The sequence below is a fragment of the Brassica oleracea genome, chromosome C2, assembly GCF_000695525.1.
Source record: "Brassica oleracea var. oleracea cultivar TO1000 chromosome C2, BOL, whole genome shotgun sequence".
Classification (NCBI taxonomy): domain Eukaryota; kingdom Viridiplantae; phylum Streptophyta; class Magnoliopsida; order Brassicales; family Brassicaceae; genus Brassica; species Brassica oleracea.
The window spans coordinates 51,551,906-51,615,973 of record NC_027749.1 but is presented as its reverse complement, the minus strand read 5'-3'; the positions used below and the strand labels follow the sequence as shown (position 1 = coordinate 51,615,973).

Genomic DNA, 64,068 nt, shown 5'->3' with positions numbered 1-64,068 from the left:
TTTTTAGCATTGAGAAATGACATATATATAGAAAATTTTCAAGTTTGGTAGGTAAAGGTTTAACAAGTATTTTACAACGCAATGTATTACTACGGATTTACAACTTTTTTACAAGGATTTTATATCCACTTTACAAGGAATTTAGTTAGGTATAAAGCACACTTAATACACGTTTCGACCAAGTATAACGGTAACCCGATTCGTTGTAAAATACTTGTTAAATTACAACGCCATTACGAGAAAATATAAGGAAATAGGATTCCTCGTAAAGTCCTTGTAACATTACAACGTCTTTACGAGGAGAGATAAGGAAACAGGATTCGTCGTAAAGTCCTTGTTACATTACAAAGCGTTTACGTGGAATTTAATTTTCCAAGTAAAAGCGTTGTAACTTTACAACGACTTTACGACGAAACAGTTTCGTTGTAATATTACATCCGCTTTACGACGAAACTGCTTTTCGTCGTAACGTCGATGTAATCTACTTGTAAATTTACGAGGAATTATGTTCGTCGTAAAACTTCGTTGTAAAGCCAGTGTTTTCTTGTAGTGTTAGTATGACATAAAAGATTATAAATTAGTTATACATTTTTTTAAAAAATACAATGATTTTAAACTTCTATGAAAAATTTAACATATAAAAATGGCGATGAATTAGTCATCAAATTGTAAATAATTTCATAATTTTATTAATAATAAATTATTTAGTCTTTTTTTTTTGTAAAGATAATTGTTAAATGTCCATAACATTAATATGTTAAAAGGTCATATTATGAAAGACCATGTTGTAACCGTTTTTTTCTGGGAAGTGTAACAAAAAAAGTTATATTTAACTCTTCATTTTGTTTAAATTCTGTGTTGGTAAAAGATTAAAAAAATCTCTCTATCTTTTTCAATGTTCAATTTGAAGCTTATTTTGCGAAAATCATACACAAATGGTTGGAATCTCTATATCTCTGTATTTTTACAAATTTTAAATTTATTGTTTTCTCTTCTGAAAGCAAATCAATTACCGAAGTAATAGATCAATTGGTTGTAATCAAATCTATTCTTATAATTAATGTAATTATGGTTACAATTTTTATATTTAATAGGTACATTAAAGATACAACATTGAAGATATTTTGTTTTGATTAATAGAAGATATTGGATTTTGAGTTTGTATTTATTGATTTGTTTTTTATAAAGCTTAGAAAATCAATAGGATGATTGTTTGGTTGATACATTCTATAAAGAAAACGAAAAGTATAGGTGGTTTGAATATTGTACATCGATCGATGCATGATCGATGCATGATGTAAGTTGACTATATAAAACTTGAGCATGATCATTTCAAACTAAAGTATAGGAAAGTTATATGCATTTGTTATATTGTAGTTAATATATTTTAAATATTACATACGTCAAGTGATTCACGTTTTCGTAAAAATAAAATTCAAGTTCATTAGTGGGTTGTACTCGTCCGTAATAAGTTACGTTAAATATGATGTATTTTTAAGTTCATTTAATGACATTAAGTTTAAATTTTATTAAGTAAAACTCATTAATTTAACTAAAAAAGACAAGCATTAAAATATGTAGGTTCATTTAATGACATTAATTTTAAATTTGATTAATGAAAACTCATTAATTAAACTGAAAAAGACAAACATTAAAATATGTAGGTTCATTTAATGACATTAAGTTTAAATTTGATTAATGAAAACTCATTAATTTAACTGAAAAAAAGACAAGTATTAAAATAGGTAGTTTTATTTAATTCTCAATGGCATGAAAGCGTAAATAAGTTAAAAAACTTAAGAGTATTTTTTAATGGGTACTTCTCTTTTAATAATATAGATGAAAAAACATGTAATTTATATAGGAAATGGAAGGTTTTCTAATAAATGACACGAGAATGATTTTTTATGATGATATCTAAGCAATGACTTTTTTGTTAATCACACATACGGATAAGGCATATTATTAATAATATTCTTCAAATAATAAAAAAGGGATGTTCTCCATATATAATTTTAGGATGAGTTATTACCTATCTAAGATGAAGAACCAAACTAATAAAATTAATACAGTTAATTTGATTTGGCTGAATGAGATTAAAATAATTCTACTTTAATTTGAAAGAAAATACGTAACACAATATACCAACAAAATGAGTAATTAAATTAATCAATCAATCGGTTTATCTAAAACAAAAAATTTAACTAAGAATAATATATTATTATTTATAGTAATATATTTTATACATAAAATTATATAACGACTCAGAATATCAATAAACAAGTATTTATATATGTGGGATTTGCACTTAGTTAAAATAAAATATTAAGAATTATAACTAATTAATTGATTTTAAAATAATATTTTAATAAGGAATTAATTTAAATTTTGACTCAGGTAACATAAAAAACATTAAACCGAAGCTTAACCATTTATTAAATCGGAATCAATCAAAAAACACAAACCAAAGAATCATCCACCAGAACAGCAAAACCGAGCGCTAAGCTACTTACCAAACCGAAATCAATTTTTTTTGAAAAAAAAACTCAAACCCAAGAATCCTGTAGGATAGTCAATCAAACCGGGATTTAATCTATACTATTAAAGCATAATACTTATTAGGATTCTGTCCCTATTTTTTCAAGTTAATTATAAAGGGATGCCACTCATTAATAATCTTATTTTCTTTTAAATTAAAAAATTAAACTCGACAAACAATTTAATTAACACGAATGTACCATTGATGTTGGGCCGTCGTTCCAAGCCTAATTTATGTCTACTCCAAACGATTACAAAATTATATCCCATGTAACGTGTTACAAATCGTTTATGAAGCTAACTATACAAACCCTATTTCACTAGCTTTACTTGAAAGTTTACAATCCCTAAACTCTATGATATAACAAAAATTTATAAGAATTTAACATAGTTTTCCAAGTAATCTTACAAGCGTATGACTTTACAGTTATTAAAAATAAATTTGTAATAGTTTTATGCTAATTATATTCCCAATATATAGCTTATTAGTTATTCTTCCAACTATATTACCAGTTAGTTAGTTAATAAAATTTGAATTAGAATTCAAACCCAAATTATAAAATATACTTTTAAACAAAGATGTATAATGAAAATATCTAATTCTTATAACTTGGTGATCAAACAATATCGATTACTACAAAACTAACTAAACGATTACGTAGATTTTAGCATACATGGAAAACAAAATATCTTTTAAATATCATTACTTACACTATTAATTAATGGTCCTTAAGAATATAACTTGGCCAATAGTCTACACTGAATTTTAAGAGAATCTCGGTTAATGACAATATTTCCACACGGTCATACAAAATATGGAAACCGAATATGCCTAACTATTAAGAATCCTATATTTTTAATTTGAAAATTGTTGTGAGGTACGATTCTCTAATATGCTGCAAGGTTTCGGAAAATTATTGTTAATATTTCGCAAGGTTTTCGTAAAATTATTGTTTTAATTTTAACAAAATATTAATCTTCAGTTGCTTTCAAAACTTCTCAATTATAAATTAGCATTAGATTATATATTATTACCCTTATATCTCAATAATTATCATCATAAACATAGAAAACAACAACTACATGTACATATATGTTATAAAATTTAATATGTTACAAAATATTATATTACAATAAGAAATAATCCCGTGCGGGTCAAAATCTAGTTAGAATTCAAACCCAAAGTTCTTCTTCTCCCTCACCTTCAGCTCTATGTTCAAATCCATGGAATAACGATCTAGATCTTCGACTGCGCGTGCCTTCGCCTCACGTAGTCCGATTTGGATGAAGATGTAGCAGCCCTGGGAAAAGAAAATTTCGGGGTCCTATTCAGGAGAGTGCTTCCAACATTTCACTCAGTTTACGCTTGAGGTCAAGGGATGGATTTTATACAAGTCTATTTACATGTCTCCCTCCTTTTGATGCAACTGTTGGTTTGGAGAGATCTTGGTGAACAAAGGAGGAGTGACAGAATTGCTTGCCTACGCATGGCCACTCTGTTATTGGAATGTTCGCAATTGTGGAAAAGGAAGCTGTGGTTTCAAGCTGAAGTTACAACAGTGTTTGGACAGGACAGCATCAGTATATGGTGGTACCCAATGATGTTTCAGTATTTGCTTAAAGTGGAGGAGATCCTGAGTTTACTAGTTCTGTATGTAGTCACGTTTAATTTGTGTTCGTTTGAGATTTGTAGAAAATCTATTTTATGATGATCACGACATGATTCCCTGTTGTAAATCCAATTTCAATCTAAAGCAACACGAGATAATAATCAAAAAATAAAAAAAAAGACAATAAGAGTTTGGCATATAGAAATAGTTTATTACACGACACGTAGTTCAACTTTTAACTCTTCTAAATATCAAAGTTTCAAAACACTAAACCGAAGATTAACCATTTATTACATCGGGGATCAATTAAGACCTCAAACCGATCAGTCTTCCTCCTCGCTTGAGCTGGAGTTTGGCGGGGGTGTGCCAGGAACCATTCCGACCCAAACCACCAGGAGATTCTCAATCAGATCAACCAATTCCCGGACCCTGTTCAGGATGGCCTGTAGCTCAGCCAACTCAATAACAATCTCAGTATACTGAATCATGTCTTCCACATCTGCCTCGGCAAATCCAATTTGCTGAATGACATCATTTCTGAGCTGTTCCATTTTAAACCTGAAAAAAAAAACAGACATCAAAACCAGTTGGATAACAGTGTAGAGACATCTTCTGCACACACGTAATAATAAACTTGATCACAAAGTAAAGTTCCATATCACATTCTCAAAGTAAAGAAACCAGTTTTGGGCATTAGGAAGAGACACCAAAACCAAGACAGTATTCAAACACAAGAGGACTGAGCTACCGAACACACAAAACCCATTCAGAACCTGAGATTCACTAACCCAGTTACAGAAACTTACTAAAGTTCACATCTTTGGAAAGATGAGATCATAAAGACACGAACTTTAGTGAGACTGAGCTAGAGAACACAAAACCCATTTAAAACCCTAACTCGAATCCAACTAAATTTCCCTAACTAAAAGAAAAGATCAGAAAAGTTGACGACTTTACTCTTCTACAGAGCTTAAAACACGAAGAAAGAGAGACCCAGAACTCTAGACTCGTAAAGCAAACGAAACCCATTCGAAAATTTCAGGAAAAAAAAAAAACAAATTTTTGCAAATGTCTGCAGATACAAGTGAGCTGTAAGGGAAAAAGTTGCCAAAACCTTTGGAGAGCGAAGAGAACGGCGACGAGTAGGAGCAGGTGGGTAGGGAGAGACGCACGTAAGCTTGTTGTTGGAGTGGAGAGGAGGGAGGACAAGTGAAAGACGAAAATATGGAGAGTAGCAAACTAATACGACGTCGATTGAGTTCCCGTGTTAATGCTAATCCTTTAGCGCGTGCAATACGAATGGTCTTCCTTTGACCAATCCGAACCAGAATAAACCAATTCGAAATTAAGCAGCTTTTATTTATTCTGAACTTTCTTACCGAATTTAACAGAGTTGAAATAGAACAGTCTGAAATTTAGTCCTCAGCATTTTACTCAGATTCAAAAATCTTAAGTAAAACTTTATACATACATATATAACTTTCTATTAACAGATTCGGATTCGATAAAGGCCAATCCAAGTTATCAGATTTAGTAAAAACCGATTAAACCCAACTTGGAAATTTGAATGCTCAGGACTGTGTTTATTTTTTAAATGTTACTATTTATTTTTTAGTTTTTTTTTTTTTTTTTTTTGTCAGCATTTATAGTTTAGTTGTAGATAATTCTCTCCGTTTCATATTAGTTGTCATTCTAGAATTTAAAATTTATTTTATTTTATGTGTCGTTTTATATTTCAATGCATTTCTTTACTAGTTTTCCAATTTTATCCATACTGTTCACGCTCATTAAATAATATACAAATAAAATTTTAATGTTTTTTCTAATCAGAAATTTAATGTTTTTTAATATGTCTGAAAAAAAGTCTAAAACGACAAATAATCTCACACGGAAGTATCCTTAAACTTTATTTTTCTTAACATTTACAAATATTAAATTTGAAATGAGAAGTGTTTGTTACAGCAATTTCTTATTTATTTTTAAATTTTAGATATATAGGTCAAAATAATTAAAAACTGAACTTAAGAGCATCATTATCGGAAAATAATGACGAATTTTTAACTATTATCTCATATATATTAAAAGAGAAGCATTACATCATTTGAGGTATCAATGTGTCATCACCACAATGAGTCGTAGAATCTTTAGAAAAATATGTTGGTCCATCCAAATATATAATAATTTTTTTATTAAGCTAACTATAAATTTGTTATTAATGTTTTTCATTCTTTCCTTAAATAAAAATTACAGAATTGCCTAATGTGGCTAAAGTATAAATGAAAATTAATGATTTTGAATCATAAAAATTTGATAAAAATTAGTGTATTCTTTATCATATTTGTTTACTTTCAATTAATAAAATAAATTAAACAACTACATTAACCATATAATAAAAATTTAAAATTTTCTGTATATGTTATATTTTGATTTTTTTAAAACGATTATAAATTACTAAAATTGTTAAAAGTCTCACATTCAAATTTTTGTGATTCATGGTTGAAAGGTTTTTGTTATGATAAAATATAAATGTTTACAAAATCATATAAGTAAAAAGTCTCATTCAACAAATATTAAGTGTAAAAGATGTGTATATATATATATATATATATATATATTAAAATTAAACTATATACCATCTACAATATATAAATATTTTAATTTCGAAATTTGCTTTGAACAAATATTTTGGTAAAAGTTATTGAACAAATATTGAAAACTTAATATTTAAATTTTAAACTTAGCTTTGATTTTTTTTAAAATTACTAAAACTATTAGTCACACAATGAAATTTTCTTTATCAGTTATTTTAAGTTTTTGTTATAAAAAATACAAATGATAAAATAACCATATGAATATAAAGCATCATTTAATATATATCTATACTAAAATACATATTGTGTATATGTTAACGTCATTTAAATTTAATTATATACAATAGAAAATAGAAAAAGTAATTGTTTGGATTAATGAAATGTATTTATATGTTCACATCAATTTAATTATATTTGTAATAGTTACTGACTTTTTAATTATTTAATATATTTTATTATTTTATAAATATGTAAAAGAACATATAATACATAAAAATAGTATATATAATGCTCGTTCCGCGCAAGGCGGAGATCTTAACCTAGTTATATTATTAAAAAGGAAAAAATTAAAAGAGATGAAGCAAGAGAATCTTAAAATCAAACTTTCCAAAATCTGTTTAGAACTGTAATTTCTTACTTGTTGCTTTTCATTAGCTTCATTTTCTAGTTTTAGTTAAGTTATAATCTATGCTATTATTTGCGAAGTAAGTTTTTGCAACAAATCTCTCACGTTAAAAGTTGGAGCGGTTAATATCGATACTACCCTTAATGAATAATTAGATTTATTAATATATACTTATATATAACTATAATAATCAATAATTAACCTAAAACTAGAGATTCTAGCCGCGTTACACGCGGTTTATTATTCTAAAAATTTATCATTTTATGTGCATGTGATTTATTGAATTTTATACTATATTATATTTTAAAAAATTGTATAGCCAATTTAAAAAATTTGTGTCATTTTTGTAGGCAGTTTAGATCATCGTAATTGAAAAAGATATGAATAGGAAGAACACAATTCTCAAATAATGCACTAAAAATAATATTAAAGATTAAGTTGTTAATGTGAAATATCAAATTTTTAACTATGGAATATCTACAACGATTTTTAATATGTTTGATTGTGCAATATTGAATTTAGTAAATCAGATTTAAGAATTTGTAAAGTGAAATGAATAGAAGTATATAAAATACATTATAAATTATATTAATATAATATTTTTTTGTCATCATATAATATCTAATTCATTTTTGTTATATTTTTTATTTTTATTTATTATTTTGAAATGTTAACTTATGATTGGTTGATTTTCTGATATCATATTTTCGTTTAAAAATTTAACATATTTTTAGGACAAAATAGTAATTGGTTGATTAACTGTCGTTTCTTATTAAAGGTATATTAATTACTTTTGGATATTTTATATTTATTAAAACAAAATGTTGTTTTATATTTTTTTTTATCAATTGCTATGTGATATTTTTAAGTGTGGTTGCATGCAGTATTCATAATTTAGTGTTTTTCTATTTAAAGTAGTTCATTTTTATAGGTTATATTTTATGTTTGATCCTTGTTGTTTTTCGAATTTTGGTGTTTTGTTACATAATGTTATATTTTATAAAGTTTATGAGTGAATGATGTTGAAATAATCTATAGAGTGGTGCGCTATTTAGTATTTTTGTGTTTTGGTTGTGGTTATTTATAGGAAGTGTATATTTTTGATAGATATTATGTGTAATTAATTAATTTTCTTCAACTTGGGTTTTAACTTTTAAGGAATTGATACAGCTATTAAATTTGGTTTTTTCATATGTTGCTTAGTTTTTTTCCTAGTTATTTTTGACCACTATTTTCATTTTTACATTGATCAAGTTTTTATTTAAATGCTACATTTAATTCTTTTGTGATTTCAAATATATTTAAAGTCTGTCAATTTGTGGGTAACTAATTGTTGTTTTTGTTTAGTTTTGATTTGTCTGCAAAGACTCCTAATGGATATTGATTTTTATAATTTATTGTTCACTTTTGTACATACATGGTTTTTATTTATTTTTTAAATATGAATAAATATAAAACTTTAATTTTAATTCAATATCACAATAATATTTTATAAAAAGTAATGGACATTAAATAGTTTTTTTGTTAGATAATAACAAATTAAATATTTAAGAATTATTTATAAAAAATTATAAATCCAACCCCACCCCTAAATACTAAACTTTAAACTCTAAATTAAATTAATTTTATTTTAAGAAATTTAATTTGCTTTTTAATTGGTTATTTTAAATCATATATAGATACCATGAAATGCTTATAGTCTCAAATCAATTTTATATTCTAGATTTTTGTGAATAATTTCAATTGTATCTAGCCAAAAAAATTAAAATTATCGTTCCATGTTGTCTCTTGCATGCCCATGGATTCAACAGAAATTCAAAAAGTTAACCTATTCCAGAATCTCCGAATCTTAAAATTTTATATAGCTTTAATTATTTGAAAGGCTTGAATTCTTTAAACTTTATTATTGTTGTTTAATTTCTATGTTAGTGTTTCAAATATTCTTTTACAGATATTAAGCTATATTCCTTGTTTGGAGTTTAGTTTGAGTCACAAGAGGGTTTCTAAAGAGAAGAACGTTTCCCCGTCTGTGTTTGACTCCAGGGGTGGATGTAGAGAAATATGTTGTTGGGGGCATAGCTAAAATTACTTATAGAACTAGGGATAAATTTGCTATAAACACAGGGGCATAACTAAAATTACTCTATGTTTTACACAGGATTTTGAAAAAGCACTGGGGGCAGTTGCCCCCCTCTTACGTAACCTGGCTCCGCCACTGTTTGACTCTGGTGGACTCAATAAACAATGGAACCAGATCGTCGATCGGAGGGTTCTTGAATCTGCTCTTGTTGTTCCTGTTTTGTTGGTGGATCAAGTTTGGGGAGACGAAATTGTAAAACAAAACACACTAACTTCTTAGTCGAGGTATCTTCTAGTTTTAGTGATCTCTTGTGTTTATGGTTCTGATAAACCTCTCTTGCAGGCTATAAATGTTGATAAAAAAACTGTTGCAAAATAGAACTTTGGACACACTTAACTTTCAGGCAAATTCCTCTGCCTTTTCTTTTTGGCTTTTTGATTTATATAGATATATAAAGAAGAGAGGACTCCGAGAATTAACCTATCTTTTAATTTACACAGTTATATTTTAAGTATTTGTTTTAAGAAAGTTTCTATTCACAGAAATTTTTATTTTTAAAAAGTTTTATTTAATTAGTGAAAATATTCATTTTTGGAAATTTTATTTTCGTAGACTCTGACATGTAACCGTTAATTTTTGTATTGCATTTTGTCGCATCTATCTTTAATCTTTTCCAATCATCAGCAAATGTGAAGGTTATTCGGTATAATCGCATGCTATTCTAGTATTGTTATTATGGAAAATCTAGTATCAAAATATATTCGGCTTTTGTAAATCGAATCTGTCTAGAGTAGTGTGTGTTTTATTATTTGCTTAAACCAGAGATATGAAACTAGAGTTTCAACTACTGTTGTGAGATTGATTACCCAAATATAGGAAAATATTTCTTTATCGGTTGATTTGTGGGGTATATGGAAACACATATGTCAATTGTTTGTGAAAAAATTATGAGGCCTACAAGGAAACACTCTTGTAACACGAGCTGCGAAAGTATACTTGAAGCACTTATATACCGCATAGCATTGGTTTGGTGATATATAGTGTTTTTAATGATTTTTAGCATCTCGATTTATCTTATATTGATCAATTTGATTGCATAGTATGGGTATATATTGCATTTGAATGCATAATTGCATAAAGTATGGTTTAAGCTGCACAATTGGAAGTTTGGTGCGAAAATGTGAGATTATCCTTTGAGAATTACAAAGTTTGTGGACGATACGAAATCCATCAAGTGACGAGGGACCTTTTGTGCAATTTAGAGAGGTCTGGAATGTAGAATTGAAAGATTTGGGTTGATTTGAGAGGACAGTTTTTAGTAATTCGATAGGTTTGGGTTAACATAGTAAATAGCCGAAAGGTGAAGGGCCAGATTTGAAAAACTCTAAACCCCCCCCCTTCCCCTTCCCTCGTTGTCGAGCCTCCTCCGTGATGAGAATTGAGAAGACGAGCTACTGTTGCGGTGTAACGGACACGGTAGCCTAGAGGTGAGAGCAAAACGCGGAGGAGTAAACGACGTCGCCATCTCGGGATCATCTGACAAACCAATCATGAATCCTTTTTCTTCCGGTAATTGGATCCTCTTCTTTCCATTTCTGTCTCTGCTTTTGATCATATATGAATGAGAGAAGGATCAGGGCAGTTTTGAAATTTACTTAATTGTGTGATTCTGAAGTTAATATGTTTCAGGGACATGATTAGATCCATAAGAGCTTGCAAAACAGCTGCTGAGGAGCGTGGTGTTGTGAGAAAAGAGTGTGCTGATATCAAAGCATCTATTAACGAGAATGACCCACATGATAGGCACCGTAACCTCGCCAAGCTCATGTTCATACACATGCTTGGTTACCCTACACACTTTAGTTAGGTGGAGAGTTTGAAGCTTGTTGCATCTCCTGGCTTTCCAGAGAAGAGGATTGGTTATCTCAGGTTGATGCTGCTTCTTGACGAGAGACGAGAAATGCTTGTCCCAAATTCATTAAAACAGTACTCCCTCCGTATTTATTTAAATGACGATTTGTTTGTTTCACTATACTTGACGCTTTGCAGAAATCAATGCAAATTATAGTGACAAAAGACTATATTTACCCTATATTCAATTTGATATACGACATAAGATTGTTAATTAATGAAGGATAGAAAATGTAATGTACTAAATGACTTAATTTGTGTGAAACTTTTACAACATCATATAAAAGAAAACAGAGGGAGTATCATTTACTAATATTTACTAGTGTTGAGTCAACAAGGCTTATACTCCCATGGACTTTGCATTAGATTCTTGTTCAGTGTTAGTGAAACAAGGCTCACAGTCGAATGGGGAAACAAGGCTCTTTAACTAACTGAATTCGATATTGTACATTAGAGGTTCTGATGTAAACTTTCAACTGTAAATTACCAACTTTGTAATAAACCCAATGAATGTCCATAACAAAAAAAAACATTATCACAAGCTATCACATTTTTAATTTTTCTACGTAATCGTATTTGTGTTTCTTGATTTGTCTGTCCCTTGTAAACAAGAATTGTAAAGTTGTAAACGCACACCAACAAAGCCTCCTCTTGGCAACTATTCTTAGATTAGTGATTGCAGGTATAAAATAGCAATGAATGCGACAATGGAAACCAACGAGATATGATACGATTTGGATTGGTTGCCCAAAGACGATTGAAAATAATTGGACTGAAAATGAGATAACACATCAATGAAGGTTCTATAATTGAAGATTTTGTTTAATAATCAAAGGTACTTGTTTGACACAAAGTAACAAAAGATTATAATAATCTATAATGACACTTGTGCTAAACGTGCCAAAAGTTGGAAACTCATAATAAACATACTCCAAGGTACTAATACTACTGGTTTAAGAAAGACCAAGTAGAGGAATATTAAGATTAAGAGTTGCATTTAGAAGAAGGCATACTACTCCTCCTCCTCCTCCTCCTCTGTGCTGACAGTTACAGCTGGAGAGTTGTTCCCAGGGGGGACTTCCACCGCGGCTTCTACTGGTGCAAGTTGAGCTTGATCCCATATCCCCATAGGATCGTTGATTCCATTTCTTAATACAGTGACATACATCATGATCTCGTTCAATCTCTCAACAGTAATGTTTGGCTGCGGAAAAAAGGGAAAACAAAGAAATGACAAACAGGAATCAAAAAAATAAAAGAAGAAATATCATTTTTGCACAGACAATTCCTACTTACGTCATTGGCATAACCACGAAGTGAGTGAAGACTGGCATCCCTCAACCGATACAAAACCTGAAGTGTTTCTTGCCTTAGAATAATAAACTCGTCAGCCATCACCTGGAGAGAGAGAAGAAACATAATAACATATCATAAGCGATAATTGCTGAGTGCTTTGGGCATTTGCAAGCAGACACTACCGAACGGAAGCAGTACCCAATGATTATGTAACTCATTTAAATCTACAGAACAATAGAATTCAAAAACCAACAACAACTCCGCAACTAACTAAGCGAGCAAAAGTCTATCGGATCTGCTAAATAATTCTATAACAAAGTTATGAAGGATCAGGGAGAGCAAGAAAAAAACAAAAACAAAAAGCTCTAAAAGAACAGACGGCAGATTCTTACTTCTGAGTCGGGAGAACAAGGGATCGGAGAGATAAAGAGTCGGAGGCAGCAAGTCGAACAGATAGTTTCTAAACGCGTTTCCCAAAGATAAATAGCAGACACTTATTTGACCTATCCGAATAGTTTACGTTTATACCCTTGATGTAAAGGTATAGTAATTTTTAAAAGTTGGTTTATGAACAAGCATATCGTTTTTTTTTTCCTTACATAAGCGACGTTAGTGTTCTTACAAATGTGTAGTTGCAAATTAAATATTTAATACGCATTTATGCATATCTTATATACTCTCCTATATGTATCATTTTAAAAGGTGTTTAAGGTTTTTGTTCAAATATTAAGAAAACACAAATTTTTATGTAATTGACTTTTGTTACATAAAATAACATTAAATAAAACTAATTCAATCAATAAAAAAAATGCAGTATTTTTATAATTGATCAAAATTTTTAAATGACATTAAATTTCACTTAGAATTGTGAGAACATCACTTATTTTAAAACAAAATCAAAATCCTTAACACCAATTAAACTGGTACGGAATGAGTAATTAACAATCGTAGAAACTAGAACTTGGACAATAAGAAAATCCTTATATACACACGGAATTCCTCAAAGAATACTCTTATCAAAAATCGTTTAAACATATTTGACAGCTCTGTTTAATCATCTTTATGTGACTACACACGTATATCACGGCTTATCAATCCTTAACTACTCAAAGAACTCAAGAACTATAACCCAGTTTCTACCCTTACTGTTCTCTCGTAATTTCACTTTCTCTCAAAATCATAACGCCTTGATATCTCTTAGAAAACAACATCTTTCTACGGTTCCCACTCTCTTATATCCTTGGAAATACGAAGATTCTCCCAAATCTTCTTTTCATATCTTTTTCTTCTTTTCCATAACTGTTTAGATCACGATCACGTCTTTCTCGAGTTACTAAACTGATCATCTCAACCTCCAATCATCTAGAACCCAAGCCACCTTAAACCGGCTTCAACTTCTCGTGAATCTTGGTTCAACAATCTCCCCATTTTTATCTGCACGAGTTACTCATTCCTAAACATGCAAAAACATTTTATACAAAAACTCACCACACCGAAGTAAGCACATTAGTCACTCTCTAATAAGCTCAAATGTTCATCGCCCTTTCTTCCAACAATAAAACGGATGACATAAAACAAAGTCTTATACTGAATCAAAAACAAGCAACGTCAAACACAACTGAGCACGGATACGGCTAAGCTAAGCACCATGCATGACATAAACTTCTCCCCCAGAATGCGAGACTTGTCAGATAAAAACAAATTCATTGAGACACCTTGACTCCCCCATAAGCTTATCATCATCAAGCATGTGACTAACCTCTCTCTGATGCGCCGGAATCTGATGAATAAAGTTCGGAAGGCAGACATCAGAGTCATCCAATAGGTTGCTAACACCATAGTGGATCTGAGATAATAGCAGTTCACTAAAGTTTACATGCTTCCTCATGACCAAGGAACCGAACAATCTGAGACGCTCTTGTACCCTATCATCTGACTCCTCCCCTGGAATCCAATTAGTGTTGCATATGTGGTAAAGTTGACGGTACACAAGACATAGATCTTCGATGGCGAACCCATTCCATTGATCACAGAGTTCACCAGTGAGAAGTGATATATAGTGATTCAGATATGTGAGTTTCCAATCCTCAAAATCCTCATCATCTTGCATGTCAAACATTTAATTCACCACATTTGACGAGACTTGAAACAACTCACCCCGAATTTGAGCGATAGAACCCCCTTCATCAAGATTCGCAAGAAACTCTCTGATCAAGATATGAGAGAAAGCAGGAATGTGTGCCACGGTGGCTCTCCAACCAAAACTGTCAATGAGGTTCATGGCTGCTTGAAGCTCAAGTATGTGCTCCGGAATGAAAGTTTGACGATGAAATCCCCTAAGACTGAGTCTCTGGTATTTCTTGTTAACAGAGACGAATCGATCTGAGGTCATTAGATCTATCTTAGAAGAGATACATGTTTCTGAAACACTTTATCTTAAACAATACGGTCAGTAAGACAAGATAATAAGACCCATATGTTTTCCACTCAATTCACACACACAAACCACTAATTACTTATTCAGCACAAATTCAAGACCATTTTAATCGCATATGTTCGGTTAAGACTCTAAATGGTAGCTAACAACCAAATACTTCCAATTTCTTGGGTGTAAATCATACACATAAAGACCAACAAGACACACAATTCTCATTCAGCTTATACCAACTAAACTCCTCTACCAGAAAAAAGATAACCACACAATCGAATCATTTTTCCTCTAATAGTTAACTCACACCATCTCATAGTTAACTTATTATTTGTAACCAAAGATACTGCAGTTCTCAGTCGAGATGTAATCTTATCAAAACTAATGTGGTACCTCTTTCCCTCAAAATTCAGTTTGAATCACTCATCAAAACCTTAGCCAACGAATTATTCATGTCATTGAAAGAGTTATCCTATTGTCTTAAAGCTTATTGACAATGTACCTCGTTAGAGACTAACACATTCTTGGGCACTGCTTTTCTCAGCTGAGATGCATTCATACCATTCCTTTTTTTTAAGTATTCAATGATTCATTTGATTTGTTTGCTCTAAGAATTCAACAGGCCTCCTCTTAATAGTCTATAAACTTGACTATTTTAAACATGAGTGAGTCTTTTGCTCATAGGAGGATTTATAAGGAATAATTCATTTATCTTTGATGGCTTTGGTGCAACTCAGTCCAAACAGTGATCAAAATCATACACAAATTGTTGTAACAGCCTGAACTAACATGAGTGTTTATGTTTCTGAGACTGATTTTGTGATTTTCAACCAAAGTTTCTAAGATAGGTTGATACTCTCCACTAGGGCTACATGTACTTCTTGGACTAAAATGGTTTATCATTTACACAAGGAAATTATTTTGGTTACAATTGATTGTCTTAAAGGTAGCGAATCCCAACAGGCTCTCACGAATACAAGAGACTACTGAGATCCATGGGTTTTTGGAACAAATCCAATAGTTGGTTTTCTGAGGTTTTGTGCCTGAAAATGGTTAATTTTTCATCCAACAGGTTAAACACAAAGTGGAGCTTAACAGCAATGTGTCTACCGCAAACATATGCTTTCTGTTTAGCAACAATGTTTTCACGTCTTGCGTCATTATGAATTTCTCCCAGAGTTAGTGATCTTACCGTAGCAGTTTATCAGATGTCTCATCCACAGAATCTGAACGCATCTTTTACCAAGCTCAAACTGTTCTCGTAGTATCACCAGAGAGGGGTCGTGGTTGTCACCCATGTACAGTTCTTGTACCTTCGCCCATCACCCATCACACAACACTGCACAACAAGCATCCTTGTCAGTAAATTCATAAAAGTTACAGACAAGTTGTTTTCGAATGTAACCAATCACTCGTTTTACTCCATGAAGATAATGTGGATTGAAGATCATTTATGTGTCTTCACACAGACTCAAATCAATACATAGTTGAGGTTGACTTTCGGTAATGTAGACGAGACTGATCGTTAACGCTTTGTTGTATTGGACTACCGCATCGATGATGCCCCTCTGACTGATCAGCTTACTTGACTCATTGTCAAAATGTTTGGTCAAGCTCCTGGATTTAAATTCATGATACATGTCTCTCTACTGAGAACCAAGGAAGTATTTCAATTCTCTTGTGATGTTCATCTGATACTCGTGTTTCCATTGGTATGGACAGTTTTCGGTGTTTGTATCGAAGGCAGTTGAGAGTTGAGTAGCATTAGCTTGATGCTCTTCGTCCAAAGGATCACCGCAGCACTGCAAGCATCTCAAGTATGACTGTGATATCCATACTTTTGACTGAGACAATTCCACCATCTCACTTTCCATGATAACTTGCCATTGCGAAGTGTCCTTACTTGTTGTTTGTTTCTCCTCTGTTCCTAATATTTGAGACGTTTTTCACATATAGCAGTTACTTCATGTTCGAACTCCGGAGAGAATTACCTTGCCATCCTCATCTACCGCTGTGCACTCAGTTTTGGTGAACATCACCATCAGACTTTCATCACACAATTGACTGATGCTAATGAGGTTTGATTTTCATCCTTCCACCAAATAGACATTGATGAGAGATGGTTGCTACAGATGTTTAATTGAACCAACTCCTTGGACTCTTCCTTTTTTTGCCATCTCCAGACATAACCTTTTTACTAGTTGTCTAAGCCAGATTTGTGAGTAGGCCATCATTTCTTGTCATGTGTCGCGAACACCCACTGTCGAAGTACCATGCTCTTGCCAGGTCCTGATCATTTGTGATATAGACTCTTTTGAACTATTTTCTTTCAATAAAGCATTTTCCCGCTTTCTAGGTTTGACGAACCTTCCTGAGAAATCTGTAGCATAACGCTTTCTTATGCCTCATTCTTCCACAAGCAAAATAACCTATGCGTTTATCAACTGGTAGTGTCTCTACCTTCTATGATGTCACCTTCCTGATGTCAGTCTCTTGTGTTCTTCGTGTAGTCGCCGTTGCACTCACTTGTCCTGTTGTCATTTGTGTTGCTTTTGGATATTTCGGTCCAAAACATTCACCAAGTACATTTATTGTAACTTGCTCCTTTAAGAGTTTTTTTCCATGTACGAACATAGTAGACGCATATTCCTTCCCATTGTATTCCAATCCCCATATAGCTTTTTGTGGTTGTCCGAAACTCAAAAGTTGATCAAGATCTTTAGTTCCTCTTCTCAACATCCGAATCTTTTTGTGGTTTTCAGTCAAATCTTGTTCCAGCCCTCGAACTTTGGTTTGTTATTCAGTGTAAGCTTCCCACATCTTGGCTATCCAATCTTCCAATGTAAGATTCTTTTGTTTTTCATCAACCAGCTCCTTTTCTATACCCTTCATGATTCTCAACATATTTCCGGATTCAGGTGCTTTGTTCTCTTTGTCACCTGATTCGATAGAGTCAATCGTCAGGATGTTGACATGAGCCTTATGTATAGTTGTGTCCTTTATCAGCTATTTTTGTGACTGAGTTTCATACAATGATCATACAACTCACGATAATCCTTCTTAACATCTATCTCATCCGCTTCATCGTAGTGTCACGTGTCCGAGTCTGAGGTTTAGTTTTCAGCTCCCACTAGTGCTACAAAGTTCAGCAGAAGATCCTTGTTATTTCCCTCATCTTCAGATTCAGTTTCTCCGAGGCACAATAAGGATTTGCCTCCATTCTTCTTCTCGAGGTTTGGACATTCCATCTTGAGATGCCCACTCTTTTGCATTCAGCACATTTCAGTTCTTTCCTTTTAAACAGCAGACATTCGCGCTGAAAGTGGCAAAATCCTTCACACTCATGACATTGTAAGTCCTTTTTCCATTCATGTATGTCTTCATAGGTCCTTGCGTTTCTCTGAGTTCCACCATGGTTGGTACATCTGAAAACTCCTTGACACTCCTTTGTCAAGCCGTTTCACAATGTTGTTGAAGCTTATTGCCATCAGACTGACATCAGCTTCTAGCTTCTTTACCCTTTCATCTTCAGCGTTCGCCGTGAATGCACTTCCTTTAACCGGAAGAGGTTGATCTTGAGTCCGCTCTAGTTCAAATGACATGAGTAATCCCATTAGTTTGTCGAACTTGGTATTATCCGAGTTCATGGTCGCCTTGATGACAGCCTTGTAAGATTCAAACCGCTTGGGAAGACATCTGATAAGCATCTTTACAAGCTTCTTTTCTTTGTACATTTTTTCTCAGCACGTCTGTCTCATTTTCAATCGTGTTCAGTTTGTTTGTGAAGCTTCCAAGAGGTTCATCTTCTTCCATTCTTAGATTCTCCCACTTAGTCTTAAGATGGTCAAGGCGAGTCATTTTAACACTAGAATCTCCTTCAAAGTAGTTCACTAGTGTGTCCCACATATCTTTGGCCGATTCACAACCTTGTATAATCTTGAATTGATCTATATCAACGGCAGAGAAGATGGTAGAAATGGCATTTGAGTTCCATTTTGACGCATTTTTTTCTTCAGTCGTCCATTGCTCCAACAGCTTGGACACTTTTTTTCTCTTCTCATCCATCATGGTAGGCTCAGTCCAGCCATTAACAACAGAATCCCATGTCTCCTCATCAATACCGCGAATGATATACCTTATTTTGATATTGCAGTGTCCAAAATTTGATCCATCCAGCATGATCGGCTTCTGCACTGAGATTAGTTCCTTCATATGATCCATGTTCTTCCCAAGATCTCAACTTGTAAACGATGTAGATATCGAAGAGGTTGAACGCTCTGATACCAAATGTAGAAACTAGAACTTGGACAATACGAAAATACGAAAATACTTGTGCACACACGAAATTCCTCAAAAAATACTCTTATTAAAAATAGTTTAAACAGACTTGATAGCTCTGTTTAATCAGGTTTATGTGACTACACACACGTGTATCAGGATTGATCATAGAAAGCGCAACCTCTTTCTACGATTCCCATTCTTCTGTATCCTTGGCAATATGAAGATTCTCTTTTAGGCTAGTTTTCCTCACCAGCAAGAACGAACTTCTATGTGTTAAGCAAAGAAGAACATAAGATCTATTCCAGTAGTTAGCTAGAATCTTGGACGTCCGGGGACCTACTTTGTGGGCTTTTTCTGGTCCCCCCCCCTGAGCTGGAGGGTGCTTGTGAATCTTCTTTACATATCTTTCTCCTCTTTTCCATAACTTTTAGATCACGATCACGTATTTCTCGAGTTAATAAACCGATCATCTCAACCTTTAATCGTTTTGAACCGAAGCTACTTTAAAATGGCTTCAACTTCTCACGAATCTTGATTCAACAGCTATATTAATTTAGGTATTGAAATGATCACGATAACGGTGATGAACACATAATATACTACAACGCATTGAAAACTGGAAAGTACTTTCTTATGATGCCACGTCAGCAGAGCCTACTTTAAAAATTGACATGTGTCCAGCTTTTAAAACTCTCGCAAAGTTCTGTTTTCATTGTTTTGCATTTATGGGCAAATGTGATTTCTGTTATTTGAACTGCTAACGTTTGAGCTTAGTACTAATAGGCCCAACAAATCATGCAGGAAATGAATCCATTTCATCGTCCATATATATAAAGGGGAATATGGGCTTTATGACTTTCTAAAAATATTATGCTCATATAAAAATTTTCCAAGGTACACACTCTACCCTAGCATTAAATAACCGTCTTCTTCCTCTCACCATCTCTTGCTATCCCCCTGCTATAAGCTTCACCGTAACGCTTCCATTAGAGTTACTACCATATCTTTAAGTCTTCACTTTAAAGCTTAATACGCACTCTTCCCACTAAGTCACATTTAATATCCCACAATCCTCTCATCGCTCGATTGAAATCGTATTCCTATAAATAAGCATGACAATCTCCGTTATTCCCATCACTACAACATCCTGACCTTTACATCACGCTTCAAATCTCATCAAACAACAATGGCGTCATCCCAAGTCTCACTTGCTGAATTGAAAACTGGGTGTTCTAGACACAGTGTCGTCAAGACGTGTAATGTGAATAAAGGTGGTGAGGTAATCGGAGTTGACATGCTTCAGTCTCAACATCCATCAGGTAGAACCCCACCGAATGCGTTAGCACCGGAGCGCAAATCCTTGGAGAGATACATAAGTTCCAAGTTTTTTTTAGCTTCAGCGCACCTGAAATTTTCCCAAGGAAAGCGACGGTGTCGGTAGAGGTGTCAAATGGTCGGGCCGTCCAATGGTTGCCATGTCCATATACAAACGGGCTTAATATGGACAAACTCATTTTTCCCATTGGTTTTTATTGGATAAAATGTGGAAGACCATTAAGAAAATGGTCTTTGTTGGTTTTGGGCTTTATGGACGTAGACTGTCCAATGGTCACAAAACCTAGGGTTTCTAAAATTTAAGTTTTTCCGCTAAAATCGTAAAATTGATTTTTCGCTTAAATTTTGATATCAAATTTTCCCGCCAGAACCAGAAAATCGAGTTTTTCCGTCAGAACCGCAAAATTAAGTTTTTCTTCAAAACGTAAAATCGAATTTTCCCGCCAAAACTGGAAAATCGAGTTTTCCTGCCAAAACCGCAAAATCAATTTTTCTCGCCAAAACCGAAATTGTTGTACTTATGAAATTATGTATTATTGTACTTATGAATTTATATATGAATTTTAATTTTATGAACTTGTACATGTAATTGTAGGCTTATAAATTAAAATTTTCTTATATGGTCATTATGGACCCCATGGCAAAACCGAAAAATCGAGTTTCTCTGCCAAAATCAGAAAATCTAGTTTTCCGCCAAAACCGCAAAAATGAGTTTTTCCACCAAAACTGCAAAATCGAGTTTTCCCGTCAAAACTGCAAAATTAAGTTTTTCTGCCAAAACCGCAAAATCGATTTTTCCCGCCAAGACCGTAATTGTTGTACTTATGAACTTATGTATTGTTGTACTTTTGAATTTATGGATGGATTTTAATTTTATGAACTAGTATATATAATTGTAGGCGTATAAATTAAAATTTAAAATTTTTTATATGGTCATTATGGACCCCATGGCAGCCCATGAAAATATAGGTGTTAGTGGATATGGTCCTTAATGGACATGGTTCTTAATGGACATGGTCACTCTCTATCCGCAAACAATAAATGGACAAATGGATATGGGCTAATGGACATGGGCTCGCCCAGTTTACAGCTCTAGGTGTCGGAGGGTGACATTACAAAACGTCAGTCTGATACAAAACCAAGGCTCAATCGATAAAGTGGAAACATGAGAATGATATATCCAAGCTGGTGAGAGAAGCAGAGGATATGTGGGGTTTGAGAGAAACAGAGTGACTCCAATCCGGTGAGAGACAATAGAGACAAAACCATTAGCATGTTTTAATGTTCAGATATACAAGCATGAAACTTTCGGAAAGTAAATATTAGTTTCAACTTTCAACTAATTATCATTTGAATGCTTTGCCAAATGAAGACGCTTCCTCTCATTTCCCCCCTAAAATCTTTATAACATATATTTTGCTTCGCCTGACTTACATAAGCAATGGACAAGGCACTAGATCTTTGATCCATCGAATATTGTAGAGGAAGAAGAAGGATTTAACAAATAAGGTACAATCTTCATTTCATAAACACAATCCTTGCCTTTACAGATGGAAAGCTTTATTTTTTATTTGGGTACAAGAATCTAACAGCTCACTCGAACCTTGAGAAAGATCTGCAAAATAAGGTAAATGGATCGCTTTCCTTTCTAAGCAATGCAAATGTGATTTCTGGAGGAGCTTTTTTTGGCTTATAATCACCCCTCTTTGGAAACTGGATATTTCAATGTTACCTCCATTAGCATGTTTAATTGTTCAGATATACAAACATTATTCTCACTTTGAGAAACTATATAGTAACCAAGTCTGGAAAGTAACTTATAATAGACTTTTGGTTCTGATTACACTTCATCTTCAAATTAGCAGCAAGAGCTAACTCTTCCTCTAATTTTCCTTTTGTTCTAGAGACACTGCAAATTTTCCATCTATATTACAAATCATTGTGTCAAGAAAAATCACAGAATTTTCATTTTGGATAAGCTACGTTATAATTTGGATCATTTGTTAGTATAGTAAAATGGCAAAGTAATCAGACGTCTTTCTTTTTGGCTACTAGATTGCTATTCGGTTTATTGTATAAGGTTATATGTTTTTTTCCTGCAGCTTACAAGGAAGAAAATTCAAGATAGCCCTCCAAATCAGTCTTTCCTCACCCAATAGAGACTTTACATAACATTTTTAATGTGTTTTGACTGATTTAGGAGAAGAGTCTCACAAGCACCATCCGACAATATCAACTTCCATTGCAAAAGTATTTGGCCTTGACATAAATTCAAGTAATATCTTGTCTATTTAATATGCGACATTGTGTTAGAATATCGCATAACTGAATCTCTTACTAGAATAAAAAACAGGAAAGAAAGGAGAGATTGACTGGTCATGTTCAAGAGCCTCTACATAACGTTCAAACTCCAACTGTTGGCAAAGTATTTTCAGGCGACGTGAAGGTTTATTCATCAGGTTAAAAGAAAAGTGTTGCCTGTATATTCCTATGATTTCCACTTTGTAACTTTCACTCATACCCTTCATATTCAAACTGGGGAAAGATTCTAGATGTGTTGAAAAATTGACCCTGAAGGAATATAGAGGTTATAGTTGTTATAGACGGCAAAAAATTTAGGATTAGGTGAACTTGGATGAAAGTCTGGACCTCCGTTCCCTTGAATGTCCATTTTAACGAGATATCTTCCTGGACAAGAAATCTATGAAGAACCTGCAATCATAACCCAGGTAACAGTGTACATATAAGCTATTTTAGGAGAGGATTACTGTCATTGAAAAAGGGAAGTGGATCATGACCAAGTAATTTTTGGAAATACCTCATTGTTAGGGAACTCTACGGATATTACTTCATTTTGAGTTCAATTTGTTCTGAAAAAGATACTGAACAGAGTTGTTGTTACCTTTAGAGATGGGTGTACATTTTTGTAATTTGGCGTTATATTCAGCAGTAGAAGTTGTTGGTACTTCTGCTATAAAATAAAGTTCAACAAATTGCTAAAATAATTTACAAAACATAATTAATAAAATACAAAAAATTAAATAGAATTTCAGTATAAATTGCAAATCTAATATAAAATGAAACAAACATATATTATAAGACATCATTTGTTGTTAAATAAAATATATTAATTACTATCTATGACATTATTGAAACTATTTATATAGTACTTTAAAATATATCTTTTTTATAATTTTATCACACTAAATTATATTTTAATTGATTTAGCTCGGAGATAGATTAATTAAAGAAAATTAATTAATATAATAATATTAAAATTTAAAAAACTCTTAAAAAAGTATCAGTTATTTTCACTTTAGATTTTCTTCAACTATATCAAAGTTAAATAAAAATCAAAAGAAAAAATATAAATCTTACATTTCCCTTAATTTTGTTTTATTTAACATGTTTTATTAACTTAAAAACTTTCTTTCAACTCGAACCAACAAAATTTACAATATAATCTTAGAATAAAACTATTTATTATTTTCAATTAAAATAAATTTCTAATTTTTTATAAAACTAAAATATATTTTAATATATAATAATTTTATGTTAGACTCACCCGCCCGTAGGACGGGCCAACTACTAGTATTCACATATAGGTTTACCCCTAGTATAACCAACCTCAGTTTAGAGATCAACAGCTAACTAGAACACTTTAACTTTTAATTATAGGATCAGTCACATCTGCCAAGCGGCTTACATTATCTTTGGAGGTAAATCAGTTAATTAGCTGCAACTCTTTAATCTCGCTTATAGATTTATCTGTTAAATTGTTAATGAATAGATGAACGTCTCACATACTTGGAAAATTATAGAATAATGTTAGCGTGAATCTGTTGATCGCTAGTTAGTTTTATATATGTTGAAAACTCATGATAGCCCTGAATTTTAACATTAATATTTTCTACCATTTTCATTCGCATTCAGGCTATATATATCGTGGCAGGTTTGTTGTCAACCAGCTTGAGCATTTGGAGCTATGCGTAGGCACTAATTGTGCGTCTAGTCTCCTTGTACGGTTACTCGAAGGTTCTCCTAACTTACGAGGACTAGACCTCTTTGAAATGGTAAGCTTTTTCGAGTTTCGAGAGTTTTTTTTTTTAATTAATATATAATTTTGGCGAAAGACTCCCAATACGGATGTCTTAAGTAAACTTTTTCGTGAAACTGTTATATCTGGTCTAGTTCACAGTAGTGTGTGTTTTGAATTCCTCTATCGCAGGATCATAAATGTGGTTATATAGCTTGGTGGAACCAACCGAACACTGTTCGTAAATGTATTACATCGAGTTTGCAAACTTTCAGCTGGTCAGGGTACTATGGAATACCACAAGACAAAGATATTGTGGTTTACATCTTGACAAACGCTTGTCAATTGAAGACTGTAACAATCTCGTCTGATAATATTTATACTCCAAAATATGAGATGATCAAGGAGTTGTCACTTTCCTACCGAGCATCGACCACACGCCGACTCATATTTGACTAAGGATTTTTTATTTATTAGAATGTTTTCGTTTATAAAGTAGAATCCAACTCGAACTTTACCATTTGTGTCTTGTCGCCCAAGAAAGAGCAGATTCTTCCTAATGTTACTATAGTCTTCCTAATTGTGTGTATCACACACAATTTGACATCTAGAAATTAGACTTAATAGGTGGTTATCAACGATTTCGCGGGTATAAACATTGTATGAAAATTATATATTATGTTTATAATTTTGAGTAATAAAAATAGCTACTAATAATAATCTTTTCATTTTAAATAGTTTGAAAATCAAAAGTCTTGATATCGTATAATCAAGATTATCGAGATATAGTGATAATTCTATAAATTTTAATATAAGTTTCCAAATGTCTTTTTATGAAATAATTTGTGATTAATAAAAAACAAAGATTAATGAACAAAAAATTATCTTATAACAGTTTCTATATTCACATTATTTTGTCTATCATTTTTATTTTATTCAGAAGTAAGACAATGATAAAATTTCCATAATTTTGTCAAATAACAATTTCTCACACATTTTGATTTAGGGTCCAAATGGTGACATAGGGAATGAAGAGTAATAGTCAATTCCTACTCATTCCTTAAAAATTACATCATTTATGGAGAATTTTTGTTGCGTTTGATTCCTTGCCATTCTTTGAATTTTAAGGAACTATAGAAGAAAAACATTCCTTATCAAAATTGATATGAAACAAAAGGATTACATATTCATTTTCATTTTTTATTTTGTTTCTATTCATTCATTTTCTACTCATTTCTATTCCTATTTTAATGATCACCAGTTAGAGCCTTAGTGTTTAACATACCACTCACAATTGGTTAACCAAACAAATGCATCCTTAAATTCTCTCTGATCATCACACTCTCTTATCAAACAATGATTCATTTAAAAGTATTATTTTTTGAAAGTTTTGCTTTCATATTAAAAAAAGTTACTTTAATACATACCTATTTTAATTAAATATTATTAACTAATTATATCAGAAAATAATATTAATGTGAGATTCAGTAATTTTAATGTGAGATTCAGTAATTTTAGACATATATACTTAATATTAATATGAGATTCATTAATTTTATTACATCAAATTAGCATGATTCTAGTTGTATAAAATTTCTTAGAATTTTTTTATCATATATTGTAAAAGTTTATTTTACCGAAAAAATACATATCATTATTTTGTAAATAATTTAAAAAATTCAATTTACTTTATATTTTCCATCTTCGACCATATCAATTTTAGAACTTATCATCTATATTGATCTTCCTTACTTAATTTATTTTCATATTATAAAAACAGATAAAACTAATTAATTAACAGTTATAGGAATACGTAAAACACATGTATTTTGGCAAACAAAAAAAAAATTAAGTACGTAAAAATATAAAATAACCAAGAATACAGAAAACAAGTTTTATTATTCATCACTCATGTTTTATTTATATATCTTTTTCCTATTTAAAAAAATAAGCATTTCAATTTTATTATAATCAAAACTATATCAATAGGATCTTTACTCTAAGTCTCGTATTGATATATTGTTTCCGTTTTTCAATTTAAATTATAATAATCTTTTTATTGATTAATATTATTTTAAATTTACCATATAATTTTATTATAATCAAAGCTATAATAATTATATTATTAGAGTATATTATAACTCTAGTCTCATATTAATATAATGTTCCAATTTTTCAATTTTATATCATAGTAAATTATTTTCATCTATTAATAATATTTTAAAGACTTACCATATATTTTCTGTTTTTAAATATACAAATACTTTAATCATTTCTGAAAGTAATAACTCAACTAAACTATCAACATTTATCATGAAAAATGACTGAATATTTTTAAAATTGTATATTTGACTGTTTTGCATTTTGTGGATTTTTTTTTGGAAAAGTATATATATATATATAGTGAGTATAAAATCGTTTAAAATCATTTTTATAATTAGTTCTATGTCATAGTTTTCGTGGGAGACATCTGGTGCTAGATACAAACAAATCTAACAATACTAAAAGGAGAATATACTCCACTCTAAAGCTGTCCACGTCAGATAAATAAATCAGCCAATCAAAAGATTTCAAATTGCCACGTCAATTCATCCTTCATTCGATACATCTTACTACCGAGCCATTCATATGGGCTTTGAATTGGACCATTTCAAGCCTATCTCTCATTGCAAATCATTTCTGACCCTTCTCTAGGCCTGGGATTTTTATCCATAACCGAATACCCGAACCGGAACTGACCCGAAATGGACCGGTTCGGTTCGGTTTCGGTCCTAGGCAATTTATCCGATGGGTATTAGTGTTAATTATCCATGGGTATTGGTTCGGTTCCGGTTTTTATCCGAAACCGAACAGGTACCCATTTAACCCGAATTCTATGTTTAAAAAACATAGATTTGTATCTTCCGAGGGTCGAACCAGAGTTGGTTAAGTAAAGCGACAACTGTAATACCACTAGACTAGTTCAACTTCGTTGTATTTAATACATATTACTAATATATATATAAAATTTCTATTTACTTTTCTTTAAAAAATAAAATAAATAAATAAAAAATGGTATATAATTATTTTATTTTGCAAATATTTATATAATTCACCTAAGAAACGGGTACCCGAAACCGGTAGTACCCGAACCGAAATCTACTAAGTACACATTGGGTATAGAATTCATTTATCCGAAAAATCCGGATCCGATCCCGAACCGAATATCCGAAGTTCCAGCCCTCCTCTTCTCCTTCACTTTCATCGTTTCGTCGTTTCAACATTATGCAATTCGCCGTTATCAATCCACTCTTAAAACATTCAATTGTGTTTTCTATTCATTTCTTCGTGATTTCATTTCACCTTCTTTGTTTCTCTTCCTATATAAATGTATTCATCTAATCTTACATCCAACCAAAATCTACAACCCCACAAAAGAATATAAAAGCTTTGGCTATGGGATCTTTTAAAGCCACCCGAAAGTTTCCCTTTATTCTATACTAGGGATTATCACCCCCGCGTACGCCCGGGGCTCATTACGTTATATTTCCATTTCAGATTAGGTTTCAGATATTGATTACTAATATTGGGTTTGCTTTATGTTATGGTTTTCTATTTCAGCCGTTTGTCATTCTCTTTTCTAAAATCTGTCTATAGTGGTTTTTATGCTTGGTTATGGAGGTTTGGCTCTCGTGTCATATTTCTTTGATCGACAGTTTTGTCTGTTCCATATTGGAATATTATATTTTGTAATAATTTGTTGTTTCAAAATTTTCTCCTACTCGATTGACCAAATCATTTATATTCAGCTACTTTTGTTCTTCAAATGTCTGATTCTTTCTTCTTCTAATCTAAAATATTTTACATTATGAATTGTTTATTGAATCACACCTTAAATCTTCTCGGAATTGAAAGATGAAATCATGTGAAAATTAAACCCTCCGTTATGTAGGGAAGACTATTACATTTTGTTTCAGGCCCAACATTGTTCTTCATGTTTCTATACTCTAGTACGTCCATTTTTCTGTGGCCATGCAACCTGCGGAAGATCAGAATAAATGTTATTTATATCCTTTACTGTAGTGTTTCTCCATCAAGCTTTGTTTATGTATTTGTTTCCTTCGCTCCATATTTAATTTACGGATAATTTTGTGTGCTTTTCTACTAGTATCCACTTTCCTTTTTCTTCCTATTTTAACCCTTTTTCAAAATTGGACTTATTAGTTTCAAAATGCATGTGATAAAGTAAATCATGCTATTTAGAATTAGAAGTAACTGTCTCATAAAGATGGTTTAATTACCTCTATTTTATTTAACACCATTTAACTTTTTTTGCTACGTTGTTCTTCTAAATTCTACATCGTTACTTATGTGCTAACTTTATGTACTGCTCTTCATCTTCCCTGCATTAAGATTTTCGTGAAACTGAAGATAGATGCAGTTTAAGGTGTAAGTCGTAACTAACTGGTGTCTCTGTTTATTTTGAATAACATTATTGTTGCGTTATTTGTTTCCATTTCCCATATGTTTGCTCATTAGTTCACCGTTTCCCCTAGTAATACATGGTCATGTGAAGAGATTATAAATTTGATATGATTTGAAGTTATATGAGTAGTTAGTTACCTGTTGTAGATCATCGGGGACGATCTCGCCTCTTAGGTCACTGTGGAGGTGGTCTCCTATATAGATTCCTACGTCACCTTCAAGAATTTTTTATGAGTCATCCCCTGGTTAGTTGTCAATTTGTTGGATAAGTAGCGTACAAACACAATCATCATAACTCTAGTTATAATAATATAGTAATCATGAACGAAATTGTTGACTGTCCCTTTTGGTTGTTCACGTATGAAAACAAACATTGTTGACTTGTTTAAAGAAAAATGTTCAACTGTTCGTCTCCTTCTTCGATAAAACTTAAATACACTCAGTCAGTAGACTTAAATATCAAACCAAATTCAAATCAGTCAACCAGGAAACCGAAAGTGAGCATTTTAATCAGACTAAACATGAATAATCAGACCAAACCATCATTCCTGTATTTAGCGAACCAGAACACGTAGAATCGAACCAAAACAAACCTGTGGACCGAAAACCAAAAGTGACGCAGGGCCCACTGTCATTAAAAAATCGCATACGTGGACACAAATGGTCCACTCACTGACTCACATACAGAGTGAAAACTGTTAATGCTCTTTTCTTTTCTCCTTCTATACACCATGTTTTTCTTGATTCTCACATTTTTCCCTTTTGATTCAACTTCCCCTTTTGATTTCGAAGTTGTTTCCATCTCCATAGCTACTTCATTGTTAGCCTAACAACTATTTCAAAATTATAAACAACAACCCATTTTTTCCAAATTGATTCTACTTACCAGTGATATCAATCTAAGTGAGTAGCCAAGAGAGAAGTTAGTTCTTTGGAGACCACTTCGCTTGGTTGCTTGAATCGTTAGTTCTAAGCAAACAGAAAACCAGTTCACTTCTAGCGAGCCACAAGAGGAGGGAAACGTAACACTTTCACTTTTAAAACGAACAAACAATATATGATTCGATTAAACCTGAAAGATGGTACAATCACTGAATAAGTGAAAACCGCTTGTTCTCGTTCTTCTTCTCCCTTCAGATTGACACCATGTTCATGTTCATGTTCATGCAAGGGTACACACATAAAACTCTGTTAGTAAATGATGAAGTAATTTAGACTCCAAAGAAGAATGAACCACATTCTTTTGATTTTCCGTGAATGCACGTCTCAGCTCTTTCTTTAGAAGATTAATCACAAGTCTCTGAAAGAAAATAGAAACATCATCAACAAACTTGCAGAAACAGAGATGGGAAATGTTGATTTGAACAAATAAATATATCTACTTATTAGGCTCTGCATATATTCTCTTCAGCCAGAAGAGCAATGCCACTTTTTCCTGCCATACAAAGAGTGTCTCTACAGCTACTTTAGCAAGTTTAAAACTTTAAATAGATGATAAACAAAGAAAAAAATCAAAAACAAAATACCGAGTGAGTATGTAGCCGGCCTATCTGCAATCTCACCCCATTCAACAGTCCGAGATGGAGGTTGTCGAAGGCAACATACGTATAGAGACGAGACAGGAATCCCGAGAACAGCTATGACGAAAGACATGAATATAGAAGGTTTTCTTTGTCGTGCGTGACCCAAAATTTATACGAAAGCGTTGCGGCTAGATCCCGATTCATATGAAAGTATGGATCAAATTTATAGAGTCAAAGTCGGGGAGGTGAAGAGAACAATTGTTTGGGTTGTGAAACTATATCGTCATGAAAATAGATCATTAGATGGGAGAGTATTAAAGTTAGAGATTTTTTGAAAGAAATTAAAAATATATTTACGTGGAAGTCATCTTATGCTGAGGTGGATAGCTTTAGACGAGAGTAGAAACTGTACTATTTATAGAGTCAAAGTCGGGGAGGTGAAGAGAACAATTGTTTGGGTTGTGAAACTATATCGTCATGAAAATAGATCATTAGATGGAAGAGTGTTAAAGTTAGAGATTTTTTGAAAGAAATTAAAAATATATTTATGTGGAACTCACCTTATGCTGAGGTGGATAGCTTTAGAGGAGAATAGAAACTGTACTATTATTATATAGATTTTGCAATTTTTTTATTGGATCAAGATGCTGATGGGTTTTGAAATCGTTCACAAACTCGATCTCTGTTTGTTGGTAGTTCTAGAACATTTGGAGCTGTTGAAGTTCTTGCTGTGGTGATATGAAGGCTCCTCCTCCAACACTTCTTCATCCCACCATATCCGCCCTATACCAAACACAATTTCTTGAAATGTAAAGGTATAGGTTATTTTAGAATTTAGAGATAACCTTCTGGGTTTTTGTTTCCATAATTTGGTTTTAGATCAATTCTTCAAAGCTGCACCTTTGGGCTATATAGTTTACAAATCATGGTTCCTCTTTTAATTTTTTTCAGCATCTTCGAACATAATATAATATGATGTCTTGGTATCGGTTTCATCCCAAAAGGTTCGAGATTTTTTGATTACCAATTATTATAAATAGCTGTAAAGATCATGACTCATGAGACATGTTAACTATGAACCAGTAATAATAATATTAGATAACAAAATCTTGCTTTAGTTAGGAGTCAATGAACAAGTTTTGTCTTTTTCCATCTATATTGGAGTTCCCACGATACAAAGATATTTTTATGCTTGGTTAATTCTTATTTTTTTTAATCTGAATGTTTTCATGCATTAGCTGCAAGTTGTAGCATAGGTTTCTTTACACCAGATGGCGTTTAGATGAGTATGTCAGCTAAAACAACTGGTAGTGAGCTTTACACCAGTTCCTAGGTGTAACCTAAATCAATATCTTCTTTGCATAATTCATTAAGTCTCTTAAAGTGGCAGAAGTATAATGAAAAGTTGATGAAGTGGATCCCAGATTCAACTTGCATTCTCCTGCCGGTGTAGGGGATCAAATGATAAAATAGACTGCAAGGGGTCAAAAAAATCTGATATAAACCTATTGTTTTTTTTATTTTAAAAATGAATTAAAAATAAATAAAAATTAGGGGAAAAGACCATGAGACCAGATAACTTAAACATATTTACTAACCTATGTCATATCACAATTTTTCTTTAACCATTCTCCAATTTTCTCTTTCTTAACCCAAATCGAACAACTCATACTCATATTTAATCAATTATATCTTATTTAGAATCAAATTTCATCTTTTATGAACGAGATTTAAAATAAAGAATAACACAAAGTATAACTAACACAACTAGTACAACTCCAACCGGTACGGCTAGTACAACTCCAACTCATACAACTAGTACAAATCAAATTGGTACAACTAGTACAACTAAAACAAATATAACTAGTAAAAGTATATTGAGTATAGCCAATATAGCTGATACAAGAAAAACTTGTATAACTAATACAACTTTACAATAATTTGGTGATCTTTATTTTTTTGTTATCAGTATATAAAAATGATAGAAAAAGGATAATTTAGAACCAATAAGACATGTTGGTCTAATCTTTCCCCGTCTGCATGTATCAAATACATGAATTGTATATTTTTAATAATATTTGAATTGGATAATTATTTATTTAAAAGTTGTACAAGTTATACTAGTTGTACTATTTTCGAAAAAAGACATCATCATCTTTTTGTTCTCAAGGCCAAAAAAGTAGATGTGGATCCAAAAAAGTATTCAACCATGGTTCCAAAAAACACGAGTCACTGGAAAAATAAAAAGAGGAGAGCGTCGGCGATGAGTAAGAGTGACCATCATCGATGGAGAAAAAGATGGCCTCTATTGTGAAGAAGAGAGATGCCGCATCGAAAAATAAAAAAGACGCAATGAAGAAAAAGAGAGATGCGACAAAGAAGAGTGTAGTCGTGGCGAAAAAGAAGAAGCTCGACGGTGGTGTCCATGGTGGGTCTTCGTCAAATCCAAACAAACGGGCTCGGAACTGCAAGAGAGAAACCACATCTCCACCGGACCGTCAATGCGATCTTTTCCCGGAACTATCAATGGCTTCTCCATTTCAGCCCACTAGTAAGCCCCATAAATCATCAAGTCAACCCAAAAATTTAGATGTATTTTGGTATAACTAATGCAACAAGTTCAACTACACTGTAATATATAAGAATAGTACAACTACTCGACATTAGTGTTTCAATCAAAATATTTAAAATAAGATACACATTCAAAATGTGATGCATATTTAAAACAATACTAAATTAAATAACAAGTAGTTATACCAGTTTTCTAGTTGTATCGACTGTGCATATATAGTTGTACTAGTTTTTGAGTTGTACCACTTTGTGCATAGTTATACTTTGGCAGTAAAAATCAAAATATTAGTTGTTCCACATAATAAATATATTTACCTCAGTTGTACCACTTATTTATGTTTCCATGTCTTTGCCCGGTTACAATGAAATCATCAATTTTGTAAAAATACATTTCATGTATGTTATCCAAAAATTATGTGGACAAACAAGTTAACAAACCTTAAAAGTATAAGGTATATCATATAAACTTCTGGAATTGTGTAATAACTTTTATTTTATTTTTCCAAAACTTAAAATAAATTAAGAGAAACTTTTTGAGTACATACCAATTGGGATATTTGTTTGTTTTTCTCATATGGTATACCAAATTGGCTTTGTCAATTTCTAAAATGTCAAAGTTGTACTAGTTGTACCAGTAGTACCAGTAATACTCGTCAAATATATAATAAATATTATATCAATTGTGTATATATCTAGTTTTAGGGGCTGTACCAATATTTTACATCATAGGTTTGTAAAAATATGTTCGATGTTTGTTTATCATAATAATATGGCTAATGTAGTTAACAAACCTTAAAAGTATGAAATATATAATGTAAAATTAGGAGTATAATATAGTAATTTAACAACAATCTGAAAATTCTAAATAAAATAGATGAAATTTTCTCATCATATACCAATTAGGATATTTGCTTGTCTATTTTATATGTGAAACATGATTTATTAGTCGTGTCTAGTAGCTACATATTATACATAAATTATAACATTTATATACGAGTTATACCAGTTATACAATTTTTAACAAGTTTAGTTGTACGAGTTATATTAGTTATACTCAGTCGAATGAAAGAATAAAATAAGGAAGATTGTGTGGCTGTTAATTGTTCACGTGCTTAAAATTAAAGAAAGAGAATGAGAGAGAAAGAAAAATAAGTATAAATTCAATGGCAAAGATTGAAACATAAAAAATAAGATCTGATGGCTAAGGTTGAGTTATCATTAATGGCAAAACCGTCATTTACACAACCCTTGGTCCATATAGATTAATTTTGGATGTTGTAGATTTTTTTAAAGGCATTTGGTCTATATCAGATTTTTGTTTCGGTGTAGGATTTATTGATGAAGGGCAGTTCAAGAGGCCTTAGAGAAAATCACAATACAACATATGCAGCTAAGCGGGGCTAAGGGAGATTGCAAACAAAATTTGGGTATTGTGCTGAGCAAATGGGCGTTTCATTGTCCCTAAAAATCTGGTCAGTGTGCTTTTATACTTTTGGTCTGTATTTTGTATGGATGACAGTTCTAATGCTGCTTGAGTTGAAGATGCAAAGGAGGCGCCAGAGGAGAAGACATTGAACTTTGTGTGTGCAATGTTGGAAAATCCTTAAGCTGTTCTTCAGGGTTCACGACATATGGTACGACTCTGCAAACAAATTCATATTATAGACTCTTAAGCTGGATTTAGTACCGCAAGAACTGTCCTCACATAAGGCTGATATACTTTTTATTTTTCTTTGTCAGGCTGCAGTTGAGATAAATTGCAAGTAATCAGTCAAAAAATATGTCTATTGCATTTATATGGAGAATGCAGTAGTTTCAACAAGTCCAACATGGTGATGGAGTAATAGACTTTTTTCCATCAGTTTTTGGAGTTAGTGGTAATGTGAAAAGCCATTTAGCAAGTTTGAGTGTGTGCAATGCAGTAGCGAATCCAGAAGTGATAATGACTGGGTGCACCAACGTGTAAAACTATAAATTTCAATTGATACATATAAAATTAGTGAAGAAATACACTAGTTTTGTAAAAAAGTTGTGGGGGCATGTGCACCATGTATCCTCTTACTGGCTTCGCCCCTGGTGCAATGGCTTCTCATTCAGAAGATAGAAGAGAAGAAGAGAAGAAACGTCTTCAAGTCACCTTCAATCTGTCTGAAAATTGCATGAATAGGCTAATTAGTGAACGCAGTGAACACTATCCAAGTGTTGGTGCAGTAAGTATGCTCAACTCTGGAATGAGCAATACAGGATGATGCACTTCATAATTTTATTTTGCCATCAATGGAAAAAGAAGCAAGATCCTTGCTAACTAGCAGAGCGAAGAGTCGACTGCTTTCAGAGTATGGACAGGTTTTGTAGAACAAGGTGTCTGCAGGTCCATATCAAAAGAAAGAAATGTACATTAGCTCCTTAACTCAGATCAGGAAGCTGCACTACTTCATGTGTATTCAGTTTCAGTCAGAATATTAATTTAAGAATATCATTAATACTTGGATTTATTGATTCTACTATTTTACCGTGACCCGTCAGCTATATCAATTTACTGTGACCCGTCAGCTATATCAATTTAAGAATATCATTGACGAACTCGACAGTCGACACTACTATTTTACCGTGACCCGTCAGCTATATCAATTTAAGAATATCATTAATACTTGGATTTATTGATTCTTCAATATGAAAACAGTCAACTTTCATCTACTTCTAATTTGTTTGGCAGTGCCGTATGGTCTGTATTTAATTTGTGTAACTTATTTTGATTTAGAATTGTTAAAGTTTTATAATGATAACTCCTAGACTTTACCTACGATATTTTCTTTTCCTTCCATTTTCAAATATTAGTTTTCCTACACTCACAAAAAACCCACTAAATTTATTATAAAACATAATTTTGTAATTCTAAAAATTCCCAAAATTCAATCCTTAGAAATAAAAAATAGATCAGTTCATCTGATTAGAATACTAAAAACAATTGAGTAGAAAACAGAAAGTGAAATAATAAAGATTAGCATAACAAATATATCTAAATTAAAAAAAAAGACACATAAATGTATACATAAATTCTATAAAATTAAATTATTAAGTGGACAATTTCAATCAATTAAAATAATACATATATTATATTCTAATAATAAACTGTTATTCATTTTTATAAAAAGATTATTCAAATTAAAAAAATAAAAATTACATGAAATAAGCAAGGAAAAAATAATAAAAGTGTCAAATTAATATTATTAAAAATAAATAAAATAATAGTTGGGAGAAGTGGTGGATTAGTTCTATTTTATAACAATGAGTATCAGGTTAAGATTTTATATTCCAGTAACATAATGATAGATGTGGAAGCGGTGGCTCTTGGAAAGGTAATTTATTTAACTTTTGTGTATGGTGATCCAGTTCAAAAACTGAGGGAACAAGTGTGGGAGAAGTTAACTAGATATGGGCTCTCACGTTCTGAGCCTTGGTTCATTGTTGGCGATTTAAATGAGATCACTGGAAACCATGAGAATGAGGGAGGATCTTTGAGAAGCCCAGACTGTTTTATTCCTTTCAATAATATGATATGAAACAGTGGATTATTGGAGTTTCCGGCTCGGGGAAATAAAATGTCATGGCAAGGAAGAAGAGGAAAAGGAAAAGGAGCAGTGACGGTCAGATGTCGTCTAGATCGCGCTTTAGCAAACGAGGAGTGACACACTCTATTTCCGTGCTCTTATACAGAATATTTAGGGATGGTGGCGTCTAATCATCGCCCAGTGGTAGCCTATTTAGAAGATAAAGTTTCAAGGAGGAAAGGGCAGTTTCGATTTGATAAGAGGTGGATTGGTCAAGAAGGACTTATGGAATCAATTACAATGGGCTGGTCAAACTATAGGGCAGGACAATCTGAAGGTATAGTGGCAAAAATTGGCAATTGTCGCCATGAAATTGCTAAATGGCGGAAAAATAATCCTCCTTATGGAAAGGAGAAAATAAATGATTTACAGAAAGCTCTGGAAGAGGTACAAACAAATAATAATAGGTCACATGATGATATTTTGGAAGTATCCAGGAAATTACAAGATGCATATAAGGATGAAGAGGAATACTGGCATCAGAAAAACATGAATATGTGGCACTCATCTGGGGATCTTAACACAAAATTCTATCATGCTTTAACCAAGCAAAGGCGGGTACGTAATAGGATTGTGGGACTACATGATGCTGAGGGAAATTGGATCACAGGGGATAATGGGATGGAGAAAGTGGCAGTAGACTATTTCGAAGATCTATTTAGTACCACTTCGCCATCAGAGTTTGATAGTTTCCTTTCAGAGGTAACACCAGGTATTACACCTCAGATGAATCAACGATTGTTAAGAATAGCGACCGAAGCTGAGGTTAAAGAGGCTTTGTTTATGATGCATCCAGAGAAGGCGCCAGATCCAGATGGTATGACTGCTCTTTTTTTTCAGCACTCTTGGCATATTATTAAGGATGATTTGGTTGATATGGTGAATAATTTTCTGGTTTCTGGAGATTTGGATCCAAGGATAAATATTACTAATATATGCATGATTCCAAAGACGGAAAGGCCCACCAGGATGACGGAGTTGAGACCAATTAGTCTTTGTAATGTGGGGTACAAGATTATTTCGAAGGTGTTGTGTCAGCGGTTGAAAATATGTCTCCCTTCTCTTATTTCGGAAACTCAATCAGCATTTGTTGCAGAAAGTTTGATTTCTGATAATATTCTTATCGCTCAGGAAATGTTCCATGGATTGAGAACCAATAAGGCGTATCAGGGAAAGTTTATGGCGATTAAAACGGATATGAGTAAAGCATATGATAGAGTGGAATGGGATTTTATCAAAGCCTTACTACAGAAGATGGGGTTTGATCTACACTGGATTAAGCTAATGATGGAGTGTATATCCTCGGTTCAATATCGGGTTCTATTAAATGGAAAACCACGGGGACTCATTATTCCACATCGAGGCTTACGTCAAGGAGATTCTTTATCTCCTTATTTATTCATTCTTTGTACAGAGGCCTTAATTGCGAATATAAAAAAGGCAGAGAGAGGGCAACAACTAACAGGAATGAAGGTAGCTCGGGCATCTCCAGCAGTATCTCATTTGCTATTTGCGGATGATAGTCTCTTTTTTTGTAAAGCTCAGAAAAAAGAGTGCCAAACTATTCTCAGGATATTAAAGGAGTACGAGGCAGCATCAGGTCAACTTATAAATTTTGATAAGTCGTCCATTCAATTTGGCCACAAAATTGAGGAAACAACCAGACAGGAGTTAAGAAATATTTTGGGTATCCAGAATTTAGGAGGAATGGGATCTTACTTAGGGTTATCGGAAAATCTTGGAGGGTCCAAGATACAAGTTTTTGGCTTTGTTCAAGACCGACAAAATAACAGAGTCAATGGGTGGACTTTTAGGTTTTTCACTAAGGGAGGAAAGGAAGTGATTATTAAATCAGTGGTTACGGCATTACCAAATCACGTGATGTCTGTTTATCGTTTGCCTAAGGCAACTGTAAAAAAGCTAACGAGTGCGGTAGCACGATTTTTGTGGAGTCCAGGGGGAAGTACAAAAGGTATGCGCTGGAAATCATGGGACAAAGTATGTGTAGATAAGGATGAAGGAGGTTTGGGGTTCAAAGATATCACGGATTTTAACACAGCGATGCTAGCTAAGCAGTTGTGGCGGCTGATAGAGAAGCCAAATACCTTATTTTCTCGTGTCTTCAAAGGTCGGTACTTTAGGAATGCCTCACCCCTGGAACCGATCCGTTCATATTCTCCGTCATATGGCTAGCGGAGTATAGTATCTGCTAGATCTCTGGTAAACAAAAGACTAATCAAACGGGTGGGATCAGGATCCTCTCCGAGACCAGCCAATAAAAATCAACACAATTTCTACTCAGACCTTACAGTGGATTCCCTCATTAATACCACTTCACGAACTTGGAACTTACAGGTACTTAGGGATTTGGTGGATCCGCAGGATGTGAAAATTATAGAAATTATACCACTGAGCAGGACTCAGATGTTAGACAAAGATGGATGGCACTTCACAAAAAATGGTAAATATACAGTTAAATCTGGATATCAGGCAGAACAAGTTTATCCAGACAAGATAAGACCACCATTACTCATTGGACCTACCGTCGATGTACTAAAGGCTTTCTGTTGGAAAATAAGGTGTCCTCCAAAGTTAAAACATTTTCTTTGGCAATTGGTGACCGGATGTATAGCAGTTAAGAAGAATCTGCATGCAAGAGGAATACAAGGAGACACATGTTGTGCAAGATGTGGAGCCTCTGAGGAATCAATAAACCATGTGTTTTTGGAATGTCCTCCAACACTTCAGGTTTGGGCTCTCTCGAAGATACCTTCAAATCCAGATATTTTTCCAACCTCTTCTCTCTTCACAAACATGGATCATCTTTTTTGGAGAGTCTTTCCTCAGATGGATGATCATCAGTTTGCTTGGATATTATGGTACATTTGGAAAGGAAGGAATAATAAAGTCTTTAGCAACCTGGACATTGATCCTAGGGACACCCTTAAGTTGGCAGCAACGGAATCAACACTTTGGGCTGAGGCACAGATATTGAACGAACATCGGACAACACAAACTGTGGAGGATAGGACACTCCCGGCGATTCCAGGCAGATGGTGTTTCACAGATGGTTCTTGGAAAGAAAATGATACCTTTTCCGGACAAGGTTGGTATAGTACGTTAGTAGGATTTGATGGGTTGTTGGGGGCGCGAAATGTTAGAGCTAGTCTCTCTCCTCTCCACGCAGAGATGGAAGCACTAATATGGGCAATGGAGTGTATGAGGAATTTACGGCAGTTTCAGGTCACGTTTGCAACAGATTGCTCTCGATTGGTGAAGATGGTTTCGGAACCAGATGAATGACCAGCTTTTGCAAGTTATTTGGAAGATTTGAAAATCCTGAAAGCAAGTTTCCTCCGATCAGAGATTATCTATGTACCAAGAACGCAAAATACCAAGGCGGATAGCCTCGCACGCAGTGCAAGGACACAACCGTCTTTCGTTGTTCACATGGATGCAGATCACCCGATGTGGTTTACAGAGTCAGTATGAGTCTGTAAAAGTCGATGACAAAAAAAAAAAAAAACCAATGGGTAGTGTGGACAAAATCTTATATATACTAGGGGCTGATTTAGTTTCTCTGGTATATGCCACATAGGCAAACACAAACCAATAAAATCATAAAAATAATATGTTATGTATATATTAATAAGAGAGATTGCACCATGTACACAAAACTTTCCCTTTAATTAGGTAAATGCCCGAAATTTCATATGATGGTACCTTGATCGCTAGACACCAAATTTTACTTAGACCATATCCAATGTATTTTCCTATTTACACATATAAAATAGAAAAACTCTATAATAGATTTGAGATATGCTCCGGTGTATTTCTCTATAATAGCAATCTCTAAATATAGAGTAAAATATAGAGATCTCTATTTTTTTTTTGTCAAGGGTTTCTTTCATTCATAACTCAAAAGAGAGTAAAACTGAAACATAGTCTGAAAACACATACATATAGAGGAAAATATAGAGATCTCTATTTTTTTTTTTGTCAAGGGTTTCTTTCATTCATAACTCAAAAGAGAGTAAAACTGAAACATAGTCTGAAAACACATACATAGCAAAAGCAACAGCCAAACATACTGTTGTGCACTGATAAAACTTAAATGATAACAGAGTGAAGGGAGTGGCAAGGTTTGTGATGTCAAGAAGACAACCTGCGATCCCATTCAAACCCATCCCTGAATGCAGGGCAGAGAAGAAGACATTAGAGTCTGACAATACTTGAAGCTTTGAGAGTCCAGCACACGATCCTGCAAGAAGAGCTTCCTGCAGCGCCAAGGTTTCGACAGTAAAGGTTGAAACCACATATAGAATAGAGCATTGAGAGCCATGGGCTACATACATACCATGGATATACCATCCAAAACCTCCATTTCTAAAAGCATCAATCTCGGCAACCATAGAAACCAGAGCCGACAAGACAAAGGTCCTAATACGAACGTCATACGGAGGTACTAAAAGGAGATAAAACAGAGTAACATCCTCATACTGAGGTAAAGTCAAATTCTCATACTGAGATAAAGGCATAGAGCTTGTAACATCCTCAACCAGAGGTAAGAGAAGATTCAAAGAGAGGACAACATCCTCATTCAGAGGTAAATGATTCATCTTGACACAACTAATACCTAAACCAAGGTAATACTTATCCATGTATGGCTTGTTGCAAGAAGAAACAGAGAAGATACCTTCTGAACGAAGAGAGGTTTCTACAAAGAGAAACCATGGCTCGATCTGGAAAGTGGGACTGGACTGAAATCTACACGTAGTAGAAACTCGCACTCCAAATGATACGAAAACAGATCTGGTTAAACCCTTGGTCGTTGCAAAGAAACTTAAAGGAGTAACTGCAACCACAGGAACCGGAGAACTGACGGAAGGTTCGAGGATGTGTAGAGGAGCGAGGAGGTGAATGAGGGCGGCTGTAGAGTCTGGAGGTTCCGGAGAGATGATTAGAGAGCAAGCTTCAAGCGGAGGGGGCTTACACGGTAACGGCGGCGGATCTGGAGGAGGCCTGATACACGATGGAGGAGCAGTCACCATCAAGACCATGGAGAGAGAGCAGAGCTGCTTCAGAGGAAGGAGGAAGGAGCGGAGGAGCTAGGGTAGCAGAGATCCATCTGAGCGGCGCACCTTGGGAAGCAGGCCTGAGAGGTACTAGAGTATATTATTAAAAACAAAATATAGAGATCTCTATTATAAAGAAAAAAATTAGATGTGGATTGAAGCAATTTCACTTCTAAATGCTATTATATAGGTGAAAATGTCAATGTGTTGGAGATGCTCTTATAGGTAGATTGGTAATATCCATGTTTTTTGTGTTATGAACCTATTGACTCTATTAATAAAAGATTAAAGCGATTATGTCAAATCAATACAAATAAATAAAATTATCTTATATCTAGATAAATATGTGTTAGTGAAAACAATTTTAATAAGTAGCATGCAAATAAAAAAAACATTTTTTCAACAATGTGTTCGCAACAAAAAAGCACAAAATGATGGAGATCAAATAATCTAGAAATCTATGCAAATATATTGAAAATAATTTTAGTAATCTATAAAAATATCTGAATAAATCACATTTTATATTAACTGAGAGATAAAATACATAAAAAGATTAAAAAATGATTTCTGAACTCAAACGCAGAGTTTACTGTATGTATTGTACGCAAAGATTAAATTTGGAAGTGTAAAACTACGTATTACCTTGGAAAGTTAATACACTATTCTAAGCAAAAAAATAGAAGAAGATAATACTCCATCTGTTTCGTATTAAGTACTAGGGTCGGTCCGTCCTACGGGCGGGATATGTTTTACTTGTGATCTAGGTTATTATTTTTTGTATGATTTTGTGATTTGTATTTTAGGTTTGCATTTGCAAGAAATGTGTATGACAATGATTTTCGTCTTTCAGGAAGTTTTAGGTGAGATATTGATATGTGATAAGATATATTTTGTTTGTTTACAATAGTTGTTTTTGTTTTCCAAAAAATAACTTTATAATACTATATGTTAGTTAAATTTTATCTACTTATTTAAGTTATTTGATATATAACGTGTGTTGAATTTGATGATAGTATATAAATGTATTTTCTTTGTAATTCAATAAAAACATCATAATAGTGAAATTTTTTAAAAAGAAAGAAAGATTAATTCATTTTTTAAAAGATGATTTGTTTATGTTTATATAAAAATTTTATATATAAAAGTTATGTTATTATTATTTTATCGAATTCAGTTATATTTTACATATGTCCAATTGAAAATAACTAAAATTTATTAATTATTGTGTCTATTCATTTGCCGAGTATTAATTTATAGACTTTCTACTATATATTATTTATTTTTATGTGTCGATATATATAATGAATCTCCATGTTATCATTTTAATATTTTTATTGCCAAACATTATCGACTAAAGCAATAACTTCACTGATTGTACAATATTTTTAACAAAATACATTTGAAACTGAAGCGAACATATAATAGAGTACGAACCAAAACCAAATTGTTTCGTGTTAAGAGCATCTCCATCTCTCTAATTCTATCAATTGTCAATACAAATAGTACATTTGTATAATGGAGATCTCCTATTTTAATAATGGTTATGTAATATTTACATGGACTCATCATATTCCACTTGCGGGAAGTTTCTCTATTATATTTTGCTTAACATTTGTTTTTAGTTTAAATTATTTTATTCTAATTAATGTATGAAATGTTATTTTATAATTTTTTTAAAAAAATTTATCATTCTTTTTTGTTGAACTCATTTACTGTAAAAGACACAAAGTTAGTTTCGTTAGGTGAATAAATTTTCTAATGTAATTGTTCAGATTATCGATGAAAACGTGTCTATATTTATTTTATATATATATATATATATATATATATATATATATATATATTAATCTGTTGGTTTTAGTATAAGTTATATAATTTTATTTCTGTTACTTATTTAGTTATAGGTACTTTACATTATGTCTTCTGTTGGACTATGCAAGTATATATATTAGTTTCATTTTTGTATTAAATTATGGTTGATATTTTTATTTTATTATTTTGTAAAAAATTCACCTTTAATTAAATAAACTAACCCTACATTTTGTGTTCACAATACTTATTTTACCCTTAAAACCACTTTGATGTAATTTTTTTTAAAAAATAATTCATTTTCAATTATATGTGACATTAATTTCACTATTTTTATAACAATTTTCACTATTTATTTTATCATTTTTCTGTAAGTTATATACAATAGAATTATTTTTTGATATATAATTTTTTGTAAAATTGTTTTGTTATTTTCCTATAACAAAAAATTATTTTACGGTAGGTAGCATGAAAACCTAATATCAATTGTTACTACTTAAAAATATAGATATTTATTTGAATTTTTTTTATGCTATTATATTTGGACACTAAACAAAACCATGTTATCTGAATAACTAATTATAATTTTTAATATAAGATTTATTGATTAATTTTTGGTATAAGAATTTACATTGAATTTATTTTATAAGTTATTTCTTATAGTAACAATTTTACGATACTTGCTTATTGAATTTAATAAGTTATATTTTAAATTTGTTACAATTTTTTTAATTTAATAATTCTTTTTGCTCTAGTTTATTTTTCTATTGAGAGTTCTTTGGTGATGTAATTAACATGAGTTCATTATATACCTATAGTTCAAATAGACAGTCTATATAAGTTTGCTGCAGTAGTATAAATATTCCACGGGTGTTTAGGACCAAATAAAAAACTTATAAAAAGCTTACATTATAGGGACAATGTCTTGTATACAATTTTCGTCAATGTAAAAAATGATACACATATTGGCCTAATACAATGTAAACAATCAACGTGATCATAAAAGAAACATTCTCATTAAACTATATTAAACCAATTCTCTTTCACTTGCTATGGCCGATGTAATGGTCTTGACCTCTGTTGGACGCCACCATGACTTCTGAACAGAGATCACTCCTTCTCCATATCTGGAATGTGTCATTCTTACATTCCATTTCAGTGATTCCATCATCTTCTCAATTTCTCCTATCTTTTCCATGCCATCATTTACTATAAATGTTCCTTGTGGTCTAAGAATTCGGTCCACTTCAACCATTACAGACACCAAGCTGCACCTAAAGGTTTTGTTTACACATCAGATTTTGCATTCATAAATATAAAAAAGGCAATAGAGATGCATATATGTGAGAGTGCTGTATATATACATACCTCTTCTTCAGTGCAGAGAATTGATGAATCATCATGAAGGTCGTAAGTTTGAGGAAAGTACATTAATCACACAGAGTCTCACTGTCTCAGATCCTTCAATGCAGCAATAAAACTGAAAGCCAGAAAGAGAGATATATCATTTCGTAACAGATACATGGAGCCAATTTTGTATTGGTGAAAGATTTTTTTTCAGTGCTTACCCTCCATATATAGCTCTCAATCCATAACGTTTCTCACATACCACCAATCAATTCCTACACCCTTGAAGTATGACTGAAACAATAGTTTTTAAACAATCATGTCTGCTGTGAAATCCTCTTGTGCTGATTTCCATATGTGTCTTCAACCCACTGATGAACAATCTCTACTCTGGCCACTTTTCAGACCAAACTGCTCCACGTTTTTCTGACTCTTCTGTCACTTTGTGCATACATGCCTCAAGTAGAACATTTCTGCATCAAACGGATGACCATTTATCCTAAAAAAAATGTAAAACATTTTTTTGTTTCCTTTAAGTTATATAGCTTCTTGCATTATGGTCGTCTACTCTGCAACGATTTCACAGCTGTTTCTCGGCATCCTTCTAATCATTATATATATAACAGATTTTGTCAATAGCAAAGTGCTTAGGATAATAGGCTTTCCAGTTTTAAACTTACTTGCTCAAATTATTTCATTTCATCATTGCTTCCATCTCTGTTGCTTCCATCTCTCTGATTGTCTCCTCAATTTCACTATCTCCTAATTACCAGACAAAAACAATTGAATGAAACAACCAAAAAAATATTATCTGTAGTCGGCCAAGAAGAGATAGATACCGTTTTACGAATAGCTGCGTGATCAGAGTATCATCCTCTGCTAAGCAACTTCTTGTGAACATAGCTACGTGAACAGAGTATCCGGATGTTTCTGGCTGGAATGAGTGGTTCCTGAAAACAATTACAAACAAAAATAAAAATAATAAACCACTGGATTCAAACCATAAAGCATAATTCTGATATAAAAGGAGACGAAAGGAGTAAAGAAGATAATTGATTAATCAAAGTGGGTCGCGGTAACGACGAATTATAGAGAGTCAAAATGGTGACGACGAAGTGAAGAGTCGGAGACGGTCAACCATCAACCCTTCAGACGAAAATAGAAGTGAGATTGGCTGCCGCGGCTTGAGATCTTCTGCAATTGGAAGTGAGATCGACGACTTTGAGAGCTAGGAGATAACGTGGCTTACGGTCGCGAAGGAAGCTTGGTCTCGGCAACGGAGGGAGGCAATCGCGGAGCCGCCACAGAGATGACATGAGGAGTCACGAGATGCCTTGCTGAAGCCCATCAAAGCTGAAGCCCATCAAACCGTTTAAATGAAATGGTGAGTTTCATCTATCGGACACGTGTCATATGGACAGGAGGCGACTTTCATAGGTGGCAGCTGCCGTGGACACCAAGAATACCCTTCTTTATAATAATAGACTAGGGGTCTATGCGCCGGGTTCGAATATCTTGATGTGTGAATTTTTGGATATGTTGTGTGCCACAAATGATGTTGATGGTCGTATGCTATTGGTATGTGGCATTATAATAAACTTTAATATAGAGATGAATACAATAGAGTGTATTTATTATTTAGAAGCCATGTCCTCTTTAATAAATTTTGAAGAAACCAAATTGGAAGGAAAAATGAACGAAAGAAACAATTTATCTATGATGTACGTATTGTACAAATTTCTCCACTCTCAAAAAGTAATAGCAATCCTTGCATAGTTGATTATTGTTTTGAAGATCGCAACTTCTTGGAGGCTTGAGTCTGGCCATATTGTTTAGGTACTTGTTGTCTCGATCAATAGGATAAACACTTAGCGTTTTTTTTATTTTTACCCAGCAGCGTTCAGAAGTCGAAAGCCTGCGTTTTAGTAACTATGTTATTTATAAAAAAATTATGTGTTGAATCTTGGTAAGCAAGACTCAGGCATTAGCCACAGAGTTATATTTCCCACTTTGGATTGTAGAATCGGGATTTGGAATATTTAATATAGAAAGCTTATGTTATAAGTTTTTCTTCTTATGGTATAAAGCACCCTACCAATAACTCAACATGGGCAAAGATCCCAAAGATTTTAACTACACCACTGATCATATTCCTTTGGTGCCAATATTTACCTTATACATCTTTGGTTTAGACAATAAACCCATACTAAAACATCATTGTCATAACAGTTAACAAAAAGAACATGTAATAGTCACAAGAAAAAATTAAGCACCATGAAGGACTATGGACCAAACAAAAAAAACAGCTTGGTACTACACTAATTCAGCCTCCCACGTCCTCTTGGTCCACTCGTATCACCTGCAAATCCCTGGATAGGGAACCCTCTTCCAATAGCTTTTTCGTCGCCTGTCAACAAAGGAACCTCATGTTGAAGCATCAAGAGTTGGTAGATGAGGTTTGGAAAAACCAAATTCGTATCCGAGTCTGTTAAGCGGGTCATCTCGATAACTTGATCATACACAAGATGGCCAAAGTTAATAGGGTTGCGTTTGGCAACAGCATATAGAAGGCGTAGTCGATTTTTGATCATCAAATCTGCCTCAGGACCTGGAAGCCAATTCAACTCACAAACAAGATAAAGAGTTTGGAACGGATTGATCAAAGCGTTGAGATTGAAACCCTCCATCCGGAACATTTGCCTCCAGTGAGGTGTGAGATAGCTTCCTTCAGAACAACTTCCCTCCACCCAAAAGACCGAGTAACTGATGGTGTCATCATCAATCGATTGATCACCGAAGGGCTAAACTGAAACCCGTGTCCCCGAATAAGAACACCTTCATCATCAAAGGGTTGGTTTGAGATAAACTCTCTCACTACCCTAGGACAGAATGGATGCACATGCATCACAGTGTAAGCCCATCCTACACTATCGATAACCTCAAACGCCGCATCTAAAGAGCGATCCTTAGGATCTAAAGAACCTTGAACCATAAAGCCTAGAAGAGAAAGACAACGATACCCGGAAGCGGCTTCGTTATTAGGAAAACGGTGAGTTTTATCTCCGATGATCGGAACAGCGCCGGAGAATAGATGTCGGCTTCGTTGGAGACGTTCATCGAATGTTGCGAATGGAACTCCTGAACTGTAGCGGTAGTTTTCTCCGAAGGAATAGTCGACTTCACTGAACCTCCGACGTCTAGATGGAATGGTAGAAGAACTGATCGGCTCAGCCATGGCGATAAGATTCGAAGAGACAGCGGTGGAGTGAAGGAAGAAGAAGAGACTCGAGTTTCCCTCGCTAAGGAAAAGAAAACTCGAATCTATAGGTTGACGCGACGGGTGATCTGGGCCAATTTCAACATTGAAAGGCCCAACAACATTTTATATGTTTTCTGATTTATGATCTGTGAAAGTGAATATGGTAATAGAATAATGAGATAATAACGGGCCATGTTTTTTTTTGGGCATGTTCTTCTTCTTGAGATAATAACATCATATGGTTTTAAATGTGTTGGTTATTGAACGGTTTGCGGAAGACGAGAGGTTGTATTTTTTGGTACGATTCCGGAGTTGTTGGTATTTGGGCTGGAGAATTATTTAAGCTCATGAAGTATATAGTTAGAAGACCTTAAGTTATTGATCGCAGTATCAGTTGTAGTTAAATTGTAAGAAACGATTGACTAAACATAAAGACTAACAGACATTGAAATGGATAACTGTAAAGAAGTGATTGCGTTTTTTATTTGAAAAGGTTTTAGATTTTAATAATTGAAATCTAGAACTGGAAACAGAGCAAGGGCTGCAAAGTGTAAAGGAAACAAAGCAAGAGCTGAAACAGAAACACAAACTGAGGACTGAAATAGAAATAGAGATGCAAAACGCAAACGGCAAAACGACATGAACATATAACGTGAAGGTTGTTTTAGATATCCAAAAAGAAGTGGTAACATTTCAAGCATGCTGTGTTGATCTCCGGAGGTTGGCACTGATGATCTGGCTTCATCGCGGTGAAGGATGTTACGTAGATATCCATCACGTTGCGGTCCAGGCGGTACAGAGAGAGCGTGAAATCTTGGATGCAGTTTTTCACTGTTTCAATACCCTTCTCATCGGTCAATTTGTTGATGATTCGTACTCCTTTTTCAGTTTGGCCTATGGCCATGAGGAGAACTCCATAAACGTACCTTTCTTGGAGGTGACCAGCCTTTGATGCTATGCGGAGGTGATGCATACCCAAGAATTGATTTGGGGAGTCGAAGTACTGAAGCATACCTGTAAGGAAAGTTTATCAAATGCTACATCTGATAACAACACAATGTAGTCAACCTGAAGCATACCTGTCACGAAGTGAGCATGAACGTTATTGGCTTTGAGACAGCTGTCCATTAACGATCTGTATCTCTTCGCTTGGGCTGGTTTCTTGACCAACGGCTCGAGGTTGAGATCTCTAGCGATAAAGCGGTTGTCAAAACGGAAGCAGAGGCTTTTGGACGCTATGATCGCGTTGAAGTAGTCCAATGCGGAGTCAGCTCCCACTTTAGAAACAATGACCATGCGCAGGTCTTCTGGCATGTTTTCAAGGCTCTGCTTCTTTGCTCTTCTCTGATCCATGGGACTGGTTTGAGATTTTTGAGTTGTGTTTGTATGGGAAGATGTTTCGGTAAGGTGCTTGGGTCGCACGTCTATTTATAAGAAGCTAGGAGCAGCGGTGACTGTTTAGTTTTTAGAGTGTTAGTGGAAGGTAACGCATGTTGATGCAATTATTCGAGATTAAAGTTAGTTATGTTGATTTGTAAAACTTTTGTATGAACGTTTTATGTAATCTGAAGGGGTTGATGACAACAGTTCATTTTTCCGATTCTGTAAATACTCTTAACTTTAGTATATGAGGTTTTTTTTTTGCTTCTAAGTATTTTTTCCAAGCCAGTTTTAATGTAATTAACAATTTAAAAGTTTACCTGAGATATAGTTTCTCACCGCAAATGAAATGATATATTGGTTGCTTGGGATAAAAAAATTAATATTGGCACGTGCATGAGTAACAATTTCATTTAGTCGATGGTACTTTTTTAGGTTTTTTTTTTATATAACTGAAACTTTATAACTTTTTCTTACATCCTTATAAATTCATATCTATTATCTTATGTCATTTAGTATCTAACAGAAAACAAATGATGTTGAGGGTCGTATGCTAAGTCATATATCTGGACCAAATTTATTTAACAATTTATAAGTCTACCTCATATATTGTTTTTCCCGTAACTTAAGTGTTATATCGGGTTTTTTTTAAAAATTGCATATGTATGGCAACTTGAATTGCAAAACAAAAGGCAGGCAGAGAATAAATATTGTAACAGGGACTTTTGTTTAGATATATAGAGACTGAATAAATCCATAAGCAAAGCAGATGTGGGAAACACTTTCTGTATATAAAATAAGGTGGAATGATAAATAAGGGTCTAGCAGAACATTAGTTTCCAGTGACAGTTATGATTCTCCGATATGTGGGATACTGGAGTGGCCTTCATAGCTGTTTCCTGTAATGAAGTAAGCATAAGTAAGACATCTATGTATTGGTAGGTTCTAAAACCGTTGTTCTTAGGAAAGGCTAATATAAGACTTACGTGTCCTGAGATTTCCGAAAATCTCTTTGTAGACAATATTTGTCACACCATCTTCTCTAGTTGAACCTTCTGTATCATCAAGAATCTTAAGACCCTCCGATGAGGTGACGCGCGAGAGCGCAACATATAGTTGCCCGTGGCTGAAAACAGGTCTAGGAAGATAGAGAGCTACCTGCTTCAAGCTCTGGTCCTGGCTCTTATTTATAGTCATCGCATAACACAGCTTGATTGGGTATTGCCTCCTCCGAAATGTGAAAGGATGGATAGTGTCTGTTGGGGATAGCTGAATTCTTGGGATGAGAACTCTGTCACCGACATGAGTACCTGTTAGAAGCTCGGCCTCCAGTACTCTGTGTCCCAGACGCGAGATCATCATGCGTGTTCCATTGCATAACCCATTTTTTTGGCTTAGATTGCGCAGCATCATAACCGGAGCACCAACTTTCAGACAGAGTTTATGAGGTGGTAAACCTGGGAACTCAAGCGAGTTCAAGTACTCCTGCGTGTAGTTATTGGTCCAGTCCTCTTCTGGCGTGCTCTCAAAAGCAACACTGTCTGAGCTCAAAAATTCTTTCTCAGCAGAAGGTACTTTAGACAGAAGGTATGAGTTTATTTCGTGAGCACTGACGTTGGTTGGGGCCAAGATAGCTCTCTCTGTTAAGTATGCGCGGTTCAAGTAGTTACTTACAAAGTCTGGATACGAAGCATTTGATATAGACTCGTGAGGATGATCAGTTCTTGGTATCATGAACTTGTCTCCTATGATAACCTGCTCCCCATCATCATGATATCTCTCCTCTGAGTTCACAGTTGGTGCAGTTCCATTGCCAACTTTTAAAATCCATTCAGCAAATTCCTTGTCAGCTTGTCTCAATCTCATGTTCATGGTTAACGTGTAAACTTCTGCATGCGACCAGAGGTATGACTTGCTGATGGAGGCCTTAACTGTGTCTTGTCTTGTTCCTTGAGGTATCACCGGCCAGATTTGCCTAAAATCACCACCAAGTACCACTGTTTTCCCTCCAAACGGTTTATCAGCCGCTGATGGATCTTGGAGCGATTGTAAGTCTCTTAGTGTGCGATCGAGAGTCTCAAAGGCCTGACGGTGTGCCATAGGGTCTTCGTCCCATATGATCAAGTCAGTCTTTGAAATTAGACTCGCTAACATAGAACCAGCTGTAATCTCACACACTGTTGTATCTGTTAAATTTATTGGGAGCTTGAACCGTGAGTGAGCTGTTCTACCTCCTGGTAGCAGTAAAGCTGCAATGCCTGCCGATGCAACAGGGATGACCACCTTTCCAGTTGATCTTAGTCTTGCTATAATTGTCCTGTATAAGAACGTTTTCCCAGTTCCGCCAGCACCATACACAAAGAACAACTGGCCGTTTCCTTTGTCCACAGAGTCAATTACCGCACTGTATATGTTTTTTTGATCTTCATTCATGGTGCTAAACAGTTTATCATGCTCAGCTGCTTCTTTCTCAGTGTCATAGCTAAGCTCTTGATGCAATACAGTGTTTGAAATTTCCTTGAGAACATTCGGGTTTGGCTTTGGCATCCCAGCGAAATCAGCTAGGGATTTGTCATTTTCTTTGAGAAGCCGCTCGATCTCAATCAAGGTATATTCTTGCAGCTGCGGATCAGGTAGAAGCAAGCCTGGGAATTTGAATTCTCTCTGTTTCATGAATAGAATATCTTCAGCCAATATCTTCCAGGTATGATTCCAAAGTTTCAGTGGATTTCCAACTTCACAGTAAAGCAAAATAAGGACGAATAAGGACCTTAGTTGACGACCTGTTGCCCAGAAGGATGGTTCAACTATTGCATCGTGCCATTCCTTGTCGTCATCTAGCAACCCACGCGCATAGCACGCATCACGGAACTATTTAAATGTCGTACCACCTACGGTGCAGAGATCTTCAAAGTCGAAAGCGCCTTTGACCACATTTAGAAGGATTCTAAGATAGTATTTATCTCCTGCGGTTGGATGTACGTAGATAAGTCTGCCTATAGCTGTCCCATGTTCCCTGGGTGTCCACGTTTTGTCATCAGAATGGTAGACAAACCGAGAGGGGAACTGAATGTAAGTAAGCTCTCTAGCTTCTTCGTATTTCTGGTTGGCAACAAAATACGCAGTCAACATCGTCTTCTCTATATCTTCTTTGGAGAGAACTTCTGCTATACTCTTGTCCTGCTTGTATACCAGCCTATGCTCACCTGGCAGATGCAATGTCAGTTTCATAACTGAAGGTTGGTTGTGATGAATGTGAAACGAAAACAATCTCGAGGAGGCTTCACATGCTGAGATATACCCACATTCCAGGTATCTATCAATCTCATCCAGTTGAAGTTGTTTCTTCTTTTTTTCTTGCGATGCGCGGTCGTTGTTACCAGTCTGCTCCATCAGAGCCAATGCTCGATCCACCCCCTTCGTTATGTATTTGAAGAGGTACTTTATTGCGCTTGTTTTGCAACACCACTCAATATTGATGTGTGCTTTGTATTTCTTGAGTATAGAGAGGTTATGAGGCACAACATAGCGATTGTCTAACTCTATATCACCTTTCAGAACAGATGATCCATCATCACTGCGCCGTTTGTAGATAACGAAGCCAGATTTGTCGATCTTTGTATTGTTCGAATAGGGTTTAGGGAATTTCTTCGTGCATTCGCCTTTCTCCATGCACGGTGACAGACGCCGTTGCTTCCCGCAAGGCCCATGGATCATGTGGCGTTCAACCAACTCAAAACCTTCCTTGTCTGTTTCCCTGTTAGGTAGCTCGGTCGAGATATATTTGTCGATGACTTCAGCTGTGGCTTCTCCTTTGAATCCCTCGAACCAAAGAAGGATATGCGCGTGTGGGAGGCCGCGCTTCTGGAACTCTATGGTGTAAACAACTGTATTAACCAATAAGAATGAACGGTAGTTGTGAGAATAAGACATAAGCTAATTTTTTTTTAGGTTTAGGTATTTTAAATTGTCAAATTTCAACTTGCCTGCAGCTGGTTTAGGGAAAAAAACGCCTTTCTTAAAGTCTGACATAAGCTCCTCCAGTTTGAGTTTAAAAACTCTGCACTCAAGGTCTGGTCTGTTGTTTGCTGAGTCCCCTCCGTATACTTCAAGATGCTCCTTCACTTCAACCCAATTTGGGTTTGCCGTGAACGTGATGAATAAATTGGGATTACCATACCAACGACAAATAGCCATGGCATCTTGATACTTCTCAGACATGTATCGAGGGATTCCAGTGAAAGAAGAAGGCAAGATAACTTTTGTCCCAAGCTTGCTTGCATCGGTATCTCCACTCTCCAATGCATCACAGATGTTTGTATATAACTCAGCCCTTAGCTGTTTCTGGTTAAGTCTGATGAAGCGCAATCTCTCCTGCTCGGTTGCTGTATAAGTGTCTACAATATATTGATGAAGCAATCTTCCCGACTTTATGATTGTCATACCCTCTAATGGCCGTGTCTGGATCTGATGCGCATAGTACTCTCTCATAGTCATACATTCCCGTTTAATTTTAGAGTGCTCAGTGGTTTGATAAGGTATGCGCTCATCGTATCCATATTCTCCGTATGGGAAAAGCAGTGGGTACTGAAGACTCATGTAGAGAGGGTGAAGATCGCTTATCCGCGGCAGCTTAGATGACTTGTACTCAAGTACTAAATCCTTACCTGCAGAGTCTGCTGTGAAGTCTCCAACTAACAAACCGCCTATCTCACCTACAGCTGGTAAGTCATACTGTCTTCCTCGATGCTTCTGGTTCACTAAAGTGATGCTGAATTCGACTGTGTCCCCAGATAAGATTCGGTCGCGTGCATGTCTGAACGTCTTGGCCAGAGGATTATATTCGTCCAACATCTTGATCAAGCTGTCTACCAAATCGTCATCAACAGCCAAAGCCGATGTACCGTTGTTGAATGACTTTTTCCTGTTTGCTATTTCGTGTTCTGTGTCCACTATGTAGAGCTGTGAAAACTGCGGAGGTTTTCCTTCGGGTGGGAGCAGAGAACCAATTCTATGGTGAGTTTGCCCATGAAGCCTGAATGAGAAGGGACCAGGGGTGTTGCTGACAGAATTGTCAATTTGGCCACCCATTGACATGAAAGCCAACATTCCATTAGCAACTCTAATCAAAATTTTGAAGCTTGATTTTTCAAGAAGTTCTTTCAATGGGGATGCCGGTTGTCGCCTCGGTGGTAGATTTACACGGCCTTGCTGACAACAAATGCTGAACCTCCTGGGAGAGTTTTGTGTCTCTTGAACAACAGCTTCTGCATTCCAGACAATCGCTTTACAGTCTGGGCATGTAACTAAATCCCACTTGTTTACAACTGGGTGCCGGTACCTTCCGCCTAAATAAGAATGAGAAGGTTATATTAGCATCAAGACGTGTTTGTATCATGTTCTTTTATGGTCTGGTCCATACCTGAACGGCTTCCACTTGCAGCCACATTTACTGATGTAAAAAAGTTAAGAAATAAATTTAGAACTCTTGGGTGAATTTATAACTTAATCTTTGTGTTGTAGATTTGTGAAATTAGGCAAAGAGGAGCGCTTACATTTTTTTGGTGTGGCTACTCTTTTCTTAATCAGTTTCTCCATCCGCAGAGCCCGAGCTGTTCTTTTGTTAACTGTAATTAAATTTAAGTTGAGAAAATGAGCTTGGTAAGTATGCTTTATAGATCATCGATGATCTGGTTGGCTATTACCTCTATCCGAGTCAACATCATTAATGGTATGACTTTGTTCAGATAGGGTAGTGCTTTGGCTGTGTTGTATGGTTTGTTGAGGTCCTTTGTTTCTCATGCTTGCGCGTATCGTTCTCCGACGCTGACGTGCAACCTTTGCATTAGTTGCTGAGAAGAGTATTCATGGCGTGGAAACAAAAAGAGTTAGAACATTTGATTTGATTCCGTAAGCAAGAATCAGAATCAGGTGTGTCTCTCCATATAAACAATCAACGTTTGACCTGCCTCTGAGCAAGGGTGTGAGATAGTGCTCTCTCAACCACGGCTGGCGTTCATCAGATACTGATAGATCATAGTCTAGCTAACATGACAAAGTAGTTTGAAAATATAAAGATGGATGAATTTTGATTGTGGGAAAAACTTACCCCCTTTTTTTTCCGGCTTCGTTTAGTTGCCGATGATGATGCTGATGTGGATAGCACATGTGCTTTGTCTGAATCTGATACTGGTGTCTTAACCATGACTTCGTGCAAGCTAGATGGTCGCGTTAGCAATCTGCAGAGTTTGCTACAAAGACGCAGGGGAAAATGATGAGGTCTGTTCGTAACGGCTGATGTAAGATAAGTGTTTTGTATCGAGCGTGGAAGGGGTTTTTTAATTTTTTCTGTAAAACGTTCGGTCACCATACAGCTGTTACTGGTTTCTTAAATTTATCATGTTATAAATAGCTTAATGTCTGGTTCCTTGCATTACACACTTTCACGAATGTTCACTATAGAAATCTGTTGGTTTGCGAAATCTTGTATGTGAAGTGAATGAATTAGAGAGAACAACTTATCTTCATTGTTATTGTGTGTTGTTTTGTATATTTTCAGTGAAGTTGATCTGTGTGTACTAATCCAAATATGCTCTGTCCCCTGCAACTCTTAGGTCCTGCTTTCATTTACTTTAACGTACAAACATTTGTAATAGCTTGAAAGCCAGGTTAAAGGAAAAAAAAAAAACCTTTGTAATTGCGTGAAACGCAAGAGATTGGGAACGTAACCTTCTTTTTTTAATTGATTTTATAATAATTAAGTATTGGGAACTAATAATTGTGATATTCACATTATTGTAATAAGCATCTCTACAGATCGCATGTTGGAACGTTGCATGAAAGAAATAAAGTTGCTTATATAAGAAGAATTTTCGCATGTTGAAACGTTGCATGAAAGAAATAAAGTTGCTTATATAAAAGGAATAACAACCACGACTCATAGTTTTTAAATTCAAAAAAAAAAAACCAACATAAACGAACTAAAAGATGCAGGAAACAGAAAATGACAAAGGCTCGTCGTGGTTGTTAGTGATACATGCTACAAATCATTCCACTCTTGCTTTCTTACGGGCTGCCTGCTCCGTCCCCTCTGCATCTGTTGCCACGGTTGATTGCTCTGCAACGTTGGACGTGGTAGCATCTTTGTCACCTAATCTTTCGGCCGCTGACTGAGGGATTGCAGGTTCGATGACCTCAACGTCTTCCTCCTAACAGCATAACGGAATTTGTGTTAATATAGTCGGAAAACCAGTGATTCCTAATACAGAGAAGGTAAGGACGCTTACAGCAAACGTGGGATTCGGCGCAAGCTCACGCTGAGGAAAAATGCGAGAGATGGTAAAAGTCTGGTGATTAGGTGTAAAGTTGAAATCCTTGAGCTTGAGCTGGAAAGTGTAGGTTCTTCCCACGAGATCAGCGAGTGGGCGAGGCAGCACAACGTCCACCTGAGCATTAGTTCCTATCCCCTGAACACACGGATAACATTAGACCAAATCATCGTTTGTCTGATACAGAAATCTATCACATTGCATACCACAATCTGTGCAGCCTCAGAAGCAAGGACGTGTGTGAGTTTGGACATCTCTGTATCGAAACCAAGGAATGCTGCTGCGCCAGTGGCATCTGAAACGGAGAGTATCACACGGTACCTGAGAGAAGGGTCATGAAAACATTTTAATTTAAGAAGACTCGCAATGACTCTATAATGATTCCAAAAGCTAATCAAAGTAGATGTGGTTGATCAACTATAGCCAACCGGAAGATATAAGAGAAAAAGGTTGTGTAGAAGACGGTAAAAGAAACATCTTATACACAATTCAGAGACAAGAATCAAACAATTGCATCGTAGCACCATCATAAAATAATAAGGACTGTTAAAACACATCAGATCAAAATTCACAAATCATACCTGAGTTTAGCCACAGCATTGGTCTCATTACATGGGACGCAAGCAAACGAAGTCTCCTCACGGGTTAGTTTCTTCGAGCACACCGAGCACCCAATATAACTCCTACCCTCATCGAGCTGTATCTCAGTCACCTTCGCCGTACAGAGGAACTCGATGATCTATCAAGTAAAACAGAACACACAAAATCATCAGTGATTTATTGGAAGGTTTATAATTCTGAACATATGGAAAATTACCTGGGGATCAGCAGTGAGGACAAACTGGTTCAGCTCAGAAACGGTCATGGGTTCAATCTTTTGTGCGTGAACTACTTTTGATGAAGACCCTGATTGGTCTGGATCAACACCTGGCAATCTGAAAGGAGAATAACATGACAAATTTTCAGAACCCAATTATTCACTATACCAATATCTACTAATAGTAAGATGGCTTGCCTGTCAAACTCGACTTTCCCTACAGCAGTCTCAGAGTCAAAATAAATACGTGTGGCAGAAGTGCCATTCAGATACAACTTCCCTGCCAAAACACAACGAAATAAACATAAGCTAATGTTATCCATAGCAAGCTAAGTTGACCACATAACGACCACATGCAATCACTCTTACCGGAAACCATCTTCGGGTTGATACCCGTGACAATAACAATTCTTGGCTCTTTTCCGTATCCATCGAGCTTATTATGGAATGCTAGGGTCAAATAGTCAAACATACTTACACACACAGTTGCACCCCTGCTCATAATGAATCAGAGACTTTTATAGATATGTTGGTGAACGTATCATAAAGTTGGTGAAACTTTTATATTTTGATTCACAAATCTGTCTAGATGTTTATAAATTACTCTGCAAATCTTTATTCATCACAACATAATTGCAGCTGTCATGACATGGACAACACATGCAGAAAGTGCTAATACTATAAGAAAATGAACGAATTTGTTGACTATATTCAAAGGCAAATTCAATAAGCAAACACATGCAGTTACGTGTTTCTTTGCTTAGAAAAACTTTGCTTTATGTTTTAAGACGATACCTTTCAAGTCGCAAGGTTAGCATTACGCGCTGAGCCCCCGGGATACGATCGGTTATTGTGCTCCTAATTGCACAAAGCTCCCCTATTACGTCTGTAATACAAATAAACACAACTGCTCATACAGTTCAATTATCAACGATTAAAATATACAGCAGACATCTCAATAATAAAAGCAGAAATATACAAAGTCATACCAGGAAGCTGATTGCCAGTGTTTACTAGCTCAATTATCTGGTCGTACTGTCGGAAACGGAAGTGTTCGGTCGGTATGATCCTATCAGTTGCTGGTAGCTTCCCAAAATCAGTCTCAGCATTGAAACGGACAGAGACAGGCGCATCAGACAACCGGTACTTGGGACTGCTACGCGTGACATCAAATCCGCTAAGAGTGTAGACAGAGCCTTCGCTGAGGCGATTTTTGAACCGACGCTGGCGAGACGCAGGGATTGAACCGTGGACCACCGTTGACTAAAAGACCGATCAAGACAAGATATTAATCGACAGATAAAGACAGCATATTAATAGACAGATCAAGACAAGATATTAATAAAGATGCTACATTGAGAGGAATCAGAGGAATCAGTGAAAGACGGTGGTGCTTACGTTCTCATCGATAAGCAACATGTCAACGCTAATAAGCTCTCCGCCCTTGTTGATATTCTTGGCCTCCCAGAATCTCAGCAGGCGAACCTCCGCAGTGTTTGAGCATCGGCCGGCTCTCAAGTTCTGAAGAAGCGTGTACGAATTTGCCATCGAGATCGGTTGATAGGAAAGTGTTTGCTTCGAAATTTCGCTTCGCTTCGCTTCTGAGATTCGCTTTGGAAAAACTGTGCATCGCAAGAATGATGAGTACTGTATTTATAGCTAGAGCTGAAATCGGTTACAGGGATAGACGAAGAGGTTCACTGATGGCTTCAAATGAAATAAGTGGAGGAATAACGTGGAGAACGAAGTTAAGAACGCATTTATGGAGATCTGAGGCGTTATGTATATCGGAACGGCGATCTGAGCCTCACTCTTGCTTCGTCGGTAAGCTCACGCCGCGAGAAGAAAAAGGGGAAAACCCTAATGAAATCGCGAGTCGAGACAGCGTTCAGAATACGGGGCTCCACTTTGGGCCCCATGCGCAAATACCATAAAGCCCACATCAGACTCTCGTATTCAACAAAGCTAGTAACAAAAGCAGGAGAAAAAACACGGAACCACTCAGGTGTCGACACGTGTCGAGATTTGCCCTCCCCTACCTGATGACGTGGACGCAGGAGGAGAGAGACAAGGCAGCTTTATTGTATAAGATATATATTTAACTTTTTTTTATTTAAGAAAAATGTCATTTTAGAATTTCAATATAATTGTCAGCTTAATATTAGTTACAAAGGCATTAGTTTTATAAATAATTCTGTTTATCTAAAATACTATTGGCTGAATAGGTGTAACTAATAAGAAATTAAATGCATTTCGATTATTATTCTAGGCCATCACTTTGTTTGCATATCTCATCATCTTCGTTCGGTAGCGAGTAGAAAAACCCTAGCCGACGGAGACGTCATCGAGTCGAGGCTTCTGGGTGTCCGAAGAATCCAGACCTTACTTAGCACTTCTTAATCTTCCCTATGATTACAACGCGTTGGAGCTGTCGATTAGTGGTGACATATGCAAATTCTAAATTAGTGACCAGACGTACGACGTCAATTTGCAGAGGGACATCAGGTTCAATGGCGGAGGTCTTTAAAGTTGTTTTAACGTTTCCTTTGTTTCATTCTCGGATCATTTTTGTTTGGTCGGTTGATTTGTGATTGGTTGGATAGCAGATATATAAAAAATTTACGGCCGTTTGATGAATCGAGTTGAGCTAAAGAACTTTAGTTGTTAATGTAGTCGCCTTAATAGATAAATCTGGTTTTGATTATTAGTATATAGAGACTGATCGTTAGATGAAACCTCTCTCAGAGTGGATTCAAAGTTTGATCAGCAACAGAAGTTTGCTTAAGAGGTATTTAAGGCTGCTGGGTCTTGAGCTCAGGACCAGATTTATTTAATTGACGGTAAACAAAATTTAGTCTAACTAAAGTTTTGGTTTGAACTATCCTTAATGGTTTTCCTAGACACGATGGGGAAGCAAATATTTTGTTTTTTTTTGTGCAAGAGAATGAAACTCGTATGTTTATATATCTATTGTTGCAGGTCATGTGAACTACTCAATTTTCTAGAAGAACCTTGCTCCTATTAACGTGAGTTTGTATTGAGTGCTTAATGGTTTGTTCGTTTGTAACAAATTTCAGAAAGGTTGTGGAGTGTCACCGAAGGAAGCTCTGGATGGCGCCATTAACACTCACTTTGGCTCTTAGAAGGTTGGTGAGAAAGATAACTGCTGAAGGGGCTTCTCTGCAAGGCTCATGATGAGTGGTTAGTATATATTTGAATTGAGCTAATTTATCTTCTGTTTTTTGTGCACGAACTAATTTATCTTTGTTTTTTTTATATTTCACCTATTATAGATTAGAATTAATTTGGGTCAATTGGTTTTTAAGCCTAGAACATAATCTTTTTACACTTACATAGTTCAAACGTTTGGCAACATAATTTACTTTTAACATTATATGGTTATACATATATGTTAATAAATATAAATAAATAGTAACATATTTCAAAATATATTTTTCTAAAATTGAAATTTTACCTATAACCTCAAACTATAACCGAAAACCCGAACCAGAAACTTAAAAATATCTGTAATGCCGAAAACATATATGAAATACCCAAACATACTTAATATACACAAATCATTCCAGGTACTTTGGGTACCCAATCGAGTATGGGATATGACCCAAACTGGAACAGAGATTCGCGGTCCAAAAAGATATAGAATATGTACTTTGCCCATGACTGAGACCCGAACTAAATCTGTATATATTTTCGGGTTGGTTTCAGATTTAGTTTTTCAGGTCCGACAAACTGTCGAATCGTTTGAAAAAGTTAGATAAAAATGTACAGATAAAATCTGAAATAATAATGTATAACAATCTCAAAACATTAATTCATATAAAACTTTTTTATAATCCAAAAAAATCCGCGCTTTTAAACGCGGGTCAAAATCTAGTTTCTCACTTAAATTATATAGTTACATTTGATTTATCCTAAATTAACAACTATTATATTGTTTATACGGGATAAACAAACAGTTTCTTTCAAACAAATATATTGAACAACAAATGAACAATCCTTAAATATATAAATATCAGAAAAATATTCAATTAACCATGTACGATATTGTTTTTTGATAAATAATGCAAAAAACATATGAAAATTTATACTCGGTTCAACATTATTAACAAATTCATTTTCAAGAACTTCATAAAATTATTCAAAATGTTAAGAATTTTTATTTTAAAGTTGAATACAAAAAAACATTAGTAGTACATCAACGACGCGACACATAAGAAGAAAATAACATAAAAATTACATTATCATCTTTGTGGCGTTAGTCGTGTCACTCATTTTTGGTTTCATATATTGTAAAACTAATTTATCAAAACAAAAGCTTTTTACTGAAAAAATCAAAAACTATAAAGTCATATTATTAGTTTACAGCAGAAAAACGTAAACAATTATACAAATATTCAGTAAAACTGGTATAAGTATAATTATCAATATGTTTACAAAATAAAAGAAAATTCAAACACAAAATTTCACCTACTAATTTTAAAATAAAAAATTAAAAAATACATAAGTGTTCTCCATCCACTGATATCACAAATGCCCCTCCATTCAGTTACTAAAATTTTTTTTTTAAAACAAATGTCTTTGAGTTCTCTCTGTAGATAAAAAATAATTGATGTAGAACATTATTATGATCTTGATTTTTTTTATCTGGTTTCGCCCCATGAAACAAAAGTAATTACATAATTATAATGATAGTTATATCTTTTATCGTTGTATTAATACAGCTGGTTTTCTTTCCACAATTAATATATTTGTCGGATGTTGAGCATTACATCCATATAGATTATCTAAAATCATACTCCATCCATCTGTTTCATTTTATATGCGTTTAAGATTATCTCACACATATTAAAAAATAACTAATTTTATGTTAATTATATCCCTAATTAAGATATTATTTTGTTTGTATTTTATAATTAATAAAGAAAGAGAACATGAATAAACTGAAAAATGATAAACATCTACATTTAAAATATAAAACGACTCTTATAATGACATATTCTTTTAAGTTAAAAAAAATATTAATATAAAACAAAGAGAGTATAATGAAAAGTCAGATAAAAAAATATAACTTATAAAACCACAAAGAAAAATGGAAACTCAGTACTGATCCTAAAACCAGAAACAATTTAAATACTTTATGAATCAAACAGTTTCTTATAGTGACAACTCACATAGATAAAGATGAGAAATCAGATTATAAATAAGACTTAATTATTATTTTTTGGTTATTTATATTTGACATATATTTTAGATATTAAAAATAATAAAGTTTAGTTTTAAATAGTTTTAAAAATCATATTTTTTTTACAATGCAGTAATGTTATACATGTGTACGTACTCACATAAAATAATATATTAATTTATATTTTGGAAATAACCCGGGCGTAGCCCGGGAAAGGTTCTAGTTATATTAATTCTTCTATCTTAAAATGTTTAATTGTTTGTATGGTAATATAGATTAGATTATGTAGATCTAGGATTAGTTTTCTTTTTAAAATTTTAAGCAGATGTGTGACGGAAAAGGTAAATCAACTTTGGTGATATAGGTAGTCAAATCAATTCTCTTAAACATTTTCATATATCACAACTCGGGATGTTACAATTCACCCCCTCTCAAAGAACATAACGTTCTTATTGCACCCTACGACAGGTCTCAAGACGCCTCCCGGATCAGAACTGTGATGGCTAACGTGGCTCTAATACTACTTGTTACGCCCCGACTGCCCACGGCTAATGGGCCACCCACGCCCGTTCACTCGTCCCGTGGGCCCATCCCATTCCAACGGTCGGTCTGTTATTTTTTCTAAGGTCCGAGCTAGAGTCTTGTTTACTGACATTGCAATCACCACATGATATTTTCCGGTATTTTGGTCTCACTCAAACGGTACCGTGAATCACTTCTCGATAGGTCATCCATCATTCCACTATTTCAGCTCAAGCACACTTAAGTTCTAAAAGGATATGTGACGGAAAAGGTAAATCAATTTTGGTAACATAGTCAAATCAATTCTCTTAAGTCTTTCCATATATCATAACTCGGGATGTTACATTGTTGTTCTAGGATTACCAACAAAAAGTACGCCATGGTTAATTAGCTAATATATCTTAGAATTTTGGTTCAGTAATATAATC

The 64,068-nt window shown here is 34.3% G+C and overlaps 2 protein-coding genes and 2 long non-coding RNA genes across 8 annotated transcripts; 1 reads left to right on the top strand and 3 right to left on the bottom strand.

The window, feature by feature from the left end:
• Positions 1-10,852: 10,852 nt before the first annotated feature.
• Positions 10,853-11,573, top strand: LOC106327573. 2 transcript variants are annotated; one of them, XR_001267479.1, is made up of 2 exons: positions 10,853-11,013; positions 11,134-11,573. It is a non-coding gene; the product is annotated as an uncharacterized LOC106327573 (long non-coding RNA). The 2 variants fall into 2 exon arrangements; XR_001267480.1 differs by having other exon boundaries at positions 10,862-11,013; positions 11,120-11,573.
• Positions 11,574-44,669: 33,096 nt separating this feature from the next.
• On the bottom strand, positions 44,670-46,479 carry LOC106321609. 4 transcript variants are annotated; one of them, XR_001266112.1, is made up of 6 exons: positions 46,381-46,467; positions 45,971-46,081; positions 45,812-45,893; positions 45,353-45,604; positions 45,153-45,264; positions 44,670-45,058 (listed from the first exon to the last, which is right to left on the bottom strand). It is a non-coding gene; the product is annotated as an uncharacterized LOC106321609 (long non-coding RNA). The 4 variants fall into 4 exon arrangements; XR_001266111.1 differs by having other exon boundaries at positions 45,353-45,735; positions 45,971-46,479; XR_001266110.1 differs by having other exon boundaries at positions 45,353-45,630; positions 45,971-46,479.
• Positions 46,480-49,054: 2,575 nt separating this feature from the next.
• On the bottom strand, positions 49,055-49,743 carry LOC106324572 (F-box protein At2g35280-like). The gene is made up of 2 exons (XM_013762518.1): positions 49,470-49,743; positions 49,055-49,404 (listed from the first exon to the last, which is right to left on the bottom strand). Exons 1-2 carry the CDS (start codon positions 49,741-49,743, stop codon positions 49,055-49,057), a joined length of 624 nt encoding a protein of 207 aa, XP_013617972.1.
• An 876-nt stretch (positions 49,744-50,619) lies between these two features.
• On the bottom strand, positions 50,620-59,463 carry LOC106324571. Its single transcript, XM_013762517.1, has 14 exons — positions 59,314-59,463; positions 58,905-59,178; positions 58,711-58,801; positions 58,285-58,409; positions 58,114-58,195; positions 57,916-58,033; positions 57,680-57,837; positions 57,305-57,419; positions 57,057-57,236; positions 56,840-56,978; positions 53,757-55,118; positions 52,659-53,657; positions 50,757-52,607; positions 50,620-50,669 (listed from the first exon to the last, which is right to left on the bottom strand). The coding sequence occupies exons 1-14, from the start codon at positions 59,461-59,463 to the stop codon at positions 50,620-50,622; spliced, it is 5,694 nt and encodes a 1,897-aa protein (XP_013617971.1).
• Positions 59,464-64,068: the final 4,605 nt, after the last annotated feature.

What these genes read in the sequence shown, in the direction of transcription:
- LOC106324572 (XM_013762518.1), bottom strand. Translation starts at nt 49,743, where the DNA reads ATGGATCAGAGAAGAGCAAAGAAGCAGAGCCTTGAAAACATGCCAGAA. An exon ending in TCATGCTCACTTCGTGACAG is followed by an intron (nt 49,405 to 49,469) that starts GTATGCTTCAGG and finishes CTTTCCTTACAG; the next exon opens with GTATGCTTCAGTACTTCGAC.
- LOC106324571 (XM_013762517.1), bottom strand. Translation starts at nt 59,463, where the DNA reads ATGGCAAATTCGTACACGCTTCTTCAGAACTTGAGAGCCGGCCGATGC. An exon ending in GGGGACGGAGCAGGCAGCCC is followed by an intron (nt 55,119 to 56,839) that starts GTAAGAAAGCAA and finishes ATTCTTATTTAG; the next exon opens with GCGGAAGGTACCGGCACCCA. An exon ending in AGATCTCTGCACCGTAGGTG is followed by an intron (nt 52,608 to 52,658) that starts GTACGACATTTA and finishes GTGGGTTGCTAG; the next exon opens with ATGACGACAAGGAATGGCAC.